At 48.0% G+C, this 72,089-nt stretch overlaps 1 protein-coding gene across 1 annotated transcript; it reads right to left on the reverse strand.

Moving 5' to 3' along the window:
* Window positions 1-14,333: 14,333 nt before the first annotated feature.
* TMEM91 (transmembrane protein 91) lies at window positions 14,334-51,174 on the reverse strand. The gene is made up of 4 exons (XM_075260811.1): window positions 50,901-51,174; window positions 26,749-27,400; window positions 18,333-18,476; window positions 14,334-14,749 (listed from the first exon to the last, which is right to left on the reverse strand). Exons 2-4 carry the CDS (start codon window positions 27,139-27,141, stop codon window positions 14,591-14,593), a joined length of 696 nt encoding a protein of 231 aa, XP_075116912.1. The 5' UTR covers window positions 27,142-27,400; window positions 50,901-51,174; the 3' UTR covers window positions 14,334-14,590.
* Window positions 51,175-72,089: the final 20,915 nt, after the last annotated feature.

The following is a 72,089-nucleotide window of genomic DNA, read 5'->3' on the forward strand; positions in this document are numbered from 1 at the left end:
GAAAGCTACGCTGTCATTGGTTACTAATTGCTGTGATTGGTCGCTATGGGCTGTGATTGGTTACTATGGGCTGTCATTGGTTACTAATTGCTGTAATTGGTCGCTATGGGCTGTGATTGGTTGCTATGGGCTGTGATTGGTTACTAATTGCTGTAATTGGTCGCTATGGGCTGTGATTGGTTGCTATGGGCTGTGATTGGTTGATATGGGCTGTGATTGGTTGCTATGGGCTGTGATTGGTTGCTATGGGCTGTGATTGGTTGCTATGGGCTGTGATTGGTTACTATGGGCTGTGATTGGTTACTATGGGCTGTGATTGGTTGCCGTGGGCTGTGATTGGTTACTATGGGCTGTGATTGGTTGCTATGGGCTGTGATTGGTTACTAATTGCTGTAATTGGTCGCTATGGGCTGTGATTGGTTGCTATGGGCTGTGATTGGTTGCTATGGGCTGTGATTGGTTACTATGGGCTGTGATTGGTTACTATGGGCTGTGATTGGTTACTATGGGCTGTGATTGGTTGCTATGGGCTGTGATTGGTTACTATGGGCTGTGATTGGTTGCTATGGGCTGTGATTGGTTACTATGGGCTGTCATTGGTTACTATGGGCTGTAATTGGTCGCTATGGGCTGTGATTGGTTACTATGGGCTGTGATTAGTTGCTATGGGCTGTGATTAGTTGCTATGGGCTGTGTGATTGGTTGCTATGGGCTGTGATTGGTTGCTATGGGCTGTGATTGGTTACTATGGGCTGTGATTGGTTGCTATGGGCTGTGATTGGTTACTATGGGCTGTGATTGGTTGCTATGGGCTGTGATTGGTTACTATGGGCTGTCATTGGTTACTATGGGCTGTAATTGGTCGCTATGGGCTGTGATTGGTTACTATGGGCTGTGATTAGTTGCTATGGGCTGTGATTAGTTGCTATGGGCTGTGATTGGTTGCTATGGGCTGTGATTGGTTACTATGGGCTGTGATTAGTTACTATGGGCTGTGATTGGTTGCTATGGGCTGTGTGATTGGTTGCTATGGGCTGTGATTGGTTGCTATGGGCTGTGATTGGTTACTATGGGCTGTGATTGGTTGCTATGGGCTGTGATTGGTTACTATGGGCTGTCATTGGTTACTATGGGCTGTAATTGGTCGCTATGGGCTGTGATTGGTTGCTATGGGCTGTGATTGGTTACTATGGGCTGTCATTGGTTACTATGGGCTGTAATTGGTTGCTATGGGCTGTGATTAGTTGCTATGGGCTGTGTGATTGGTTGCTATGGGCTGTGATTGGTTGCTATGGGCTGTGATTGGTTACTATGGGCTGTGATTGGTTGCTATGGGCTGTGATTGGTTGCTATGGGCTGTGATTGGTTACTATGGGCTGTGATTGGTTACTATGGGCTGTAATTGGTCGCTATGGGCTGTGATTGGTTACTATGGGCTGTGATTGGTTACTATGGGCTGTGATTGGTTGCCGTGGGCTGTCATTGGTTACTATGGGCTGTAATTGGTCGCTATGGGCTGTGATTGGTTGCTATGGGCTGTGATTGGTTGCTATGGGCTGTGATTGGTTACTATGGGCTGTGATTGGTCGCTATGGGCTGTGATTGGTTACTATGGGCTGTGATTGGTTACTATGGACTATGATTGGTTACTATGGGCTGTGATTGGTTGCTATGGGCTGTAATTGGTCGCTATGGGCTGTGATTGGTTACTATGGACTATGATTGGTTGCTATGGGCTGTGATTGGTTGCTATGTGCTGTGATTGGTTGCTGTGGGCTGTGATTGGTTGCTGTGGGCTGTGATTGGTTGCTATGGGCTGTGATTGGTTACTATGGGCTGTGATTGGTTGCTATGGGCTGTGATTGGTTACTATGGGCTGTGATTGGTTGCTATGGGCTGTGATTGGTTGCTATGGGCTGTTACTGGTTGCTATGGGCTGTGATTGGTTACTATGGGCTGTGATTGGTTACTATGGGCTGTGATTGGTCGCTATGGGCTGTGATTGGTTACTATGGGCTGTGATTGGTTGCTATGGGCTGTGATTGGTTACTATGGGCTGTGATTGGTCGCTATGGGCTGTGATTGGTTGCTATGAGCTGTGATTGGTTGCTATGGGCTGTGATTGGTTACTATGGGCTGTGATTGGTTGCTATGGGCTGTGATTGGTTGCTATGGGCTGTTACTGGTTGCTATGGGCTGTGATTGGTTACTATGGGCTGTAATTGGTTGCTATGGGCTGTAATTGGTCGCTATGGGCTGTGATTGGTTGCTATGGGCTGTGATTGGTTACTATGGGCTGTGATTGGTTGCTATGGGCTGTAATTGGTCGCTATGGGCTGTGATTGGTTGCTATGGGCTGTGATTGGTTGCTATGGGCTGTGATTGGTTACTATGGGCTGTGATTGGTTACTATGGGCTGTGATTGGTTACTATGGGCTGTGATTGGTTGCCGTGGGCTGTGATTGGTTACTATGGGCTGTGATTGGTTACTATGTGCTGTGATTGGTTACTATGGGCTGTGATTGGTTGCTATGGGCTGTGATTGGTTGCTATGTGCTGTGATTGGTTACTATGGGCTGTGATTGGTTGCTATGGGCTGTGATTGGTTGCTATGGGCTGTGATTGGTTGCTATGGGCTGTGATTGGTTACTATGGGCTGTGATTGGTTGCTATGGGCTGTGATTGGTTGCTATGGGCTGTGATTGGTTGCTATGGGCTGTGATTGGTTGCTATGGGCTGTGATTGGTTGCTATGGGCTGTGATTGGTTGCTATGGGCTGTGATTGGTTGCTATGGGCTGTGATTGGTTGCTATGGGCTGTGATTGGTTGCTATGTGCTGTGATTGGTTGCTATGGGCTGTGATTGGTTGCTATGGGCTGTGATTGGTTGCTATGGGCTGTGATTGGTTACTATGTGCTGTGATTGGTTGCTATGGGCTGTGATTGGTTGCTATGTGCTGTGATTGGTTGCTATGGGCTGTGATTGGTTGCTATGGGCTGTGATTGGTTGCTATGGGCTGTGATTGGTTGCTATGGGCTGTGATTGGTTGCTATGGGCTGTGATTGGTTACTAATTGCTGTAATTGGTCGCTATGGGCTGTGATTGGTTGCTATGGGCTGTGATTGGTTGATATGGGCTGTGATTGGTTACTATGGGCTGTGATTGGTTACTAATTGCTGTAATTGGTCGCTATGGGCTGTGATTGGTTGCTATGGGCTGTGATTGGTTGATATGGGCTGTGATTGGTTGCTATGGGCTGTGATTGGTTACTATGGGCTGTGATTGGTTACTATGGGCTGTGATTGGTTGCCGTGGGCTGTGATTGGTTACTATGGGCTGTGATTGGTTACTATGGGCTGTGATTGGTTACTATGGGCTGTGATTGGTTACTATGGGCTGTGATTGGTTGCTATGGGCTGTGATTGGTTACTAATTGCTGTAATTGGTCGCTATGGGCTGTGATTGGTTGCTATGGGCTGTGATTGGTTGCTATGGGCTGTGATTGGTTACTATGGGCTGTGATTGGTTACTAATTGCTGTAATTGGTCGCTATGGGCTGTGATTGGTTACTATGGGCTGTGATTGGTTACTATGGGCTGTGATTGGTTACTATGGGCTGTGATTGGTTACTATGGGCTGTGATTGGTTACTATGGGCTGTGATTGGTTACTATGGGCTGTGATTGGTTGCTATGGGCTGTGATTGGTTACTATGGGCTGTGATTGGTTACTATGGGCTGTCATTGGTTACTATGGGCTGTAATTGGTCGCTATGTGCTGTGATTGGTTACTATGGGCTGTGATTAGTTGCTATGGGCTGTGATTAGTTGCTATGGGCTGTGTGATTGGTTGCTATGGGCTGTGATTGGTTGCTATGGGCTGTGATTGGTTACTATGGGCTGTGATTGGTTGCTATGGGCTGTGATTGGTTACTATGGGCTGTCATTGGTTACTATGGGCTGTAATTGGTCGCTATGGGCTGTGATTGGTTGCTATGGGCTGTGATTGGTTACTATGGGCTGTCATTGGTTACTATGGGCTGTAATTGGTTGCTATGGGCTGTGATTGGTTGCTATGGGCTGTGATTAGTTGCTATGGGCTGTGTGATTGGTTGCTATGGGCTGTGATTGGTTGCTATGGGCTGTGATTGGTTACTATGGGCTGTGATTGGTTGCTATGGGCTGTGATTGGTTGCTATGGGCTGTGATTGGTTACTATGGGCTGTGATTGGTTACTATGGGCTGTAATTGGTCGCTATGGGCTGTGATTGGTTACTATGGGCTGTGATTGGTTACTATGGGCTGTGATTGGTTGCCGTGGGCTGTCATTGGTTACTATGGGCTGTAATTGGTCGCTATGGGCTGTGATTGGTCGCTATGGGCTGTGATTGGTTGCTATGGGCTGTGATTGGTTGCTATGGGCTGTGATTGGTTACTATGGGCTGTGATTGGTTACTATGGACTATGATTGGTTACTATGGGCTGTAATTGGTCGCTATGGGCTGTGATTGGTTACTATGGACTATGATTGGTTGCTATGGGCTGTGATTGGTTGCTGTGGGCTGTGATTGGTTACTATGGGCTGTGATTGGTTACTATGTGCTGTGATTGGTTACTATGGGCTGTGATTGGTTGCTATGGGCTGTGATTGGTTGCTATGGGCTGTGATTGGTTGCTATGGGCTGTGATTGGTTGCTATGGGCTGTGATTGGTTGCTATGGGCTGTGATTGGTTGCTATGTGCTGTGATTGGTTACTATGGGCTGTGATTGGTTACTATGGGCTGTTACTGGTTGCTATGGGCTGTGATTGGTTGCTATGGGCTGTGATTGGTTGCTATGGGCTGTGATTGGTTGCTATGTGCTGTGATTGGTTACTATGGGCTGTGATTGGTTGTTATGGGCTGTGATTGGTTGCTATGGGCTGTGATCGGTTGCTATGGGCTGTGATTGGTTGTTATGGGCTGTGATTGGTTGCTATGGGCTGTGATTGGTTGTTATGGGCTGTGATTGGTTGCTATGGGCTGTGATTGGTCGCTATGGGCTGTGATTGGTTACTATGGGCTGTGATTGGTTACTATGGGCTGTGATTGGTTGCTATGGGCTGTGATTGGTTACTATGGGCTGTGATTGGTTACTATGGGCTGTGATTGGTTGCTATGGGCTGTGATTGGTTACTATGGGCTGTGTGATTGGTTACTATGGGCTGTGATTGGTTACTATGGGCTGTGATTGGTTGCTATGGGCTGTGATTGGTTACTATGGGCTGTGATTGGTTGCTATGGGCTGTGTGATTGGTTACTATGGGCTGTGATTGGTTGCTATGGGCTGTGATTAGTTGCTATGGGCTGTGATTGGTTACTATGGGCTGTGATTGGTTACTATGGGCTGTGATTGGTTGCTATGGGCTGTGATTAGTTGCTATGGGCTGTGTGATTGGTTACTATGGGCTGTGATTGGTTACTATGGGCTGTGATTGGTTGCTATGGGCTGTGATTGGTTACTATGGGCTGTGATTGGTTACTATGTGCTGTGATTGGTTACTATGGGCTGTGATTGGTTGCTATGGGCTGTGATTGGTTGCTATGGGCTGTGATTGGTTGCTATGGGCTGTGATTGGTTGCTATGGGCTGTGATTGGTTACTATGGGCTGTAATTGGTTGCTATGGGCTGTGATTGGTTACTATGGGCTGTAATTGGTTGCTATGTGCTGTGATTGGTTACTATGGGCTGTGATTGGTTGCCGTGGGCTGTGATTGGTTACTATGGGCTGTGATTGGTTACTATGTGCTGTGATTGGTTACTATGTGCTGTGATTGGTTACTATGTGCTGTGATTGGTTACTATGTGCTGTGATTGGTTACTATGTGCTGTGATTGGTTGCTATGGGCTGTGATTGGTTACTATGGGCTGTGATTGGTTACTATGGGCTGTGATTGGTTACTATGGGCTGTGATTGGTTGCCGTGGGCTGTGATTGGTTACTATGGGCTGTGATTGGTTACTATGGGCTGTGATTGGTTACTATGGGCTGTGATTGGTTACTATGGGCTGTGATTGGTTACTATGGGCTGTGATTGGTTGCTATGTGCTGTGATTGGTTGCTATGGGCTGTGATTGGTTGCTATGGGCTGTGATTGGTTGCTATGGGCTGTGATTGGTTGCTATGGGCTGTGATTGGTTGCTATGGGCTGTGATTGGTTACTATGGGCTGTGATTGGTTACTATGGGCTGTGATTGGTTGCTATGGGCTGTGATTGGTTGCTATGGGCTGTGATTGGTTACTATGGGCTGTAATTGGTTGCTATGGGCTGTTACTGGTTACTATGGGCTGTGATTGGTTACTATGGGCTGTGATTGGTTGCTATGTGCTGTGATTGGTTACTATGGGCTGTGATTGGTTACTATGTGCTGTGATTGGTTACTATGTGCTGTGATTGGTTGCTATGGGCTGTGATTGGTTACTATGGGCTGTGATTGGTTACTATGGGCTGTGATTGGTTGCTATGGGCTGTGATTGGTTACTATGGACTATGATTGGTTACTATGGACTATGATTGGTTACTATGTGCTGTGATTGGTTGCTATGGGCAACTAAGACAGTTTCACTTTCAGACCATGTTAATGAACCTGTCCCCGTATGTTGCTCAGTGTGAATACGGTCCTGGCTTGTCGTGTCCTCCACCAGGGGGAGCTGAGGAGTTTCCTGCCCACGGCTCGATATTAAAGGGGCTCTATCACCAAAATCCTGCTGCTAGAGCCCCACATATGTGTGAATAGCCTTTAAAAAGCCTAATAGCCCGGGCGCATGCGGCTTCTACTACGGCTACTGCGCAGGCGCCCGGGCTATTTTCTTTTAGCGATGTCAGTTCACGAGCGCCGGAGGAGGACGGGACCCGAGGACATCGCAGGAAGAGGAGGCGGGGAAGAAGAAGACGGCGGCCCCTGAATGCCCGCCCACCACGCACGATCGGTAAGTAGATCACATTCATTTTTAGGGTTTTATTTAAAACAGGGGGGGGGGGGGGGGTAGTGTAATATAACTGTAGCGGTGCCTGAGTAGCCTTCACACACATGTGGGGCTCTAGCAGCAGGATTTTGCTGATAGAGCCCCTTTAAAGGCGTCTTCCAGGATTTCAAGAAACTTTCCTAAGCGCTTGGATTCTTGTACAGTGATGACATCAGAGAGTCTTTGGCGTAAGCGGTGAATCTTACATACACAGCACATGACCTCCGAGGCCAGTGATTGGCTGCAGCGGTCACCTGATGTATGTGACGTCATCGGTGAAGCAGCGGCAGCGCTGGTATCAATGACCTCCATGTTTGCCCAGAAGCAGAATCCTAACAAGTCGCCATTATGGCCGCGCTGTGCGTACAGATTCCTCGCCGCCGTATCCGCACCTTAATAAACCATCCCACATAATGCTCATATCCCAACACACAAACACAATCCTCTCGACTCCGCGAACGCCGCCTCGTAGTTATGGTAATAAGCGCCATCTATTAAAGACATTCCTCACCATGTCAGCCACTCTCATTATAATATCACGGGCGCTATCTGCGCCGCGACGGGAATAAATCCTATAAACTGCACAAAAGGCAAATACTCAGCCATAATGAAAAACTCACCGTCCCCGACCCGACCGCGGCGAGAAGGCGCAGAAAGACGGAGATGGTTTATGGCCTTCACCTGTTAATAAGACGCACCGCAGATTTATCCGTAAGGATTGTACCAGGCACTAACGCATTGCCAGAGGGAACGTGTACCGGGGGGAGATCTATAACCCAGAGACATCTGCAATCTGGAGGAAACCTGGAGAATCATAAAACAATCTTCTAATGGAGTCGGCAGAAGATACCAGAGATAAGATGGTGAGGAAAGAGATTACTGGGGCTGAGGAACCGTATGGAATATGTCTATGGAAGGATGGATAGATAGATAGATAGATAGATAGATAGATAGATAGATAGATAGATAGATAATAGATAGATAGATAGATAGATAGATAGATAGATAATAGATAGATAGATAGATAGATAGATAGATAGATAGATAGATAGGAGATAGATAGATAGATAGATAGATAGATAGATAGATAGGAGATAGATAGATAGATAGATAGATAGATAGATAGATAGATAGATAGGAGATAGATAGATAGATAGATAGATAGATAGATAGATAGGAGATAGATAGATAGATAGATAGATAGATAGATAGATAGATAGGAGATAGATAGATAGATAGATAGATAGATAGATAGATAGATAGGAGATAGATAGAGAGATAGATAGATAGGAGATAGATAGATAGATAGATAGATAGATAGATAGATAGATAGGAGATAGATAGATAGATAGATAGATAGATAGATAGATAGGAGATAGATGGATAGATAGGAGATAGATAGGAGATAGATAGATAGATAGGAGATAGATAGATAGGAGAGAGATAGATAGGAGATAGATAGATAGATAGATAGATAGATAGATAGATAGATAGATAGGAGATAGATAGATAGGAGATAGATAGATAGATAGATAGATAGGAGATAGATAGATAAATAGATAGATAGATAGGAGATAGATAGATAGATAGATAGATAGATAGATAGATAGATAGGAGATAGATAGATAGATAGATAGATAGGAGATAGATAGATAGATAGGAGATAGATAGATAGATAGATAGATAGATAGATAGATAGATAGATAGATAGATAGATAGGAGATAGATAGATAGGAGATAGATAGATAGATAGATAGATAGATAGATAGATAGGAGATAGATAGATAGGAGATAGATAGATAGATAGATAGATAGATAGGAGATAGATAGATAGATAGATAGATAGATAGATAGATAGATAGATAGATAGATAGGAGATAGATAGATAGATAGATAGATAGATAGGAGATAGATAGATAGATAGATAGATAGATAGATAGGAGATAGATAGATAGATAGATAGATAGATAGATAGATAGGAGATAGATAGATAGATAGATAGGAGATAGATAGATAGATAGATAGATAGATAGATAGATAGGAGATAGATAGATAGATAGATAGATAGATAGGAGATAGATAGATAGATAGATAGATAGATAGATAGATAGATAGGAGATAGATAGATAGGAGATAGATAGCTACATAGATAGATAGGAGATAGATAGATAGGAGATAGATAGATAGATAGATAGATAGATAGGAGATAGATAGGAGATAGATAGATAGATAGATAGATAGATAGATAGGAGATAGATAGATAGGAAATAGATAGATAGATAGATAGATAGATAGGAGATAGATAGATAGATAGATAGATAGATAGATAGATAGATAGATAGATAGGAGATAGATAGATAGGAGATAGATAGGAGATAGATAGATAGATAGATAGATAGATAGATAGATAGATAGATAGGAGATAGATAGATAGGAGATAGATAGGAGATAGATAGATAGATAGATAGATAGATAGATAGATAAATAGATAGATAGGAGATAGATAGATAGATAGATAGATAGATAGATAGATAGAAGATAGAGAGAGATAGATAGATAGATAGATAGATAGATAGATAGATAGGAGATAGATAGAGAGATAGATAGATAGGAGATAGATAGATAGGAGATAGATAGATAGATAAATAGATAGATAGATAGATAGGAGATAGATAGATAGATAGATAGATAGATAGATAGATAGATAGATATAGATAGATAGATAGATAGATAGATAGATAGATAGATAGATAGGAGATAGATAGATAGATAGATAGATAGGAGATAGATAGATAGATAGATAGATAGATAGATAGATAGGAGATAGATAGATAGATAGATAGATAGGAGATAGATAGATAGGAGATAGATAGATAGATAGATAGATAGATAGATAGATAGGAGATAGATAGATAGGAAATAGATAGATAGATAGATAGATAGATAGGAGATAGATAGATAGATAGATAGGAGATAGATAGATAGATAGATAGATAGATAGATAGATAGATAGATAGATAGATGTAACGTATCTGGCTATTACCGCGCAGGTTTCCCTAGTCCCAGGCCTCTGTATAATCTCTCGGATGTGACACGACAAGAACATTTTCCATTTTCCTGCCTGAACTGGTTAATTGACATCTATAAATGTGAGTGTTTGGGCAGCCGGTAAGTGTTCACCCATCATCACCCCGGCGCTCTGGTAAGGGTGGAAACTGGAGGCGTCTCGTAGACGGTGACCCATGACATTTCCTCTACACGGCCTGACAAGTCTACTGAAGCTTCTACATAAATACTGGAAGGAACTGCGGAGAAACATTCGGAGAACTGAAATTCCCCTCAATGGCTGCTCAGACCTGGAACATCATTTACCCCTCACACCTACAAGACGGGCTGAGCACTTGTGTCCAGATGGATGGGCCGACCATGTAATACACTGGGGCCTCTATTAGCACACAATATACCCTTTTTGTCATTTTTTGCTACCATGCACCCCTCCTCCAATGGGCAGACTCTGGACAGAATCGATTCCCTTTTGGAAGCTTTCGATGAGGTCTCTTCTCGATGAGGGGTTGGGGGTGGACGTAGAGTGGATGGATGGATGGTAGGGTGGGTGGTTTGGGGTACAATAGTCCTTGGGGTGGTGTCGTTCTCCTCATTTGGTGTTAGGTGGACATTGGATATGTGGTGGGTATGGGTAGCTGATTTGGGGTATAATAGTGCTTTGGGGTCTCATCTTCCCCTCAGTTGGTGGCAGGTGGACACATATTGGGCAGCGATCTCCACAGTGGACCCCTAGAACCGAGGAGGCGGGCAGTGGATAGTGAAGCAGGAGCCGACATCTCCATACCTAACCACTGTGCTCAACTCAATTCAACAAGATGAGTCGGAGTCTGGATATACCAAAGTGGTTGGAATAGCAGGACTCCCTAAATTGTGGGCTCTCTGTCCTGCTGTCCCAAGGGGGCCCCCGCTACCTATGATTAAATCAGCCCTGGCACTCCATGTGTGGTCCCAGTCCTCTACTGGAGAGTCTCACCTGACTACTGAGACCATTCTGTATCCCCAGTGGTTGCAGATAAGGGACTGATGGCGAGCCCTGGCAAGATATGGACATGGGAGCGAAACACTGGTGGCCAATAAGGGGTTAATTCAATGTTAGCGGATAATGATCGCAGCCTGCATATCAGTCATGTATTGTGGGACACACAGGAGGGTGGGGGCAGGGGTGCACTATTGCTCGGCGCTCTAATCCCGAGTACACATTTTGTCATCCAGATAATCAGGGATAAACCGCGGATTGTTAATTATATCTACTCAAGGGCACCGGGAGAATGGAAAGTGTTACTCGGATGTTTATGTACAAGTTCATTATCCGTGGAAGTGTCATGCTAGGACGCAGGCAGGAAGGACATGTCATGCTGGATGCGCGAGCGGCAATGTAATCACGCCGATCTCCAAAACGAATAAACAAGTCCATGGATGTCGTTAAATATTAATATCGGTTCAGCAATTAGCACAAATTATATAAAATGCAGCGAGGATTATCTGCCAGCGCCGGCTGTGCAGGCAGAGATACAGGGGATGAAATAGATAGTATAGTGCACTATAGAGTCAGGGGCCCACGTATATGGAGCCACAAAGTGATAGGGCTGCAGGTAATGATGGGCAAAACTGGTTCCCAACGTGGTGCTCTCAACGTCGCCTAAGGCCCATTGCACACGGCCAAATTTGGAATTGCAAAAAACGTTTGCACCTTGGCCACATCTATCGCCTCAAACTGTCTCGGCTGAAGCCTGAACTTATGACCTAGTTTACTGAAGATGGCGCACGGGCCTGCGGAGGGTCCAGCTGATTTACCAAGAGGTGCCCCCTACCATTGCAAGGGCTAGGGAAGTGAAAACTGACGCGTACACATTTCTGGTCCAGAACATTGGTTGCCAGTTTTCAGGCCATTGAAAGTTGAATATGGATAAGAAAATGCATGTGAACTTTTTCATGCCCTTATTTGGCTGATTATTCCGTTTAATGATGTTTTCTCTCCATGCCCTTGTATTAATTGACCCAAAGATAATAACTAGACAAAAAACATGACACCCTGACAGCCTGTTAGAGCAACATAGTCTATCCAGTCCAAACCATTATCTTGCACTAACCCTATGAGGAAGGTTCTACCTGTTTTCAGGGGATTCTAGCCCTTTTGTGCGGCCACCATGATCAGAAGTTTTCTGGGATCAGAAGAGAAGACTCTGGTTTTCTTACTCACCATGCCTGGTTTTGGCAGCCCCTCTCGACACTTCTCCTTTGCAGCCATGACTTCTGGTTTTTGCCATGTTCTATTGGCTCAGATCATGGCATGTCTGGTTCTTGCTCACACCAGAGTACAAGACTACAGGGGCAACAAAATGTTGTCAGGCCCAGGCAATTAAAGGAACAGTCTGACATTTCCCAGTAATAAAGACTTTCTGATCCTTGGCCCCATGTGCTTAGATTGCTATTATGTCTTTACTGTTTCCTGGCTATGCTCCTGCTCCGACCCTGTACTACTCCTGATACTTGTGGTACTACTCCTGATACTTGTGGTACTACTCCTGATACTTGTGGTACTATTCCTGATACTTGTGGTACTACTCCTGATACTTGTGGTACTATTCCTGATACTTGTGGTACTACTCCTGATACTTGTGGTACTACTCCTGATACTTGTGGTACTATTCCTGATACTTGTGGTACTACTCCTGATACTTGTGGTACTACTCCTGATACTTGTGGTACTATTCCTGATACTTGTGGTACTACTCCTGATACTTGTGGTACTACTCCTGATACTTGTGGTACTATTCCTGATACTTGTGGTACTACGCCTGATACTTGTGGTACTATTCCTGATACTTGTGGTACTATTCCTGATACTTGTGGTACTACGCCTGATACTTGTGGTACTACTCCTGATACTTGTGGTACTATTCCTGATACTTGTGGTACTACTCCTGATACTTGTGGTACTACTCCTGATACTTGTGGTACTATTCCTGATACTTGTGGTACTACTCCTGATACTTGTGGTACTACTCCTGATACTTGTGGTACTACTCCTGATACTTGTGGTACTACTCCTGATACTTGTGGTACTACTCCTGATACTTGTGGTACTACGCCTGATACTTGTGGTACTACTCCTGATACTTGTGGTACTACTCCTGATACTTGTGGTACTACTCCTGATACTTGTGGTACTACGCCTGATACTTGTGGTACTACTCCTGATTTTGACTCCTATTTCTGACCAGATTTCTTACCTTTGGTTATTATGCCTGATACTTATGGTATTACTCATGGCCCTGACTGCAGGCTACACTTGACTATGCTCTTGTCTAGCCCTGTAGACACTATGGCTGATACATGTAGTGCTACTCCTTGTCCTGATGTCTGATTAGTTCTAAAGTCCTGTCCTATCTCCTGGTGACAACCTCTGGCTTTGGTGCTGTCTTTGCCTCCTGCTGCCAATCCAGGACTATTCTGTTGTCTGAAACTTGGCTCATAGCTCCTTGTGAGGGGTTAGGGGGGTAAGAAAACAGGGTTAAACTTTGCACCCCAAACTATCAAATGGATTGCAGGTTAGAGTCCACATTCCAGTACATGACTGTAATAAAAATTACCGTAGGTCTGTGGAGTTGGAGTTCGAAAAAAGTCACCAAGTCCGGCTTCAAAATAAAATGATCATAAATGATATTCTAGGATTATTAATATAATTAGATGTATAGTTTGTTACATATTTATAGGAATCAATCACCGGATTATTAATGATATTCTAGGATTATTGTATTAGATGTATAGTTTGTTACATATTTACTATCATAGGAATCAATCACCGCCCTGACATAAATAGCGCCCCTGCCGTGTGTGGCTGTGCCTGGTATTGCAGCTCCGGCCTGTACATGTAATACCAGACACAAAGTACAAGTGTTTTTGAAAATATAAGACCTTTTATCACTTCATCCCTTTAATGTTGTCGAGTCTATCTGATAATTGTGGCATTTTATTCAGCTGCATCCGAGATAAAACATGAATACTGAAACGTCTGGAAGATATGGATTTAATAAGATTATTTCTGTACATCTCCGCTTTAGTGAGATAACAAATAAATTGTCAGGCAGCCATGTCATTAATAATAATCATCCAACTTATATTCATTGCAAAAGAACTAAATGTTATGTGTAGTCCCCCTCCCCCACTCCTTCGCTCCCCTTCCCCGCTCCTCCGATCCTCCGCTCCCCTTCCCCGCTCCTCCACTCTCCCCTCCCCCGCTCCTCCCGATCCTCCGCTCCTCCACTCCCGATCCTCCGCTCCTTCGCACCTTTGCACTTGATCCAGTAAAAGACAGAATGAGAAGTAAGTGCAAGAGATAAATAACACAAGGATGGTCTGGCCGGGTCATGAATGGTTAAAGTCCATCCACTGGAACACTGTGTGTACAAGTCCCAATGGGCATCCAGTTCCGCCAGTGCGCAGGGTCTCTGTTCCATTCCTATAGATGCTTGGTAGATCATAGTCCTATCTAGAGCTGTGAGGTTCTTCTTGGTGACCTAGGTTGGTGCTCGGTTTGACAGGTATGCGATGAGGGCCACCACGGCTCCCACATAGGTGCAAATGCCGAGGAAGATGGACAGAACAGCCAGCAGGAAAGTTTGTCTAGAAGCCACACTTGCCCCGTGGTAGTCTCCTTGAGCCGAGGCCTTGTTGGTCTGTAGAGAAAGACAAATCTCCATTACTGGAGTGTAAAGTAGTCACAGTGGCCATAACTTGTCTTCTGATCTTGTCTCCAATAATAGTACTCTTAAAGGGGTTGTCCAGGATCACATGTATGTTTATGGGAGTCACGTGAGACATCTGAGACATCTATCATATGGCTACAGGAGGACTATATCTCCTTGTAGAGACCACTTCTTGCCACAAGGAGTCTTATAGGCCTGGCAATATTCCCCGGGATAATAGGATGTATGTCCAGTGTCAGACTGGCCCGCTAGATTACCCGGTGATCCGCCAGCCATGGGCCCAGGTACTAATGCAATATTGGTCCAGAGGACACCAATAATTGAGGGGTAGTATAGTCTATATCCTAGGGGTGGTTGGAGAGTGGGGCCCCAGACTTATCTTATCTGGTGGCCCCAAGTAACTCTATAGATTTCCTATAAGTCAATGAGATATATGCCAGACCCGAGTATTCTCAGCATGGAAGATATATCCTCTACAGACTGATGGTTGGGTAGGTGAGAGGCCTTAGATATAGCTCAGAGGTTACTGTACTCCTTATGGAGGCCACTACTGGTGTAGGGAGGCTTATAGACCAGGCAATGCCAACCCAAATCATCTGTCATCCAAAAGCTAACTCTAGTGCCACCTATTGGAGTGGGTGAGAAACCCAAAACAGCAAACTGCAGATGGGTGTCTGTCTATTCCTTATGGAGAGGACTCTGGGCTAACAAGTTATGTTGCAAAACCTGTTAATGGGAGTCAAGAACCAGAACCCGGGACATCAGCCCGGCCCCGCGGACAGACAGGTTAGTCTGTGGACAAGATATCGCTGTTTCTGTCATGATGCAAATGAGCTTTTTGGAGCTACTGGGCATTACTGGTTACCTCTTAGGAGCAATAGCAGCGCCCTCGTTACTCCAAGGAGATCATTGGCATTTTTAACGCAGAAGCTTTTGTCCTCCTGGAAACGAGAGAATTTGTAAGATCATCTGAGGACACAATGTAAGGACCTGTTCACATCAATGTTATTGTCTATATGCTGTAAGTTATAATGGTTAGTTACATTAGTTATTAGTTCTATTAGTTATTGGATACATTAGCTATCAGTTACATTAGTTACATTAGTTATTAGTTCTATTAGTTATTGGTTACATTAGTTATTAGTTCTATTAGTTATTAGTTCTATTAGTTATTGGATACATTAGCTATCAGTTACATTAGTTACATTAGTTATTAGTTCTATTAGTTATTAGTTCTATTAGTTATTGGATACATTAGCTATCAGTTACATTAGTTACATTAGTTATTAGTTCTATTAGTTATTGGTTACATTAGTTATTAGTTACATTAGTTATTGGTTATATTAGTTATTAGTTATATTAGTTATTAGTTATATTAGTTATTGGATACATTAGCTATCAGTTACATTAGTTACATTAGTTATTAGTTCTATTAGTTATTGGTTACATTAGTTATTAGTTACATTAGTTATTGGTTATATTAGTTATTAGTTATATTAGTTATTAGTTCTATTAGTTATTGGATACATTAGCTACCAGTTACATTAGTTACATTAGCTATTAGTTATATTAGTTATTAGTTACATTTGTTATTGGTTACATTAGTTATTGGTTACATTAGTTATTGGTTACTTTAGTTATTAGTTCTATTAGTTATCAGTTCTTAGTTATCGATTACATTAGTTATTAGTTATATTAGTTATTAGTTATTGGTTACGTTAGTTATTAGTTATTAGTTACTTTAGTTATTAGTTCTATTCGTTATCAGTTCTTAGTTATTGGTCACATTTTCTATATGGGGGTCCATCAGGTTTCTGTTATTTCCTCCCTGACATCACTGGACTGTCAGGACTTTTTGGTCCACGATTTACACGGTCCCTGTTCTGGACAGATTCTGATATAGATGTGAACAAATCCCAACTCCAGATCAGCAGAAGCGAGATCAAGCAAATTACTGCTGAGTTACCAAAATGCAGATTATATCCCATCGTATTCTGTAAATTGGTGCTAAATGAGAACTTCTGCTCTCAAAAACATTTCCACTCATTATATTTTTATACATGGATGTAAATCGCCTCCCAGAATCCCCCCAGGCGATAGCGCGGGTAACATTCATAATGCATGTGCTGAACCGCCGCCTGGTACACGACATGCAGGAGGAAATTAGTTACTAAGCGGAAGGAAATATTGTAAATGCAGCCCATGGCCTTGAAGACGAAGCGTCGAAAAGCAGCCGGCCCTCATCATGTAAAGATATAACGAGCAGTAATGGTGATGAAGGCTGAGCCGGCGCCGGCTTGGTGGGTGTCATTTGGTTATACAGCCGGATATAGTGTCACTGCCACAATGCCATGTGGGACAATCCAGAAGGCTATCGACATATTGCACAGACATCTCAGCCCCTCATTGTGATACAAGGAAGCGTCTGGGGTTATTTGTAGATGTTTTGGCAAACACGGAGCATCTGACCAAAGAGTCAACAGAGATGATTGATGCGCTTAACCCCTTGGTGTTCGGCCGCTTACACACATTCCTATGGCAGCGAGGTATTCGATCGGGTACTATTTGCTCATCTCTAGTAGTTACTCTTTCTTTCTCTCCAAGGACTACAGTGTTAGACAATATTGGGAATCCAGCTAGGCATCCTCGGCAGAGGAGAACATTAGCTTGTGTGGGCTCCCTTACTAATGGTGGTGGAAACATGGTCTTGCTCACTCTCTCCACAGATTGCAATATTAGCAACCGTTGGGAGTTTGGCCTAAGTGTTATGAAGAGAGGAGAACATTAGCTCGGGTGGGGTCCATTACCAATGGTGGTGGGAATCTGGTCTGGCTCCCTCTCTCTCACCATAAGCTGCAATGTTAGCAAATATTGGGAATCCAGTCCAAGCATCATCAGCAGAGGGGAACACCAGCTCAGGTGAGGCCCCTTACCAATGGTGGAAGGAACACATTCTTGTTTCTTCTCTCTCCATAGACTGCAATATTACCAAACATTGGGATTTCAGCCTAAGGGTCATGAAGAGAGGGGAACACAAGCTCACATTGGGTTAATATCTTTTACATATGGTGGTGGGAAAACTTTTTGCTCCCTCTGTCTCTCCATAGACTACAGTGTTAGCAAACATTGGGAATCCAGCCTGTGTGATGGGGAGAGGAAAACACTATCTTTTGCCAAAGGCGGAGAAAACATATGGAGACTTCCTCAACCCATAGTTTTGGGATCCTTGTCATCATAAGAAGAGGTCATTGATGATTGTATGATGATCGTGTGAGTATATGGAGGATCCGACGCTCCACTGATGCTGCAAATATTGGTGATCCAGCCCAAGGGTCATGTCTGCCCCCCCTTACCTGGAACATGAAGTGGAGGTGAAGGAACCTGCCTGTCTTGGTAGAGGGTGCATGTGTGCTGGCACCATTTTGATCATTGCTTTGGCCGTACCAGTTCTGCACAAGGTCAGGAAAGGTCGTTTGCTCTTCTCGAACCCTTTTTCTATCTTCCTCTTATTCCACTTCTGCAGCAGACAGAAAGCAATGTCACCAGTTCTTACCTTTTGTGACAGGAAGAAAGCAGCAATGCCCAGGGGCCAGAAACAGCACAGCATGGAGAATACAGCGAGTCCCAAGTAGTCCTGGGGCAGGAGCAGCGAGAAGTGACTCTCACTATCTGTGTCACTGTCACTGGACGAGTCGTTCTAGAAGAGAGACAGAAGTCACGTCAGCAGAATTCCCCCAAATCACTCACACCAGGGGAAGGAACGGCTCGGGATATTGGTTGTAATTGCAGTTTGGCTGCCAAGGTCTAATAGGGAAAAGTGTGAAAGTGGCAAAAACGAAAAATTCTATAAAAAGAAAACCATTGTTGGCGACTGCTCATCCTCAGTAGTTAGTGAATGTTTCCAGAACTGTATAGTGCGGGGGAATATAAGAATGTTTGTAATGTAACTTATTAAAGAAATCTGATTCCTTCTCTACTGATCAGGCGGAGTAACTTTTTATGTCTATAGAGAGGGGAGGGGGAGGAGGAGGAGGCTGCTAGAAAACACATTGAACAACAGAGCATTTGTGACACTGCTGTCGTATAAGACGAGCCTCTACCAGGTCATGAAATGAGGCAATAAATCAATGTAAGCCTCCTCCACCCCTCCTCTCTCCATAGACTTCTATGTGTGAGCTGAATACAGAGATGGTTTTGATTCAGGATTCACATGTACACTATAATTCAATAATCGGTAACATCCTGGTGGTCTAGGGGTTAATGCACAATATATATATTGTATTGACAAGGTAACGGGGGTATTTCTAATGGCACAGAGCGGTGAAGGGGTTAATAGCCCCCTCTCTTGGTGGTTTTAGTACTGAGGAGGGTGAATGAGACATCTCTATGGTCTTGGGTCTGTCTCTTGTGATCTAATGTAATGGGGCTCCCACCTTGTGCCATTTATAACACTGGTATATATTATGGGGCAGAGGAACCCTTGAGGCCCCCAAGGCCCAGTAACAACCCCCTATAGCTGTGCCCTGGGCCTAGTCTGGTAAAGAGTTTAATGTGAACATGCATAGTGTCCTGGGGTAGTAAAGGGGTTAATGTTACCATTCCTGGTGGCCTATGGTGGTGAAGGGGTTACAGGTGAAAGGTTAAGTGTTGGTCTAGGGTGGTAAAGAGATTTTTAGAAATCTCCATGGTGGGCTTGTATAGCGAAAAATAATGAAGATATTCCTGATGGTAGTGACGGAGTTAATGTTGTCAGCCTTGGTAGTTACAGTGCTGAGAGGGTTAATTGAGGCCTCTCTCTGGCCGGGGCAGTGATGTTGGTAATGTCTATATCTCTGATGGTCTGTGGTTGTCTCATGTGGCTAGTAAAGGGTTTAATGGGAGCATCCCTGGTGGCCTTGAGTAGCGAAGGGGTTAATGATAGCATCCCTGGTGGTCTATGGGGGTGAAGGAGTTAATGAAGAAAGGTGAATTGATAAATCCTTGTTGGTCTACGGTAGTAACGGGGTTAACAGTTAAATCTCCAATTGAGATGGCGCCACCACCTGGGGCATCAGGACCGGGGCAGGTCTTCTCCCCATTACATGGCGTCCTCTGTTACACCAGACCTCCCTCTATTATCAGCTTGTCCTTGGCTAGCACCCTATAGGCCCCGCCATACAAAACCTCCCCGACTCCCCCCTCCTGTGCCGGCATCGACAGCCTACAATACATGGCAGCTGCGCGCTGACGGCCGGCCTCGCTCTAATTGAATGATTGATTTGTTTCATTAGTTTCAGTCCTCAGTAAGTGGTAAAATTAAAATACCATGTAACGGGTTTCATCGCGGCTTCTGATGGCGAGGCGGCCATGACAGCCATATTTACATTGACGGCCGTTGGGTCTATGCCCTGTAAGTAAGTAATACGGCCCACCTTAATGGGGGAAGGGAAGCGACAACTATACCGCGCACATTACCAGTTTGCAAAACTAGTTGTCCAAAATGTCAGGTATCGGTCTGGCAAATTGTGTAAGAACTGCAATACTGCCCCCTGTGGACAAAACTCGGCACAGCCTGGCAGAGGCATTTTAGGGAATTTATTTAGATTTCTCCCATTTGTTTCTGTTTTGTAATTTTTTTCTCCTTGTGTTGAGATTTTTGGTTGTCTGTCATCCTGGTCTACAGCGGAGGAGGATCGATCCCGCAGCCTCAGGCGAGCGGCATACACAACTCCTCTGCACATCTTTCTTAAGATATGGGATTTGCTCCAAAAACTAGAAAGCGGCTGTTTATTAGAAACGTACCCAACAATTCTCTTTGAAACGGGCGAGAGTCTGCCATGTCTGACGTGTCTATATCACGGGGGGCATTAACCCCTCGTTACTCCAGAGCACCTGACGGTAAATCGTCCTTGGCTTCCCTGGGATTTCCTACTGATTTGTGACCTGAGATCTTGTGAATATCGGCCCCAGATCCCTGAAAGAGCTTATGGCAACCATTATACTGCGTGCCTGGTAAGAGACACCGTGTCCTCTCTTAGGATGCATGCACACAATCAGGATTACGTGCAGATTTTCTGTGCAGGTTTAAATGCAAAAAATCTGTGTATAATCTTATATACGTGATGTCCTATATGTTTTTCTGCTGCCAATATCCCCATTATGGCTGCAGCACATTTTACTTTTCTCCTTGAGGTTCGGGGAGCGTACAATACGGAGCAGGCTGCCCTCTCTCATCCTAGATGACCAATATTATTTTATTCATAAGTAATTCTGCCAGGAGGAACTGTACAATAGCAAACAAATAGCTGAGGAAACTCTAAGAAAACAAAGTATAGGAAATCTAGTGACACTGCAAACACAGGTTATGATGCAGCTAAAAATATCCCTGAAAAAGAGAAATCTGAGCACAATGAGGAAAGTTGCTTCCTGTCTGTGACTAACATCCCATCAGCAATAACACAAGCAGTTAGTCAGTAGTACATACAAGTACATAGTAGACGTCTTACAGTGTAAGCTGTGAGATATTGCAGAATACTCTTTGTCTAGTACACCCAGAAAGCTGTTTGCAGATGTGTGTGGAGGCTGTGACAAAACCAGACCCTCCCCTCTTCATTCACTAACTAACTACATACAGGATTTCCCAAGTAACAGGGAGTGAACAGCAAAGTAGCTAGAAGGGAGACACCTAGTGGCAGGAACTTAAAAGAGGAAAAAATGAACAGTTGTCTGAGACGTTACTGACTCTTTACAGTACAGGCAATGAAAAATTCTAATGGGAGGAAATCCACGAAAACCCAGGGAGAACATAAAAACTCTTTGCAGATGTTGCTCCTGGTGAGATTCGAACCCAGGACTCCAGCGCTGCAGTACTAACCACTGAGCCACCACGTTACCCCGATATTCTATCCCTTATACCCATGATGTGGATTTTTCCTATGCGGAAATTGAACTTCAGTGAAGATTTTAAAATCCGTAGCTTGTCAATTTTTTTCCAGTGTAGATTTTAAACAATCTAAGCAAAATTTGCAATTTTTTCATACCACACCACTTGGTATGAAGCTTGTGTGTGTTTACATGCAGATTGCAGTATGGATTTTCTGGACCCTCACAGCTGATCTGATTGAATTGGGAGTCTGTGGGTATACCCTCCATACCTGGATTTGGAGAGGGTGGTATATCCCGGGCCTCAGCTGTATCTGCATCCTCATGACACAGATACAGTAAGTCTGTTTCCACTGTTGATGTGGCAGCCCTTTTTCTTATTCTGTATGGGGCACTCTGTTTCCATCATTTATAGGTGGACTCTCTTTCCATTCTTTATGGGGGCACACTGTTTCCATCATTTATAGGGGGACTCTCTTTCCATTCTTTATGGGGGCACGCTATTTCCATGCAGATGGCTGTTAATGGGGTAACTTTTGCAGTTATTGGGGTCTTATTGAGCCTATTTTGTAGATCAGGTTTTCACATCTCAAGTTATCTTACCTGAAATACGGCAACAGCAGATACAGACAGTAACGGGCAAATATACATGGGCCCTTACAGGGATAGGGGCCCTTTGTGGTTCAGCAGCTCATTATAGATCCCCTGAATGTCTCTGTAACAATCTAAGTCATTTCCATGCAATCTAATAGTCAGTGGGCTGCTCATGTTTGTGGGCAGCGGGCCCCGGGCCCCTATGTAGCTGCACATGTTACATATATGATATGTTCTGCCCCTACCTTAGTTATAGGATCTTGTTATACGTCTTCTATTATACCTCTATTATGGGGCAGGGGTCTCACTGTCAGTATTATGGGTCAGGGGTCTCACTGTCAGTATTATGGGTCAGGGGTCTCACTGTCAGTATTATGGGGCAGGGGTCTCACTGTCAGTATTATGGGGCAGGGGTCTCACTGTCAGTATTATGGGTCAGGGGTCTCACTGTCAGTATTATGGGTCAGGGGTCTCACTCTCAGTACGCTCGGCGCTGTCTCCTCTATTATGGGGCAAGGGTCTCACTGTCAGTACGCTTGGCGCTGGCTCCTCTATTATGGGTCAGGGGTCTCACTGTCAGTACGCTCGGTGCTGGCTCCTCTATTATGGGGCAGGGGTCTCACTGTCAGTACGCTCGGCGCTGTCTCCTCTATTATGGGGCAGGGGTCTCACTGTCAGTATGCTCGGTGCTGGCTCTTCTATTATGGGGCAGGGGTCTCACTGTCAGTATGCTCGGCGCCGGCTCCTCTATTATGGGGCAGGGGTCTCACTCTCAGTACGCTCGGCGCTGGCTCCTCTATTATGGGGCCGGGGTCTCACTGTCAGTAAGCTCGGTGCTTGCTCTTCTATTATGGGGCAGGGTCTCACTGTCAGTACGCTCGGCGCTGTCTCCTCTATTATGGGGCAGGGGTCTCACTCTCAGTACGCTCGGCGCTGGCTCCTCTATTATGAGGCAGGGGTCTCACTGTCAGTACGCTCGGCGCTGTCTCCTCTATTATGGGGCAGGGGTCTCACTCTCAGTACGCTCGGCGCTGTCTCTTCTATTATGGGGCAGGGGTCTCACTGTCAGTACGCTCGGCGCCGGCTCTTCTATTATGGGTCAGGGGTCTCACTCTCAGTACGCTCGGCGCTGTCTCTTCTATTATGGGGCAGGGGTCTCACTGTCAGTACGCTCGGCGCTGGCTCTTCTATTATGGGGCAGGGGTCTCACTCTCAGTACGCTCGGCGCCGGCTCTTCTATTATGGGGCAGGGGTCTCACTCTCAGTACGCTCGGCGCTGTCTCTTCTATTATGGGTCAGGGGTCTCACTCTCAGTACGCTCGGCGCTGGCTCCTCTATTATGGGTCAGGGGTCTCACTGTCAGTACGCTCGGCGCTGGCTCCTCTATTATGGGGCAGGGGTCTCACTCTCAGTACACTCGGCGCTGGCTCCTCTATTATGGGGCAGGGGTCTCACTGTCAGTACGCTCGGAGCTGTCTCCTCTATTATGGGGCAGGGGTCTCACTGTCAGTACGCTCGGCACCGGCTCTTCTATTATGGGGCAAGGGTCTCACTCTCAGTACGCTCGGCGCTGGCTCCTCTATTATGGGGCAGGGGTCTCACTGTCAGTACGCTCGGCGCTGGCTCCTCTATTATGGGGCAGGGGTCTCACTGTCAGTATGCTCGGTGCTGGCTCTTCTATTATGGGGCAGGGTCTCACTCTCAGTACGCTCGGCGCTGGCTCCTCTATTATGGGGCAGGGGTCTCACTGTCAGTACGCTCGGAGCTGTCTCCTCTATTATGGGGCAGGGGTCTCACTGTCAGTACGCTCGGCACCGGCTCTTCTATTATGGGGCAAGGGTCTCACTCTCAGTACGCTCGGCGCTGGCTCCTCTATTATGGGGCAGGGGTCTCACTGTCAGTACGCTCGGCGCTGGCTCCTCTATTATGGGGCAGGGGTCTCACTGTCAGTACGCTCGGCGCTGGCTCCTCTATTATGGGGCAGGGGTCTCACTGTCAGTACGCTCGGCGCCGGCTCTTCTATTATGGGTCAGGGGTCTCACTCTCAGTACGCTCGGCGCTGTCTCCTCTATTATGGGGCAGGGGTCTCACTCTCAGTACGCTTGGCGCTGGCTCCTCTATTATGGGTCAGGGATCTCACTGTCAGTAAGCTCGGCGCCGGCTCTTCTATTATGGGGCAAGGGTCTCACTCTCAGTACGCTCGGCGCTGGCTCCTCTATTATGGGGCAGGGGTCTCACTGTCAGTAAGCTCGGCGCTGGCTCCTCTATTATGGGGCAGGGGTCTCACTGTCAGTAAGCTCGGCGCCGGCTCCTCTATTATGGGGCAGGGGTCTCACTCTCAGTACGCTCGGCGCTGGCTCCTCTATTATGGGGCAGGGGTCTCACTGTCAGTAAGCTCGGCGCTGGCTCCTCTATTATGGGGCAGGGGTCTCACTCTCAGTACGCTCGGCGCTGGCTCTTCTATTATGGGGCAGGAGTCTCACTATCAGTACGCTCGGCGCTGGCTCCTCTATTATGGGTCAGGGGTCTCACTATCAGTACGCTCGGCGCCGGCTCTTCTATTATGGGGCAGGGGTCTCACTCTCAGTACGCTCGGCGCTGGCTCCTCTATTATGGGGCAGGGGTCTCACTGTCAGTATGCTCGGCGCTGGCTCTTCTATTATGGGGCAGGGTCTCACTGTCAGTATGCTCGGTGCTGGCTCTTCTATTATGGGGCAGGGGTCTCATTGTCAGTACGCTCGGCGCCGGCTCTTCTATTATGGGGCAGGGGTCTCACTGTCAGTACGCTCGGCGCTGGCTCCTCTATTATGGGGCAGGGGTCTCACTATCAGTACGCTCGGCGCTGGCTCTTCTATTATGGGGCAGGGGTCTCACTGTCAGTACGCTCGGCGCTGGCTCTTCTATTATGGGGCAGGGGTCTCACTGTCAGTACGCTCGGCGCCGGCTCTTCTATTATGGGGCAGGGGTCTCACTGTCAGTACGCTCGGCGCTGTCTCCTCTATTATGGGGCAGGGGTCTCACTGTCAGTAAGCTCGGCGCCGGCTCCTCTATTATGGGGCAGGGGTCTCACTGTCAGTATGCTCGGTGCTGGCTCTTCTATTATGGGGCAGGGGTCTCACTGTCAGTACGCTCGGCGCCGGCTCTTCTATTATGGGGCAGGGGTCTCACTGTCAGTATGCTCGGCGCTGGCTCTTCTATTATGGGGCAGGGGTCTCACTGTCAGTACGCTCGGCGCTGTCTCCTCTATTATGGGGCAGGGGTCTCACTGTCAGTACGCTCGGCGCCGGCTCCTCTATTATGGGGCAGGGGTCTCACTGTCAGTACGCTCGGCGCCGGCTCCTCTATTATGGGGCAGGGGTCTCACTGTCAGTACGCTCGGCGCTGGCTCTTCTATTATGGGGCAGGGGTCTCACTGTCAGTACGCTCGGCGCTGGCTCCTCTATTATGGGGCAGGGGTCTCACTGTCAGTACGCTCGGCGCCGGCTCTTCTATTATGGGGCAGGGGTCTCACTGTCAGTACGCTCGGCGCCGGCTCCTCTATTATGGGGCAGGGGTCTCACTGTCAGTACGCTCGGCGCTGGCTCCTCTATTATGGGGCAGGGGTCTCACTGTCAGTACGCTCGGCGCTGGCTCCTCTATTATGGGGCAGGGGTCTCACTGTCAGTACGCTCGGTGCTGGCTCTTCTATTATGGGGCAGGGGTCTCACTGTCAGTACGCTCGGCGCTGGCTCCTCTATTATGGGGCAGGGGTCTCACTGTCAGTACGCTCGGCGCTGGCTCCTCTATTATGGGGCAGGGGTCTCACTGTCAGTATGCTCGGTGCTGGCTCTTCTATTATGGGGCAGGGGTCTCACTGTCAGTACGCTCGGCGCCGGCTCCTCTATTATGGGGCAGGGGTCTCACTGTCAGTACGCTCGGCGCCGGCTCCTCTATTATGGGGCAGGGGTCTCACTGTCAGTACGCTCGGCGCTGGCTCCTCCCCCTGGCTGTCTCTTTGTTGCAGGAATTTTCCACATTCTACTAATTTGCATATCATTACATTTCTGCGACTCTAAGTCATAATTCACATGGATTTATCCGTCAGGTTGCGCTGCGCCCCTGCAACGTCTCCGGAAAATTCCTAAACAAGGAAATCTTCAGGTATGTTTTGTAATAATGTCACAGGGATGGCAGAGATGAAGGAAGCGAATCCCTGCCGCCTCCCCCGCCTGCGCCTCCCCCTCCTGCGCCTCCTCCGTCCCTGGCTCCCTGGGAATCAGCCTGTAAATGACCTGACAATTGTAGGGCAGCCAAGCATGCAAGTCCTGTCTGTCAGACACAATGGCGTATCCCAAGCAAATAAAACCGCTATATGTGAGCCCTGCCATACATACTAATACAGCCAGAAACGTGGAGCTCCGGGGGCCCAGTATACAATCTGTATCCAGGGGCCCCACCTATCATGGGGCATCTATAACACCGCTGTCTTATTATCAGGCAATGGGGTCTTTGGTCCTGCACAACCCTGCACCCACCTCCATATCCAGCACGTCCTCGTCCCGCACCTCACACGACACCGTATGAATGTCTTTCTCTGGGGTGTACAGTAACTTCTTGCAGATGTCTGGACTCCCCTGAGTGTCTACAAATGTCGTCTCTGAGTAGTCTTTTCCCCTCCAGACCCGGGGATCTGTTGACCTCCAAAAAGAGACGTCTGCAACCCTCCCGCCCCCAGAATCCACAGTCCTGCGGAGGCTCCCCGGATCCAGAAACTGCTGGGGGAGTTCTCCGCCTTGTTGTGTGCGGTGCGGTAGACATTTCCAGATGAAGCCTTCACCCCCACTATCTTTAGAGAGGAGAGGGGTCAGCATACCCGTCCCCATGGACCTGTCCAGCAGGGGGTGCTGTAACTCATGCAGATACTCCATTACTCTTCACTATTACTGGTGTCTCCAGAGGATTTTGGGAGAAGCCATTGTCCAAGAAGCAAAGATTGACCTTGTCTTGTCTTAGCTCTTGTTTTATAACTTTTCCTTGGCTACAAGTCTTAAGACATTCCTCATGATTTCTGTAAAGGGAGGATTGTCAGCTCTTAGGCCCAGGTTCTCTACATGCAGGTGATGGGCCTGGGGGCGAAGATGAGGCAGAAAACGTTCATCATGTCTGAAAGATTAAGGCCAATATTTCCTGTAGGCAAAAAGGAGAAGAGAATTATTAATAAGGAGCAAGAAAGGACAAGAGATCTCCGAGAGCTGCAGAGGTCACTGCCCGAACCCTGCCGGTCTGCACTGACCATGATCCTGCACCTGTCCCTGCCCATACCTCTCTGTATCTCTGCTGCCTGCCCTCACCTATCTCTGCTACCTGCCCTCACTGCCCTGCCCATTGCTGCCTGCCCTCATTGCCCTGCCCATTGCTGCCTGCCCTCATTGCCCTGCTCATTGCTGCCTGCCCTCACTGCCCTGCCCATTGCTGCCTGCCCTCATTGCCCTGCTCATTGCTGCCTGCCCTCATTGCCCTGCCCATTGCTGCCTGCCCTCACTGCCCTGCCCATTGCTGCCTGCCCTCATTGCCCTGCTCATTGCTGCCTGCCCTCACTGCCCTGCCCATTGCTGCCTGCCCTCACCTATCTCTGCTGCCTGCCCTCACTGCCCTGCCCATTGCTGCCTGCCCTCACCTATCTCTGCTGCCTGCCCTCACTGCCCATTGCTGCCTGCCCTCATTGCCCTGCCCATTGCTGCCTGCCCTCATTGCCCTGCCCATTGCTGCCTGCCCTCATTGCCCTGCTCATTGCTGCCTGCCCTCACTGCCCTGCCCATTGCTGCCTGCCCTCATTGCCCTGCTCATTGCTGCCTGCCCTCATTGCCCTGCCCATTGCTGCCTGCCCTCACTGCCCTTCCCATTGCTGCCTGCCCTCATTGCCCTGCTCATTGCTGCCTGCCCTCACTGCCTTGCCCATTGCTGCCTGCCCTCACCTATCTCTGCTGCCTGCCCTCAGTGCCCTGCCCATTGCTGCCTGCCCTCACCTATCTCTGCTGCCTGCCCTCACTGCCCATTGCTGCCTGCCCTCATTGCCCTGCCCATTGCTGCCTGCCCTCATTGCCCTGCCCATTGCTGCCTGCCCTCATTGCCCTGCCCATTGCTGCCTGCCCTCATTGCCCTGCCCATTGCTGCCTGCCCTCACCTATCTCTGCTGCCTGCCCTCACTGCCCTGCCCATTGCCTCACCTATCTCTGCTGCCTGCCCTCACTGCCCTGCCCATTGCTGCCTGCCCTCACCCTCTTGCCTCCCTGCTGCCTGCCCTCACCCTCTTGCCTCCCTGCTTCCTGCCCTCATGTCTCTACCACACAACTGTCTGTACTTACTCCCTGTCCACATGAGCTTTTCCTCATCTTTCTGCCTCCCTCTTACCTGTCATTGCTGACTTGTCTCCCTATTGCTTCTCCATGTTTGCTTGCTGTCTCTGTACTGCTTGCCTTTTCCTTCCTACCCTCACTTACCTGCCTTCACCTTACTTCCTCAGTATTGCCTGCTCTCACCTCCTCGCTCACTGCCTTAGTGCCGATGTCTGTAATCTCACTCTCTCTTATTGTCTGTTTGTCTTGCCAATGCTCATCCATGTCCACATTTATTTTCTTCCCCTGAGACCTCCCTCTTTGTTATTGTTCCCATCACTTGCCTCTGTCTGTGATCCCTCTGTCTGCCATCTTGTATCTACCTGCCCACTGTCTACCATCGTGTGTCTGCCTTCCCACTGCCTGCCATCTTGTATCTACCTGCCCACTGCCTGCCCTCTTATATCTGCCTGCCCATTGCCTGCCATCTTGTATCTACCTGCCCACTGCCTGCCATTATGTCTGCCTGCCCACTGTCTACCATCGTGTGTGTGCCTTCCCACTTCCTGCCATCTTGTTTCTACCTGCCCACTGCCTGCCCTCTTATATCTGCCTGCCCATTGCCTGCCATCTTGTATCTACCTGCCCACTGCCTGCCATTATGTCTGCCTGCCCACTGTCTACCATCGTGTGTGTGCCTTCCCACTACCTGCCATCTTGTATCTGCCTGCCCACTGCCTGCCCTCTTATATCTGCCTGATCACTGCCTGCCATCTTATGTCTGTCTACCCATTGCCTGCCCATCCCTTCTTGTATTACACCTATCTGCATTGCCCGCTCGCTGCCAGGTCCATTAGAAGAGTTTTCCACTTTCTTATAAATTTGGCTCTTTTGTCAATTACTTAATGGGTTTGTCTTATAAATCATTACAAAGAAGCTGATGGCAAGTTCTGGCGTAAGAAATCCCTGGCAGGAGACGCTGCGGCCGTCTATGTCCCTGCGCCGTCTATGTCCCTGCGCCGTCTATGTCCCTGCGCCGTCTATGTCCCTGCGCCGTCTATGTCCCTGCGGCCGTCTATGTCCCTGCGCCGTCTATGTCCCTGCGCCGTCTATGTCCCTGCGGCCGTCTATGTCCCTGCGCCGTCTATGTCCCTGCGCCGTCTATGTCCCTGCGCCGTCTATGTCCCTGCGGCCGTCTATGTCCCTGCGCCGTCTATGTCCCTGCGGCCGTCTATGTCCCTGCGCCGTCTATGTCCCTGCGCCGTCTATGTCCCTGCGGCCGTCTATGTCCCTGCGCCGTCTATGTCCCTGCGCCGTCTATGTCCCTGCGGCCGTCTATGTCCCTGCGCCATCTATGTCCCTGCGCCGTCTATGTCCCTGCGCCGTCTATGTCCCTGCGCCGTCTATGTCCCTGCGCCGTCTATGTCCCTGCGGCCGTCTATGTCCCTGCGGCCGTCTATGTCCCTGCGGCCGTCTATGTCCCTGCGCCATCTATGTCCCTGCGCCGTCTATGTCCCTGCGGCCGTCTATGTCCCTGCGGCCGTCTATGTCCCTGCGGCCGTCTATGTCCCTGCGGCCGTCTATGTCCCTGCGGCCGTCTATGTCCCTGCGCCATCTATGTCCCTGCGCCGTCTATGTCCCTGCACTGTTACATGCTGAGCATTCAGACACTCAATCTCCATGTTATATATGGACCGGTCTGTATGGTGATAGGCGACCTCTCCCGGGTCATGAGGGGATCTCCTCCGACACATCCATGTCTACTATTAGTGCAAACACTAGAGGACGGGTCCGAATCTGCAGATACTATGGGATGTTCCAAGGATGCCGTGTTTTATATAAGAGCGGTGCGGCCATTGATGCTCCCCTGGGAATTATGGGAAACGGTATGCAAATGAGCGCACCTAATGGGAAAAAGGAGACGGCCTCGCGCATCATCTTTAGGAGGCGGCAGACCTACAAGTCCATGTCCGATTTCCTTAGTGCGATGTCTTAGGGTCAGGACATGGGGACGATCATATATGTTACATATTACAGGTGAGGAGTGGGGTCAGGGGTCAGATCCGAAGCAATGACCTTATTGCTAGTAATCCTATATACTGCGCGGCAGTGACTTCTCCGCTCACATATGTATCCGCCATCATTACAGGAACACAAGGGTTATATTTAGCAGGCGGCGAGATGGAAATGGCTTTGGTACATATGTTATGTGACGTCTGTCCCCTCTGCCTGCAGCGGGATCGCAGGACGGAGACGTGCGAGCTTATTACTGAGCGGCAGCACATTTATATCCTGGTTATTCGGAGATTCCTTTGTACGCAGGCGACATATTTCACCATCACTATATATAGATCTATCTTATGGGGTATTGTGCAGGTGACACCGGGGAATGGAGCAGAAGATAATATGGGGATTTCATAGGATTTATCGGAGATTGGGGATCTGTATACACAATGTATCAGCCATCAGAATGACAAGCTAGTCAAGGGGAGGCTGTAATCTGCAATGTCGGCAGCTGTAGCCCGCTCATGGCACCAACACAGGAGGAGCGCAGCAAACTATGCATGATGGAGGGAGGAGAGAGAAGAGAAAGAAAATAGAAAGTGAGAGCGAGAAATCCATTGTTAGTTGAAAATTCTCCGGAGCGGCTTCTGGATGTGAATAAGAATTAGAATAAGAGATTGTGACCACTGCACAAATCCCATTAGAAGTCTGCAGGACCCCTTAATTCTAGGACACGATAACAAGGGTCATGCTGGGACTTGTAGTCTAAACTGGTTGCATTGCATATTGCTGAATAGCCCTGTTCACTTCCATGGACTCAAACTGCAGTACTGGACCCAACCCATGGACAGGTGTGGCGCTGTTTAGGGAAGAAATCTGCCATGGCTTTGCAATCCTACGACGCTCAATATGAAAAGCCGTTTCTCCAGGAACCGCAGATATTCCAGGTTCTAGAGCAGGCAGCAAATCTATCCCAGAATGTGCGAGGTTCCCCTGGGGCAGCCCCTGTTAAGGGAGCGAGCGTACATGATAATGTGTCAGTCACCGGCAGAGCAGGGGAGCATAAAGAGCAAGCAAACCATGTAATAAAATATTAATAGGCTTTTAAGGCAGCTGTCGGAGTGATGGAAGCCCCGGCCGCCGCGCTCCCTCAGTGCGTGGAACTGCAAGTGGGCATATAACATCTATCTCACTGCTGGAACATGACAGAGCCGGGCGGGCGGGGGGCGCCGGGGGGCTGCGCTGCCCCATCTCCAATACTGTGACATGCAATAATTCCGCATTCACGGCCTCACTTCGTATTCTCTTTGTTGTGTCAGTTGCGTTTATGGCGTCTCCTCGTCGGGTGCAGAAGATCTGTAAAACCACCCAAGTCTTCTGTGCGTGGGCCGGAGATTGCACCGGGTCCTCTCTGCGTGACTCACATAGGACCACAGATTTCTGAACTTGGCAACGTGCCCGTCTAGAAAATATCATGGTAATGGCGCGATTACGAGAGGAGGTTTTTAATATGAAGAGAATTGTGGCGGTCGCTCATCCGTCCTCACCGTGTGGGATGAACCGTCCGTAGGGCGCAATTCATGCGAAGCAGCAGCACCATATAGTGTGATTAATGACATGGGGGAGGGGATGAATTACTGGACAAGAGGCGGCTACATCCCCTTGACCCTATACGACCTCTATAGCTGTTTAACCCCTTCTCTTTAGATGGCGGTACCAATGGGAACCAGTGTGGTAGTGCAGTGTGGTGAGGGCGCGGGCTCAGGTGCGGGGTCTGCGCCATCACTTGTGGGTGCTGGATATGGGATAACTCCAGCCCTGGCCATTTAACCCCTTAGATTTTGCATTACTCAAGTAACGTAACAGTAAGATGGGGCTCGGAGCTTATTGAAAGGAAACTATTGGGTCTAATTGGGACACTAAAACATCTAAAGGTCCTTATGGTCCAGGGTTTGGGGTCCCGAGTAGCCCTGTAGTTAACCTGTCCATCTGTTGCACCTACAGATGAGTCTAATGGGTCACGTTGGCCTTGTCTCTGGGGCTCTGAGGTCCAGCACATGGCCAGTGAAGCCAAAGTGATCTGTCCTGGCTCGGTAGAAGAGCTGCGCGGGTGCTGGGTACTTTAATGTGGGCACAACAGGGATATTTGGGACAGTCTATAAGGACTTCTGGGTATTATAGTGTCCCAAGTTGACCTTATAGCTTCCCTTTATGTCTTATATTTTGCAACGATGTTTTAAAATAGGCCTAAATGGAATCTCCTCCTCCGTAACAAACTGTAGATGAGATATACAAGCGCAACGCAAAGCGAACCCGGCAAAACATGATGGAAAACTAAGACTTGTCCCACAAAAAATAAACCCTGATAAAGCTCCATAGATGGAAAATAAAACCAGCTCTCCGTCCTGGAATCAATGGCCCTGAGTACGCCGCTCCTTATAAATCAGCCCCATTGGGTTTGGGGGACATTATGGAACAATGCAGCGCTATATGGCAGTGGCTCTGTGTGTCTCCGTATAGCGATGTAGTGCACAAAATGGCTCTTATGTGACAGCAGGAGCGGGCTGTTAGATTCGGACATGCCCAGTCACATATTATATGGCCAGGGGTGTTGGGCGGTATAGTATGCTCCTCATCCCATTGATAAGACGTATACGCATATATATGGGGGAGGGGAGGCTGGAACGGCTGTCAGCCGCATTAGCATTCCGCCGACAGCTATAGCAGATGTATGGCCGGCCTGTTACAGATCCATAATTCGTCAACCATAGAAATGCGCGGCCGGCGCCGCTTCTCTGCAGGCTTCTAATTTCCTATATTTTTCTCATGGATGGGTTTGGACATATTCTATTGTGTTGTGAGACCATATACAAGAATATATACGGAACCGCAGCGACAACATGAACTATGATACAAGCTCCGTGAAGGCGGCGGCGTGGTGGGAGGCCCCAAAGATAAAGGGGTGATAATGGGGGCACCGGCCACAGAGCTGACACTTTACAGGCCCATTCCTCATGTCATCTTCTTTCCTGAACTATCTTGTTCCCGATGAACCGCGCACGTGCAGAATGAAATATGAGATCCGCTGAAGCGGAAAAATCTATGGAGACAGCCCAGAAGAAGCCCCGGAGGAAGGCCATTAATATAGATAACCTGTCGATACAGCGCTGCGCGGCCCTGGTGCTGCAGATATTTGGGTCACTCCGTCTGCGCCCCATCATTAACCTTGCAAGAATCTATCAAAGATTTATAGACAGGGATTCATTCTTTCCTTCCATCAGATGGAGCCGCGATGGAATTTCTCCTAAACCACCTGCTCGGGGCGAAGGGACCCAAACACTGCGACCCAAAATAAAGGGGCACTTTAGGATCCGCCATATGTAATGAGGTCACTCTGTATAGGATCGATGTACAAGATTAGGGCTAAGGACTCCGTACTGTAGATACATAACAATGGGAGGGGCTATAGGGGGACACGACCTCCTACCGCTATATGTCTCTGCACAATGCTATAGGACTGTAATATACACATAACCGCTGTATAGTCCCAGAGATATAACCATAGTATAGGCACACTGCACCCGAAATAGGAGGTGACCTCCTACCGCTATATGTCTCTGCACAATGCTATAGGACTGTAATATACACATAACCGCTGTATAGTCCCAGAGATATAACCATAGTATAGGCACACTGCACCCGAAATAGGAGGTGACCTCCTACCGCTATATGTCTCTGCACAATGCTATAGGACTGTAATATACACATAACCGCTGTATAGTCCCAGAGATATAACCATAGTATAGGCATACTGGCACCCGAAATAGGGGGTGACCTCCTACCGCTATATGTCTCTGCACAATGCTATAGGACTGTAATATACACATAACCGCCATGTAACCCCAGAGATATAACCATAGTATAGGCACACTGGCACCCGAAATAGGAGGTGACCTCCTACCGCTATATGTCTCTGCACAATGCTATAGGACTGTAATATACACATAACCGCTGTATAGTCCCAGAGATATAACCATAGTATAGGCACACTGCACCCGAAATAGGAGGTGACCTCCTACCGCTATATGTCTCTGCACAATGCTATAGGACTGTAATATACACATAACCGCCATGTAACCCCAGAGATATAACCATAGTATAGGCATACTGGCACCCGAAATAGGAGGTGACCTCCTACCGCTATATGTCTCTGCACAATGCTATAGGACTGTAATATACACATAACCGCTGTATAGTCCCAGAGATATAACCATAGTATAGGCATACTGGCACCCGAAATAGGGGGTGACCTCCTACCGCTATATGTCTCTGCACAATGCTATAGGACTGTAATATACACATAACCGCTGTATAGTCCCAGAGATATAACCATAGTATAGGCATACTGGCACCCGAAATAGGGGGTGACCTCCTACCGCTATATGTCTCTGCACAATGCTATAGGACTGTAATATACACATAACCGCTGTATAGTCCCAGAGATATAACCATAGTATAGGCATACTGGCACCCGAAATAGGGGGTGACCTCCTACCGCTATATGTCTCTGCACAATGCTATAGGACTGTAATATACACATAACCGCTGTATAGTCCCAGAGATATAACCATAGTATAGGCACACTGCACCCGAAATAGGAGGTGACCTCCTACCGCTATATGTCTCTGCACAATGCTATAGGACTGTAATATACACATAACCGCCATGTAACCCCAGAGATATAACCATAGTATAGGCATACTGGCACCCGAAATAGGAGGTGACCTCCTACCGCTATATGTCTCTGCACAATGCTATAGGACTGTAATATACACATAACCGCTGTATAGTCCCAGAGATATAACCATAGTATAGGCATACTGGCACCCGAAATAGGGGGTGACCTCCTACCGCTATATGTCTCTGCACAATGCTATAGGACTGTAATATACACATAACCGCTGTATAGTCCCAGAGATATAACCATAGTATAGGCATACTGGCACCCGAAATAGGGGGTGACCTCCTACCGCTATATGTCTCTGCACAATGCTATAGGACTGTAATATACACATAACCGCTGTATAGTCCCAGAGATATAACCATAGTATAGGCACACTGCACCCGAAATAGGAGGTGACCTCCTACCGCTATATGTCTCTGCACAATGCTATAGGACTGTAATATACACATAACCGCCATGTAACCCCAGAGATATAACCATAGTATAGGCATACTGGCACCCGAAATAGGAGGTGACCTCCGGGACCCCCAGAAGAGCGCCCACCTCTGCGTATAGGCCATAAATGTCTGCTAGATGTGACCCCAATCCTGGTACCCATTGTTAAAATGTGGTCAATGCCATGAGACTTCCATAGAAAGTCACGTCCATGAGACTGCCAGGAAAAACAGGGCTTGGACATGACATGTATTGCCTATCCTATGGGCAGCCATAACTAATACATGGATGTAGCAGAGCTGAACGTTGTGTTACACTAAAACAAGTCCTCAAATACACGGCCATATGGACCACGGAGTAGTAAGTGGCCATAACACAGCCCCCCTGTGAGCTATAATGTACCCCGGAGTTCATTCACCGGTATTTTGTCTCAGATTTCGTCTGGCCGAGTCTCGGACATGACACTATACCAAGAGACGGACTCCTAGCATTATAGTTACGTATGGTGCTATGAGTCCCTGCAGAGTGTGCAGGGACTCCTAGTGCCATGTATGAGTCCGGCTCCCAGTGTAGTGTACGGATCGGTAACTCATATCCTAGTAGTGTATAACTCAGCTCTGCTACACATGACAGGCTCCGCCATAGCATCCATATCACAGTCCCTATATACAGTAGATCTCATCCTAGCCGTCATCCTTCCATCATAATTCTTGGTTATTGGGATTTGTTATCACCTAATGGTCCTTAATAGGATAAGCCCCGTATACTCTGTAACCTACGGGAATCAATAGCCATAGATCGCGGCAAGCAAGACAAAGCCCTGACTAGGACGTCTGCGCAGGCGGCGGCGTAGATATATAGAAGTCTCTCTTAACGCCTCATTTTGCGGTAATCTGTGCAAATGGCTCTTTTGTCGGAGTTTTCGGATAACGTGAACTTAGTCCTATGGCGGTGCCCTCGCCTGTCCTCGGAGTATAAGCCTCATTTTATCCTACAGTATATTCCTGCAGCGGCTGCAGCTGCTTCATGTAGGAAAAAAAAAAAAATCCAATTTATTGTTACTATTCTTAACGGCGCATCTGCGGGGGATTTGTGAACGATGAAGGCAGGAGGCGCGGAGGATGTATAGAGAGCTGACCTCTCGGCTTTCTGCTTCATTACAGATAATCCATTAGTGGAGTTTCTCTGCTCAGGAATACAGATGTGAGCGCGATCGCCGCTCACCCGGACGCAGATACATCTCTGCAATGTCTCATTATTACATTCCCAGCTCTGGACAATCAATAACAATCCCATTACATGGCGCAACCTATGAGAGCACCAGGTAACCCAACTCCCGAGTGCTGCATTGTATAGGAGGGAAGATTCGGCTCCTGGGCACCGCACTGCACTGGCACCCATCAGCGGAGGAGGGGGCTTACGGTATAGTTATAGTAGGACACTGGATAATGGCCGACAACAAGACGGGATCAGGGGCAGCTTCTCATCGCACAAGAGTCAGCCCCGGGTTCAAAGGTCTCCTTGTGGGGCAAGACATCCAGTATAAGTCCTATCACTCAAGGCTTAGGCCAAGCTGCAGGGTCAAGCCAAGGATAACCAAATCTAGAAGTGAGGGCTAACAGTGAGCATGAAGTACCCCGGCCCGCTGCCTGTCCGCCCATCACTCCTGCTGTCTGTCCTGCTGTCTGTCCTGCTGTCTGTCCTGCTGTCTGTCCTGCTGTCTGTTGTCTGTTTGTTCCGCTGTCTGCAGCAATAAACTCTGCAGAGAATACAGGGCTGATCTGCGCCATCTGTATCTGATGGATGACATGAGAGGCCTGGAAGAGAGGAAGCTCCTGCTACAGCCAGTTGTCTTATACGCCCCCCCCCCATGGGTAGAGTCACACCAATGACATCGCCACATTGCCTATGGATGTGCTAATGCCCCCTGACTTGTGACATTGCTACAAAATGTGCTATCTATCTACATACAGTCTATCTATCTATCTATCTATCTATCTATCTATCTATCTCCTATCTATCTATCTATCTATCTATCTACATACAGTCTATCTATCTATCTATCTATCTATCTATCTATCTATCTATCTACATACAGTCTATCTATCTATCTATCTATCTATCTATCTATCTATCTATCTACATACAGTCTATCTATCTATCTCCTATCTATCTATCTCCTATCTATCTATCTATCTATCTATCTATCTATCTATCTATCTATCTACATACAGTCTATCTATCTATCTATCTATCTATCTATCTATCTCCTATCTATCTATCTCCTATCTATCTATCTCCTATCTATCTATCTATCTATCTATCTATCTATCTATCTATCTCCTATCTATCTATCTATCTATCTATCTATCTATCTCCTATCTATCTATCTATCTATCTATCTATCTATCTATCTCCTATCTATCTATCTATCTATCTATCTCCTATCTATCTATCTATCTATCTATCTTCTATCTATCTATCTATCTATCTATCTATCTATCTATCTATCTCCTATCTATCTATCTATCTATCTATCTATCTATCTATCTATCTCCTATCTATCTATCTATCTATCTATCTATCTATCTATCTATCTATCTTTCTATCTATCTCCTATCTATCTATCTATCTATCTATCTATCTATCTATCTCCTATCTATCTATCTATCTATCTATCTATCTATCTATCTATCTATCTATCTCCTATCTATCTATCTATCTATCTATCTATCTATCTATCTATCTCCTATCTATCTATCTATCTCCTATCTATCTATCTATCTATCTATCTATCTCCTATCTATCTATCTATCTATCTATCTATCTATCTATCTCCTATCTATCTATCTATCTATCTATCTCCTATCTATCTATCTCCTATCTATCTATCTCCTATCTATCTATCTATCTATCTATCTATCTATCTATCTATCTATCTATCTCCTATCTATCTATCTATCTATCTATCTATCTATCTCCTATCTATCTATCTATCTATCTATCTATCTCCTATCTATCTATCTCCTATCTATCTATCTATCTATCTATCTATCTATCTCCTATCTATCTATCTCCTATCTATCTATCTTCTATCTATCTCCTATCTATCTATCTATCTATCTATCTATCTCCTATCTATCTATCTATCTATCTATCTATCTATCTCCTATCTATCTATCTATCTATCTATCTATCTATCTATCTCCTATCTATCTATCTCCTATCTATCTATCTATCTATCTATCAATCATCTATCTATCTATCTATCTATCTATCTATCTATCTCTCTTTTTGTGTTGTGTATGTCTATATTTCGTCCATACACTGATACATATTCTATTTAGTATCACCTATAGAGAATAGTGGCTCCTGTGTTATCTGTATGTAGATGATAGCTGTCACTGTGATGATAATGAAGTGACTGCTGAGGAGTGATCTCTACAGAACATTTGTGAGACTCAATGGTCAGACATATTCCCTACAATTCACGGAATATTAGAGGAAAACAATTCTTACTAATATGTAAAGAAACACAAGTTCACTGATAAATCATTTTGCAACTTTTTGAATCCTCATTTCTTAGACTATTGTGCATTGTTAAAGGGATTACTTGTCATTGTGATGCGGCTTCTCTGTATCTCCTGTGATGGGTTGTTGTTGTCAGGGATGGTCACACATTCCCTCTGCAGCGGCCGCCATAGGTGAAATACATCATAGTCTATCAGCAAATGAGAGGCCAACCCTGACGACATAGAGGACGTCCACACAATGGTCAATAGAAGGCGATCCAAAGATGGGGAACTCCCCAGATAGGGGACAAGCACAGGATGATGGGAGTCTTTCCCTTGGCGAATGATGAGATCTACATTAATTGTGGTACAGGAAGGTAAATGGTGGAGAATCTGAGCTTTCCCTGACCCCAGAGTCTCTAACACTGTGGGGGGAACTGTACAGTCATAAGAGCAGACAGGGGTACAGCTTGTCACTCACTCTCTGCATCTGATCCATTCACCATCCCTTAGGAACGCTGTGATCTACTGCCCGAGGCGAGATTCTCATCTCGCCTCATGGCAGATTCAGCCCTGGTGACTACTACACTGTGCACAAGGCTCTCTGGTTTTGGCTCTGTGCACTGTGCAGAACTACAGGACGCAGCAGCTGATCAGTGAGGATGTCGGTGTCGGTCCCCCAACAATCTGATATTGACAACTTATCCTAAGACTAGGACAAGCATTCAAGTTTTGGACCTCCCCTTGTACCTGACTGTATTACAGCTCTGCACAGGCTCCACGTTGCACCTATACTATTGCATTATAGATTTATGCATCCCTCTGATTCCAACAGCAAGAACCCAGGTCTGCTAATCTGCAGCGAATTACAGTATAAGACTGGTGACTAAGTGAATGAAGTCCTGACAACCTCATCTACAGGTAGCCGAAAAATCAGGGCAGAAAATCAAGCCAGCTGCGGATTCTCAAGTATGTAGGATGTCAATTATGGCCCAGTCCTTCATGCTGGATTTCACCCATTCAGTATATAGGATAGTATATAGGAATCTACATTGTGTTCAGGCCAAGGCAGCAGGTAACACAGGAAATTGTGCTGAAGATTTTGGGCAAGAGCTAATAAAAGCTCTGCTTATAGGGGAGAATAATTCCACAATATGGCACAGTATGGGGCGCCATATGTCATGTGTACAAGGCTTTATACCTGCCAGTGTGGGAGAGGAAATCTAAAAATATCCCAAACCTCGTCTACTCGCACTACCGACATACACAGAAATCCTAGGACCCCGCAGCACAATTCAGACCGGGCCACTAATGTTAGATCCTGAATCCTATACTGGATAATTCCCTATAATATAATATCATATCTGTATTGGGAGCTGAAATCTTCATAAAGAAACATAGATCATAAAAATCAAATGATATAAAGTATAATCTTAGCGATCCCCACACCGATCCTGGTCCTTACCAGGAAGTGACTGCTCAGCCAATCACTGGCCACAGCTGTCACCTGACTGGCAGGCACTTCCTGTGCGCTGAGACAGGAACAGGAAGTCAGAACCAGTAAGATATCACGTGGGAGATAAATGAGAATGATCCCACTCCATTGTGACCCTGACATTGGTATCTGCAGACATCGGTATAACATACTTACTGGGGTGGAGACGATCTTGAGATTTCAGGATCGATTTTAAAATCTGATTTCCCATCATTTTCCAGTCGTTCCCGATTGTGAAATTTGCTCGATCACAGATCAGAATCCGATCTTTTCTGATCCTGATCGCTCAACCCTAATAGTTACCAATATTTGGGTTGGTAAAGTCTGGGCATTCCAGCCCCAGCTATGGGAAGACCCCAACCCATTTGGGATTGCTCACTTTTGGACAGAAGTTTTATAAGCGTGACCTCTTTCCTAAATGGGATAAGCCACTTTGCCAAATTTACTGTGAAAATTTGGGACAGTTTGGCAACTTTGGGGCTATGGAAAGGTATGGCCTAGAGTAAGTTCCCCTCAATGGTAGGGGGTAGGGTTAAGCAAGTCGTCATCCAGGTGACAGAGCCGGCACACAGAGCTGTCGGGCCCCATCGCAGTCACTTGTACAACCATTGACATTGAGTTTTCCTGCCATTTAAGTGTTAAAGGTAACCTGTAATGTTACAAATTTGCAGGCGGCATTTTATAGAGCAGGAGGAGCTGAGCAGATTGATATATAGTCATGTGGGAGGAGATTCAGCAGAACTTGACATTTATTGATCTAAAACTCTTCCTTTTAGGTGTCCAGTGGGCGGTGCCAATCAGTGATTGACAACATTCCCTGTATCAGTGTGCATACAGACATAGCTGTAGGTGAGTAGCACCGCCCACCTGACTATAAATCATATATCAGTCTGCTCAGCTCCCCCGCCCTATGACTTGCTGCCCACATTTTGGGTTATATTTTCAATATGACAGGTCCCCTTTAAGCTTCAGCTGTTACCTGAGCAAATCTGCAGCGTTCAGGACGAGAAGAACAAAGCGCGAGGATGGGATTTTAGGCTCCTCACATCTGTTACATGGGGAGCTTCAATAACCGTCACTGGATGTTCTCTGACTCCCTTGAGATGAACTGGTTAAGGAAGAAGAAAAGCTCCGAGGACTCTAAATGCTGCATTTTATCACCAGCTGCGGAAATTCTATACTGAGGCTTCTGCTGAGTAGAAAAAAAATAGGGTTTTTTGAAAGATCATTAAAATGTGTATTTTACCCAAAGCTTCAAAGAAAAGGCGCTGAAAGGGAAGGTCCAAAGTGGTCCCGTCTGTGTGATTTACTGGGGCTTATGGGTGTCATATTGTAGGTCCAAAATCCAAGAACCTCCTCTATTACCCCGAGCAAAGAGCCAACCAGTAACTGTGTATGTATGGGCAGAACCAGCATATCACCCCAACCCTGCAGATAGATAGGTTACTCTCACCAGAACCAGCATATCACCCCAACCCTGCAGATAGATAGGTTACTCTCACCAGAACCAGCATATCACCCCAACCCTGCAGATAGATAGGTTACTGTCACCAGAACCAGCATATCACCCCAGCCCTGCAGATAGATAGGTTACTGTCACCAGACCCAGCATATCACCCCAGTCCTGCAGATAGATAGGTTACTGTCACCAGAACCAGCATATCACCCCAACCCTGCAGATAGATAGGTTACTGTCACCAGAACCAGTATATCACCCCAGCCCTGCAGATAGATAGGTTACTGTCACCAGAACCAGCATATCACCCCAGCCCTGCAGATAGATAGGTTACTGTCATTAGAACCAGCATATCACCCAGCCCTGCAGATAGATAGGTTACTGTCACCAGAACCAGCATATCACCCCAGCCCTGCAGATAGATAGGTTACTGTCATTAGAACCAGCATATCACCCCAGTCCTGCAGATAGATAGGTTACTGTCACCAGAACCAGCATATCACCCCAGCCCTGCAGATAGATAGGTTACTGTCACCAGAACCAGCATATCACCCCAGCCCTGCAGATAGATAGGTTACTGTCACCAGAACCAGCATATCACCCCAACCCTGCAGATAGATAGGTTACTGTCACCAGAACCATCATATCACCCCAGCCCTGCAGATAGATAGGTTACTGACACCAGAACCAGCATATCACCCCAGCCCTGCAGATAGATAGGTTACTGTCACCAGACCCCAATATATCACCCCAGCCCTGCAGATAGATAGGTTACTGTCACCAGAACCAGCATATCACCCCAGTCCTGCAGATAGATAGGTTACTGACACCAGAACCAGCATATCACCCCAGTCCTGCAGATAGATAGGTTACTGTAACCAGAACCAGCATATCACCCCAGCCCTGCAGATAGATAGCTTACTGTCACCAGAACCAGCATATCACCCCAGTCCTGCAGATAGATAGGTTACTGACACCGGAACCAGCATATCACCCCAGTCCTGCAGATAGATAGGTTACTGACACCAGAACCAGCATATCACCCCAGCCCTGCAGATAGATAGGTTACTGTCACCAGAACCAGCATATCACCCCAGCCCTGCAGATAGATAGGTTACTGTCACCAGAACCAGCATATCACCCCAGCCCTGCAGATAGATAGGTTACTGTCACCAGAACCAGCATATCACCCCAACCCTGCAGATAGATAGGTTACTGTCACCAGAACCAGCATATCACCCCAGTCCTGCAGATAGATAGGTTACTGACACCAGAACCAGCATATCACCCCAGCCCTGCAGATAGATAGGTTACTGTCACCAGAACCAGCATATCACCCCAACCCTGCAGATAGATAGGTTACTGTCACCAGAACCAGCATATCATCCCAGCCCTGCAGATAGATAGGTTACTGACATCAGAACCAGCATATCACCCCAGTCCTGCAGATAGATAGGTTACTGACACCAGAACCAGCATATCACCCCAGCCCTGCAGATAGATAGGTTACTGTCACCAGAACCAGCATATCACCCCAGTTCTGCAGATAGATAGTTTACTGTCACCAGAACCAGCATATCACCCCAGTCCTGCAGATAGATAGGTTACTGTCACCAGACCCAGAATATCACCCCTGCCCTGCAGATAGATAGGTTACTGTCACCAGACCCAGCATATCACCCCAGCCCTGCAGATAGATAGGTTACTGTCACCAGAACCAGCATATCACCCCAGCCCTGCAGATAGATAGGTTACTGTCACCAGAACCAGCATATCACCCCAGCCCTGCAGATAGATAGGTTACTGTCACCAGAACCAGCATATCACCCCAGCCCTGCAGATAGATAGGTTACTGTCACCAGAACCATCATATCACCCCAGCCCTGCAGATAGATAGGTTACTGTCACCAGAACCAGCATATCACCCCAGTCCTGCAGATAGATAGGTTACTGTCACCAGAGCCATCATATCACCCCAGCCCTGCAGATAGATAGGTTACTGTCACCAGAACCAGCATATCACCCAGCCCTGCAGATAGATAGGTTACTGTCACCAGAACCAGCATATCACCCCAGCCCTACAGATAGATAGGTTACTCTCACCAGAGCCATCATATCACCCCAGCCCTGCAGATAGATAGGTTACTGTCACCAGAACCAGCATATCCCCCCAGCCCTGCAGATAGATAGGTTACTGTCACCAGACCCAGCATATCACCCCAGCCCTGCAGATAGATAGGTTACTGTCACCAGAGCCATCATATCACCCCAGCCCTGCAGATAGATAGGTTACTGTCACCAGAACCAGCATATCACCCCAGCCCTGCAGATAGATAGGTTACTGTCACCAGAACCAGCATATCACCCAGCCCTGCAGATAGATAGGTTACTGTCACCAGAACCAGCATATCACCCCAGCCCTGCAGATAGATAGGTTACTGTCACCAGAACCAGCATATCACCCCAGCCCTGCAGATAGATAGGTTACTGTCACCAGAACCAGCATATCACCCCAGTCCTGCAGATAGATAGGTTACTGTCACCAGAACCAGCATATCACCCCAGTCCTGCAGATAGATAGGTTACTGTCACCAGAGCCATCATATCACCCAGCCCTGCAGATAGATAGGTTACTGTCACCAGAACCATCATATCACCCCAGCCCTACAGATAGATAGGTTACTGTCACCAGAACCAGCATATCACCCCATCCCTGCAGATAGATAGGTTACTGTCACCAGAACCAGCATATCACCCCAGCCCTGCAGATAGATAGGTTAGTATGAGTAGAACCCAGTATACCACCCTAGCCCTGGCACCAAAGAAATCCAACTTACATGTCATAGTTGTCGGTTCCTGTTACTTTCCACATAACCCTTGTACTTTACTCTACTGTAGAGCTGGCATTTGCTTCAGACAGGAAATGATAAACCATAATTAACACATTGAAAACAAGCCAGTGGTATCAGAATCAGTGTGAATGCAGCCATTAGAGCCCCGTGTGCGCTGCGCCTGTGACGTCATTGCTTGAGCCATAACTTTCTTGACTAAGTATCGATACAGGTTTGGAGATCGACGTCTTTGACTCATTTGAGCCTTAAAGTTATAGATGTCAACATTTGAATTAGGATTACAGGGAAGATTATAAACAAAGTTGTGAATATTTGGGGGTTGGGCACAACCCCTTATACCACTGCATGTAATCTGATGTCTCTGTGAGCTGACAATCCATCTCTGTCTCCCAAGACTGATTTAGCCGAGGAGTCAAAGTGAACGGTTTAGAAGGGAGAAGGTGGAGGAAAGAACCTGAAAAGTGAAGAAAGAGGCATTTTTGTTTGATAAGATATAATGCAAAGTTTCTCATGTATCTGCATTAGTAATTTATGCAAAATATTTTAAAATCAAAGGGCCATTTAAAATTATTTTGGCGCGGGTATTTGGGAGCGGGGTCTGTGGGTGCCCTGACAGTTGCACCAGTTACTTAGGTGCCCCTTAAGAAGTTCACATATATAGTATATCTACCAAGACATAACGTGAAGCTCCTGGGCCCAGTGCAAAATGTTCCAGGTTCCCCCGCCCTATCCTGAGCCATTTATAACAATGGTCCCTCTTAGTCACCAGGCCCGGCTGCAGACGCTCCCCTCCCCCATCTATCTCTCTGTATATATACAATACATCAATGGTATATAGCTCAGTCACTGTATAGCGATTGGCGGGCTGCGGTGTTGGGTATTATGGGCATCCCCGGCCCTTCATTCACATTCACTAATGATAAAGCATCAAGCCTTCCCGCTGTTCTACAGATGTATTATTTTCCATAGAGAGGTGCGTTAGAGCCCAAGTATCCTGTAATCTGTGGATTTACATCGGCGTCTGGATCATCCTTCAGGCAAGGTAAGACACTAAAATCGCATCCAAATGAGAGGCCGGGGAGACGGCTACGGATTAGCCCAGCAAAGATGGAGTCTAGTAAAATCACTCGAAACCGAATTTATAGTCATCCGTAGATAATCTAAGCGGGCATCGATAAGACAGAAAGTCCGATCATCTGGCCCTTGGACTGCAATGTAATGTGAGAGACGGGAAATAATCAAATTAATGGGACTGACCTGCAATACCAGACACAGCCTATGGACAAGGGAGGCGCTGTGTCTGCAAAATACTGTAAATGAACTCTCTCTCTAATACCAGACAATCAGTAACATTTTATTTTGGGCTTTACCCTTAGAAATAAGTTTTCTATGAGCCCAACCATGTAACAGTCAAGAAAATATCTGACCCCATTACTTAAAGGAATTTTTACATTATCGATATTGTTTCCTGATCTTCAGGTTTTACCAAAGTCCCTAAAGAGAGGACAAGGACTGACGGGGCGATAACGTGTCATTCGGCACTCGTCTATAGAGGCTGACCGAACTACAAGGAAGTGTCCGTCCGACCCCCCCCTTTCCTCATGGTTCCATTGTTTGTTGGGGGCCCATCGTGGATTGACTTTTTGTGAAGCATTTGCAGTTTTTGGTTGACTGGCAGCAAAAATTTTTATGTACCTCATATTTGACCCTCCCTTATCAATTTAGGGACATTTTACCCCCAGGACTGTTCCAATCTGGGCCAGATTACTGCCCCTTGGAAGGTGAGGGTTCAGTATCCCTGCCTCTTTTTTGGACTGGGATATGCCCAAGTTAGTCTATACCAGGGGTAGGGAACCTTCAACACTCCAGCTGCTGTGAAACTACAACTCCCAGCATGCTCCATTCACTTCCATGAGAGTTCCAAGAACAGCAGAGCAAGTATGCATGCTGGGAGTTGTAGTTTTACAATTATGCATGCTGGGAGTTGTAGTTTTACAAGTTTGCATGCTGGGAGTTGGAGTTTTACAATTATGCATGCTGGGAGTTGTAGTCTTGCAACAGCTGGAGAGCCGTACGTTCCCTACCCCTGTTCTAGACCGTTTACAAAACTTGGAGACAGTCCTTGGAAATTCTCACAGGTGTGTTGTCCCGGGATCAGAATGTGTCATATGGGCTTTAGTCCTTTAAGGAGTTCCTTGCATTGACCCTACAAACCTCTCAGCAGGTTGTCGCTTCTCTGCCGCCTCGAGTCGGATCTATAAACTCTCCCATCCAGGCCTCATTATAAAAGCAAAAAGTAATTATACCCCGAGATGAAAACTGTGTGAGTTGTGTATGTAGAAACATACGGGGCTGTCACGTTCTTAAAAAACAGCTTTCAATCATCTTTCTTGAGTCTCCTCCTGGATTACTTCTTGTAACGCTCGCGCTCGGGTTTCTAGACATCTGTCTCACTATTTAGTATCATACTGGGTAATTTTTTCCAAATTTCCCCGGACACAACCCTTGGAATCAATACAGGGATCAAGTGGGTGCGTCTTACAGTATGTCTATACCCCGTACCCCTAGGCTACCAGACACCTAGGCATATGGACATTCAGGTGACATGAAAAGCTGGGTGACATCCCTAATGGGACCTGTAATAGTGACCTTAGAGAAACACATTTTTTTTACTTGTTTTCAACTGTTGGTAGCAAAAATAGATGTTAAAAATTCATATTTTTTGCTAATTTCTTATGTTTGGACACATATTCTTTAAAGAGGAACTGCCACAAGGTCTGAAATCTCCATCATGTGATCGTCGCCTTCACCCTGAGCGTTTTGGTGTTTTGTTTAACCAAATCTGTTCAGCCACTCCACAGATATAAGCCCTGTTATAGTTCATGCAGATTAGAGTCACTAGCCAAGTGGGCGGTAACACTATATAACTTACAGCACACAGAAACCCCGCCCCCAGAGAAACCACAGTGTTAACGCCCACTTGACTAGTAGACCCTAATCTGCACCAACAATAACAGGGCTTATATCTGTGGAATGGCTGAACAGATTTGGTTAAACAAACCACAGCAATGCTTAGGGTGACGGCGCCGATCACATGTTGGGTACCATTGGGGGTTGTCAGATTTGGTGTCAGGTTTTCTTTAAATAATATGTCTCATTTAGATCCCAACCTGAATCGATGGTTTACAATTCCCTTCGACTGTCCAGAGTAGAGAACGGCTATGAAGAGTGTCCACCTCTCTGGAGGACCTGTCTGGTCTCACCACTACTTGGACAACCTGCTGTTTTCAATGATCATCATGTAATGCTTTATTTCCCCTCTGGGGGCGCTGCAGGGAATTGAGCGATTGGGATCCTTCTTAGATTACATCTGACACTGGAGATCCCAGGAGCCGGACAACCTCTCATCTGTAAGTTTTTGTTGGATTTTTGTATCAAAAGGAGATTGTAAAAAAATGGACAACCCCTTTAAATGGGTAAATAGAATCTGATTTATATGGAGATGACGATTCCAGGAAGATTTTATGATATCTGACCCAAGACCGTCACAAGACCTGGAGGACCTGGACCAGCAATGGTGGATGATATCCAAGTAGAACGTAAATAAGACTGAAGAGGGGGGTAAGAAAGAGCGGAAACAGCCAGATATTTGTAGGAGACAGAACAAGAAACAAGAAGGCAAAGTGACAAGTGACACCCGGTAATAAGACAACCCAAGCATTTGTTCCGTGCTGCGATGTCACACCTGAGTGAAGGGTGACAGGTGTTATAGATAGGGGACAGATGTATTAGCAGATGGTAGCTCCATGTCACCAGGAGAACGCAGGAACATGACGCACCTCTCACGCTCCACTGGAGAACAGATTGCTAGCTCTGCAGTCCTCAAGAACAGAGCGGCAGCTGAGAAGCCTATATATATATATATATATATATGGTGCCTGTATACAGTCAGATCCTCTCCATATTACCAGATCAGGACTCTATGGGGACAGTCAGACAAACAAGGTGACACTCAAGGATAGTAGATGGAGGAGATTCTGTATAAGAAAAATTACCAAAAGACACAATAAGACGCGTATGAAAGGTGAAGGGAGGGATCCTTGGTTAGAAGAAGACATGAGGTCACCTTCTGTAAATAGAAGAACATAGGAGGACACCAAGGAGGTGATGAAGAAGGACATAGTGAGGTGGAAGATAGAAGATCATAGGTGTGAGGAGATTACAAAGTACAAGGCATGGAGGATTGAAAGGACACCATTACTTATGGGGAAGCGTCAAGGCATACAGAAAGATCTTGAGAAGACGACCTTGGTTGAGAAGGTGGCACTTAGTGGGGAAGGGGGAGAAGACACTGGATGATCCACTGATGCGATGATGGGAAGATGAATACAAGTGCCAACTGTGGGAAAGGAGGTTAAGTGACACTCTGAGACGGTGGATTAAGATAATGCACTCAACCAAAGAAGTCGTGAGAAGATGTATTAGGAGATGTCCGCGCGCATACACTTAGGTAGGAGAAGGTGAGTGAGGAGACTCGTCCACAGGCAAACATTAAAGGCAAAGGAGTTGAGTAATCCCACTCAACGATGAAGAAGGAGACTCAGGAGACGCGTGTTAATGAGAAAATGGGTTGATGAGATTTACTTGGTGAGTGGGGAATGGGATGAAAGCCATAATATAGAACATAGACAGGGGTCAATCATGGAGCAGTCTGAAGCCAGCCATGGCACTAGGTCAATGTCGGTCAAACACGCTGATTTCAGCAGGTCCAGTGGACCATCTAACGCATATGGTGATATCCTGACTTTCCCCTGATGGCAGATGGAATAGAAGGACAGGCTGTTGAATCCCAGACAGACATATGACTGTACAATATGAGACCGTTGGATAGGAGACAAAATCTCAACGTGTGGCATAAAATAGATCTCCGATCCTTCACAGGATATTAGAAAGGAACCAAAGAAGGAAAAAGAACAAAATGTTTTCTGCTATATGTCAATGTTACTTTATCCGAGTCAACAAGCAGCGTCACCAACCATTTCACAGGTCGCCAGCCGATATCTTACACCCCGTCATCGAAAGGAACGCGAAGAGCTTAGACAAAGTATCAAGAACTCTTAAGAAACCTACAAATGATTCTATAGAATGACATAGACAGTACACAAAGGACAAGCAGTGCTATGAAGAGAAGACGATGGTCTTGGTGTGGACCACAACTCATGGTCTACCACTAGTTCTGTGTGACCTTGGACATGACAAGAGCAGTATAAAGTATAATATTGGGATGAGGGATGTTCTTCGGTCAGAACTGGTGTGATACGCAGGGACATGGTAGATAGGGGAGTTGTGTAGTAGTCACTTGCATGGAAAGTAGAATCATCACGTTGAACATACAGGGGGTGAGATTATGGGGAATTGTTAAAAATATGAGAATATGTGAGACAGGAGTCGGGAACAGATAAAGGTTTTGTTCCATCGATTGGGATCCCAGAATTGGACTTACTTGGAACCACCTGTTCTGCGGTACCCCAAAGCCATATACGTAAAGGATATGGCTCGGATCCAAAGTACACAATATACATGGTCAGGTTTACAAGTGTAGGATCTAGGGATCAAGTTTATGTATAAGGCAGTGTGGGATCTAATCACGACGTCCAGTCTATACACTGTAAGTTAGTGGATAGGAACAGGTGAGTTGGATACAAAGCGTTCACGGGAAGAGTCAGGGTCAAGAAGTGTAGGGGCAAGGAATTATTAGGTAAGAACCTGGGTGCCGGCTCCTTGTAATAAGGTCAGTCTTATGTATGCCCGTAGACCCCGAGTGCCCTCACCTCTGTGGATAGCGATGACTTACCTGGCTGCAGAGTGGCGGTGTGCTCGGTCCTCCGCTCCGGCTGCTTCTGATTCTCTGCTAGGAATGAAGGGAGGGAGCATAGGACGCTGGGCTTGTGCTTCTGTAACCCATTCAGTGCCACCCAGCTGTACCACTGCTGACAAACAAGCCATATGCAAGAAGAGACGCGGGTTATTATACTGTAAACTCCATATTAATGCCTGAGGAGGCGACAACTAAGCGCAACGCTTTAACCCCTGCAGAGCAGCAGACACAATTACATTTTATCAATCATCTGCATGCCAAGACCCGAGCAGAAGGCAGGACGTGGGGGAGAAACACGAACAACATGGTCTCCAGGAGCCGTAACCAAATCGAAGGAGCCTTAGAAAAATGACACCAAGGAAAAGTCTTGCAGGATGGATTGGAACGTCTCGCCCCTGCACTAAAGGGTTAATCTCGCCCCTGTAAATCCCTTCTGTTTAATCCCTTGTAATCCACATGTCAGGCACTGTATTCCCCTCCGGACAGATGTGCGACATTTACTAAGTGTCCTTGCATAACATCATTTAGTGGTAATGTCCCCCCCGGCCCCTCCTATACAGGACGCTCCAGTCATCGCAACCGCTCCATTGTCATTGAGACTCCTTGCAGGCAATCATATATTTTACACCCAAATGTAGCGTATATTGAAAGGGTTAAGTTTGGATCTTGGCGTGAGGGTTGTAAAGATAATCCAGTATGGAGAGCACTGGGGAGGCAGAGGCGCTGGCCTGGGGGACATCCTAAAATGGCTGTGTGTCTAAGTCATCGCGTTCTTGTGGATCCTCCTCTGGGTAAGATGCGCACAAGTTTATAAAGACGCGTATCTGAAGACTTCTCCGGGACCCCCACCTACCTACCATTTATAGCCTGGATGTTACATGGTGGAGGGGCTCTTGGCCCCTTATGTGTCATGGCCCATGGCTGATACCCCCGCACACGTCCATGGCTAGGCCGGGCTCAGAACTTGACTCTGCGCCCTTAGAGCTACAATCCTGGGTTGATCTGTCTGTCAATACGTCATGTGGTGCGGTTATTTCAGTAAGATCTATCCACCATCTTGGAGATATTTCCATGGCCAGCCCTCCATCTTCCTGATCACCCCATACACATGCAGGACTGGCTTGGCCGAGCCGACATAGAGACTTGTCTGGAGCCAACTATTCAGCAGGAAAGGACCGGGCATTGTTAAAATTCAACGGGTCAATTCCTTTTTCTCTTGATCTCTGCCATTCGGTGGAGTCTGGACACCCCATACACATTGGCCATTCCCACTAAATGGGGATCCGAAGACCATCACAGACCAATGTACTGACAGTAGTGCCGGGTTATAACCATGGACTACGTGTCAGAAAGCTTCAGAAATAGACGGGTTGGCCTTTGCCCTTTGGGGGACTTGCCTGGAAGTGATTGTCCGGCCCCCGCAGAGCCCTGATCTCATCATCGTCCAGTCTGTCTGGGATGACATGAAGAGAGAGACGGATTGGAGCGAGTGACATCCACAGGAGATCTGGGCTTAGTCCTCCAAGATGGCGGCGGGAACAACCTCCCTGCCCAGTGCTGCCAAATACTGTCTGCAAGTACCGAGAAGAACCGATGGAAGGCAAAGGCCAAAGGTCACACCGAATATTGACAGAAAACTATTAACCCTTCTATTTCTGAAAGCTTTCATACTGGGCAGCAATTTTGACATGCCTAGAACTTTTGCACAGCACTGAACATATAAGATCTAGCAGACAAGACACAATAGTAAGGACGGGAGACACCAAAAGTGGGAAAACCTGAGAAGATCTAGAAGGAGACGAGGAAACGAGAAGAAAATCATCACAGGCCTGAGGTTACCGTGACTAGGAAGAAGGGGCGAGGTGTCCTGGGACATAGGAGCGGGGGCAGCACTATAACCCAGATATAACCTGCGGCAGATATAGCAAGATGGCTACAAGGAAAGCTGGAGGAGTGGCCCATAGCAACCAAAGCATAGCCCATAGCAACCAAAGCATAGCCCATAGCAACCAATCATAGCCCATAGCAACCAAAGCATAGCCCATAGCAACCAATCACAGCCCATAGCAACCAATCACAGCCCATAGCAACCAAAGCATAGCCCATAGCAACCAATAACAGCCCATAGCAACCAATCACAGCCCATAGCAACCAATCACAGCCCATAGCAACCAATCACAGCCCATAGCAACCAATCACAGCCCATAGCAACCAATCACAGCCCATAGCAACCAATCACAGCCCATAGCAACCAAAGCATAGCCCATAGCAACCAATCACAGCCCATAGCAACCAATCACAGCCCATAGCAACCAAAGCATAGCCCATAGCAACCAATCACAGCCCATAGCAACCAAAGCATAGCCCATAGCAACCAACCACAGCCCATAGCAACTAATCACAGCCCATAGCAACCAATCACAGCCCATAGCAACCAATCACAGCCCATAGCAACCAATCACAGCCCATAGCAACTAATCACAGCCCATAGCAACCAATCACAGCCCATAGCAACCAATCACAGCCCATAGCAACCAATCACAGCCCATAGCAACTAATCACAGCCCATAGCAACCAAAGCATAGCCCATAGCAACCAATCACAGCCCATAGCAACCAATCACAGCCCATAGCAACTAATCACAGCCCATAGCAACTAATCACAGCCCATAGCAACCAATCACAGCCCATAGCAACCAATCACAGCCCATAGTAACCAATCACAGCCCATAGCAACCAATCACAGCCCATAGCAACCAATCACAGCCCATAGCAACCAATCACAGCCCATAGTAACCAATCACAGCCCATAGCAACCAATCACAGCCCATAGCAACCAATCACAGCCCATAGTAACCAATCACAGCCCATAGCAACCAATCACAGCCCATAGTAACCAATCACAGCACATAGCAACCAATCACAGCCCATAGCAACCAATCACAGCCCATAGCAACTAATCACAGCCCATAGTAACCAATCACAGCCCATAGCAACCAATCACAGCCCATAGCAACCAATCACAGCCCATAGTAACCAATCACAGCCCATAGCAACCAATCACAGCCCATAGCAACCAATCACAGCCCATAGCAACCAATCACAGCCCATAGCAACCAATCACAGCCCATAGTAACCAATCACAGCCCATAGCAACCAATCACAGCCCATAGCAACCAATCACAGCCCATAGCAACCAATCACAGCCCATAGCAACCAATCACAGCCCATAGCAACCAATCACAGCCCATAGCAACCAATCACAGCCCATAGCAACCAAAGCATAGCCCATAGCAACCAATCACAGCCCATAGCAACCAATCACAGCCCATAGTAACCAATCACAGCCCATAGTAACCAATTACAGCCCATAGCAACCAATCACAGCCCATAGCAACCAATCACAGCCCATAGCAACTAATCACAGCCCATAGCAACCAATCACAGCCCATAGTAACCAATCACAGCCCATAGCAACCAATCACAGCGCAGCTTTCATTTCAAATTCTGCTCTTCAAAAATTAGAGCTGCGCTGCTACTGGTTACTATGGGCTGTGATCAGTTGCTATGGGCTGTTACTGGTTGTTATGGGCTGTGATTAGTTGCTATGGGCTGTTACTGGTTGCTATGGGCTGTGATTGGTTACTATGGGCTGTGATTAGTTGCTATGGGCTGTGATCGGTTGCTATGGGCTGTGATCGGTTGCTATGGGCTGTGATCAGTTGCTATGGGCTGTGATTGGTTGCTATGGGCTGTGATTGGTTGCTATGGGCTGTGATTAGTTGCTATGGGCTGTGATTAGTTGCTATGGGCTGTGATTGGTTGCTATGGGCTGTGATTGGTTGCTATGGGCTGTGATTGGTTGCTATGGGCTGTGATTGGTTGCTATGGGCTGTGATTGGTTGCTATGGGCTGTGATTAGTTGCTATGGGCTGTGATTGGTTGCTATGGGCTGTGATTAGTTGCTATGGGCTGTGATTGGTTGCTATGGGCTGTGATTGGTTGCTATGGGCTGTGATTAGTTGCTATGGGCTGTGATTAGTTGCTATGGGCTGTGATTGGTTGCTATGGGCTGTGATTGGTTGCTGTGGGCTGTGATTGGTTACTATGGGCTGTGATTAGTTGCTATGGGCTGTGATTGGTTGCTATGGGCTGTGATTAGTTGCTATGGGCTGTGATTGGTTGCTATGGGCTGTGATTAGTTGCTATGGGCTGTGATTGGTTGCTATGGGCTGTGATTAGTTGCTATGGGCTGTGATTGGTTGCTATGGGCTGTGATTAGTTGCTATGGGCTGTGATTGGTTGCTATGGGCTGTGATTAGTTGCTATGGGCTATGCTTTGGTTGCTATGGGCTGTGATCAGTTGCTATGGGCTGTGATCAGTTGCTATGGGCTGTGATTAGTTGCTATGGGCTGTTACTGGTTGCTATGGGCTGTGATCGGTTGCTATGGGCTGTTACTGGTTGCTATGGGCTGTGATCGGTTGCTATGGGCTGTGATCAGTTGCTATGGGCTGTGATCGGTTGCTATGGGTAACTAAGATAGTGTTTCTTTTAGACAGTTGACTGTATCTGTCTCGCTGAGTCCAGGGCTGTTAGACTGAAGTCCTCCATCTTGTATTCTGTCAGCCATCTTGATACCTTTTTCATATAAAGTCTATGAGAATGCCTTTCTGGGTAAGGAATGCTGTGTGGATGAATCCTTCTCTTTGTCTATCTCAAGGTCTCATCTTTTGAAGATGCAGCTGACTATTTGTATATCTCTTATCTCTTTTACTCGATGTATACATACCTCCCAACCGTCCCGATTTCCGCGGGACAGTCCCGATTTGGGTGACAAGTCCCGCGGTCCCGGTTGGAGGGAGGTATGTCCAGAGGACGCAGATCTGAGTTGAACACACATGCGGCTGAAGCAAGGAGCTGACACAGGTCAGCTCCTCGCTTCAGCCGCATGTGTCAGCGAGAGAGAGAGACGCAGCGGCGAAGCGAGCACGCGAGCAGCTTCAGCCGCATGTGTCAGGGAGAGAGGCGGGCAGAGAGCGGCGAGGGAGCGGAGGAGAAGGTAAGTTTAATGTGGAGGTGGAACGTGAATCTGGGGGCAGATGAAGGAGAGGACGGCATGACATTGGGGCAGAGATGGGGGACATGAATCTGGGGGCAGAGATGGGGGGACATGAATCTGGGGGCAGAGATGGGGGACATGAATCTGGGGGCAGAGATGGAGGGACATGAATCTGGGGGCAGAGATGGAGGGACATGAATCTGGGGGCAGAGATGGAGAGACACGAATCTGAGGGCAGAGATGGAGGGACATGAATCTGGGGGCAGAGATGGAGGGACACGAATCTGAGGGCAGAGATGGAGGGACATGAATCTGGGGGCAGAGATGGAGGGACATGAATCTGGGGGCAGAGATGGAGGGACATGAATCTGGGGGCAGAGATGGAGGGACATGAATCTGGGGGCAGAGATGGAGGGACATGAATCTGGGGGCAGAGATGGAGGGACACGAATCTGAGGGCAGAGATGGAGGGACATGAATCTGGGGGCAGAGATGGAGGGGACATGAATCTGGGGGCAGAGATGTGGGACATGAATCTGGGGGCAGAGATGGAGGGACATGAATCTGGGGGCAGAGATGGAGGGGACATGAATCTGGGGGCAGAGATGGAGGGACATGAATCTGGGGGCAGAGATGGGGGACATGAATCTGGGGGCAGAGATGGAGGGACATGAATCTGGGGGCAGAGATGGAGGGACATGAATCTGGGGGCAGAGATGGAGGGACACGAATCTGAGGGCAGAGATGGAGGGACATGAATCTGGGGGCAGAGATGGAGGGGACATGAATCTGGGGGCAGAGATGTGGGACATGAATCTGGGGGCAGAGATGGAGGGACATGAATCTGGGGGCAGAGATGGAGGGGACATGAATCTGGGGGCAGAGATGGAGGGGACATGAATCTGGGGGCAGAGATGTGGGGACATGAATCTGGGGCAGAGATGGAGGGACATGAATCTGGGGCAGAGATGTGGGGACATGAATCTGGGGGCAGAGATGGAGAGGACATGAATCTGGGGGCAGAGATGGAGGGGACATGAATCTGGGGGCAGATGAAGGGTGTATATGAAACTGGGGGAGAGATAGAGGGGGGACATATAATTTACGGGTGACTGTAGGAGGATTTACACTTAGAGTGTGTAGAGCAGGGGTCTCAAACTCGCAGCCCGCACAAGCCTAGGGACGCCGGATCCAAGTTGAATCCGGACGTTTCACCATTTTGCACACAGGCAGTTCTATATACTGAGTTCAGCGCACTGTCGGCTTTCCCGATGTGGGCCCAGTGTGAAGAGCTTACGGTCCAGTACCGTAGCTCTTCTATGGTCAGAAGGGCGTTTCTGCCACTCAGTCAGTCAGAGACGTTCTTCTTCACAGCACAGCCAATCGCACTGTACTGTGAGAGGCGGGAGGAACGCCCCCTCCATCTGCTCGCAGTACTCGTCCATAGACGAGCATTATCAGGGATGGAGGGGGCGTTCCTCCCGGCTCTCACAGTACAGTGCGATTGGCTGTGCTGTGAAGAAGAACGTCTCTGACTGACTGAGTGGCAGAAACGCCCTTCTGACCATAGAAGAGCTACGGTACTGGACCGTAAGCTCTTCACACTGGGCCCACATCGGGAAAGCCGACAGTGCGCTGAACTCAGTATATAGAACTGCCTGTGGGCAAAATGGTGGAAGGTCCTCTTTAAACATTGAGGTGGAATGAAGGGGCTCATGACACTGGAGGCAGACGAAGGGAGGGGGGAGAACGGCATGACACTGGGGCAGAAATGGAGGGACATGAATCTGGGGGCAGAGATGGGGGGGACATGAAACTGGGGGCAGAAATGGAGGGACATGAATCTGGGGGCAGAGATGGAGAGGACATGAAACTGGGGGCAGAGATGGGGGACATGAAACTGGGGGCAGAGATGGAGGGACATGAAACTGGGGGCAGAAATGGAGGGACATGAATCTGGGGGCAGAGATGGAGAGGACATGAATCTGGGGGCAGAGATGGGGGGACATGAATATGGGGGCAGAGATGGGGGGACATGAAACTGGGGGCAGAAATGGAGGGACATGAATCTGAGGGCAGAGATGGAGGGACATGAATCTGAGGGCAGAGATGGGGGACATGAATCTGAGGGCAGAGATGGAGGGACATGAAACTGGGGGCAGAAATGGAGGGACATGAATCTGGGGGCAGAGATGGGGGGACACGAATCTGAGGGCAGAGATGGAGGGACATGAATCTGAGGGCAGAGATGGAGGGACATGAAACTGGGGGCAGAGATGGGGGACATGAATCTGGGGGCAGAGATGGAGGGACATGAATCTGGGGGCAGAGATGGAGGGGACATGAATCTGGGGGCAGAGATGGAGGGGACATGAATCTGAGGGCAGAGATGGAGGGACATGAATCTGGGGGCAGAGATGGAGGGACATGAATCTGGGGGCAGAGATGGAGAGGACATGAATCTGGGGGCAGATGAAGGGTGTATATGTAACTGGGGGAAAGATGGAGGGGGGACATATAGTTTACAGGTGACTGTAGGAGGATTATACAGTGTGGGGGCACATGAAAAATGAATGGGCAGAGTCAACATAAAAGTGGGTGGAGCTAAATTTGCCGCGGTGCGACCCGCCGACTGGCTGGGATCTTGCTCTGCAGCCCACATGCTGAGTTGAGTTTGAGACCCCTGGTGTAGAGTGTATATACTTAGAGTTTATGTAGCCTATTCGTTATCTTCAAGGTTGGAATTGATTGGCACCAACGTGTAATCTTCTCTATCTTGCCATGATATGAGATGTTAGTTCACACATAAGTATTTTGAAACTTTGTGTTTAAGGACAAAGTCCATCCTAGTCTGGAAAGCTATAATGAGATGCAAAATACATTGGGCCTTTAGCCAATAGTCATGTGCCAGGTTTATGTTAAAACTCTACAATGTTATGTCATTAGAATAGTCCAACCTGCTTTTGTCTGTATTGTATTTAAACTACCTTTTTGCACTATTAAAATCAGAACTCACTTGATACACCATCAGTTGTGTGTGTGGCTTCTCCAGGCTAAAGGATGGGTGAGATCATCCAGGCCTGTTATTTAATTTGGAACTCTGCAACATACTCTTATTATGGGGACTGCTTGATGTCTCTAACAGGGCAGAGTGTAGTGAGCATGCTCTGTGACGCTCTGTGACGCTCTGTGATGCTCTGTGACGCTGTGTGACACTCTGTGACGCTCTGTGACGCCGCTCTGTGACGCCGCTCTGTGACGCCGCTCTGTGACGCTCTGTGACGCTCTGTGATGCTCTGTGACGCTCTGTGACGCCGCTCTGTGACGCTCTGTGACGCCGCTCTGTGACGCCGCTCTGTGACGCCGCTCTGTGACGCTCTGTGACGCTCTGTGATGCTCTGTGACGCTCTGTGACGCCGCTCTGTGACGCCGCTCTGTGACGCCGCTCTGTGACGCCGCTCTGTGACGCTGTGTGACACTCTGTGACGCTCTGTGACGCTGTGTGACACTCTGTGACGCTCTGTGACGCCGCTCTGTGACGCCGCTCTGTGACGCCGCTCTGTGACGCTCTGTGACGCTCTGTGATGCTCTGTGACGCTGTGTGACACTCTGTGACGCTCTGTGACGCCGCTCTGTGACGCTCTGTGACGCTCTGTGACGCTCTGTGATGCTCTGTGACGCTGTGTGACACTCTGTGACGCTCTGTGACGCCGCTCTGTGACGCTCTGTGACGCTCTGTGACACTCTGTGACGCTCTGTGACGCCGCTCTGTGACGCTCTGTGATGCTCTGTGACGCTGTGTGACACTCTGTGACGCCGCTCTGTGACGCTCTGTGACGCCGCTCTGTGACGCTCTGTGATGCTCTGTGACGCTGTGTGACACTCTGTGACGCCGCTCTGTGACGCTCTGTGACGCCGCTCTGTGACGCTCTGTGATGCTCTGTGACGCCGCTCTGTGACGCTCTGTGACGCTCTGTGACACTCTGTGACGCTCTGTGATGCTGCTCTGTGACGCTCTGTGACGCTCTGTGATGCTCTGTGACGCTGTGTGACACTCTGTGACGCCGCTCTGTGACGCCGCTCTGTGACGCTCTGTGATGCTCTGTGATGCTGTGTGACACTCTGTGACGCTCTGTGACGCCGCTCTGTGACGCCGCTCTGTGACGCTCTGTGACGCCGCTCTGTGACGCTCTGTGACGCTCTGTGATGCTCTGTGACGCTGTGTGACACTCTGTGACGCTCTGTGACGCCGCTCTGTGACGCTCTGTGACGCCGCTCTGTGACGCTCTGTGACGCTCTGTGACGCTGTGTGACACTCTGTGACGCTCTGTGACGCCGCTCTGTGACGCTCTGTGACGCCGCTCTGTGACGCTCTGTGATGCTCTGTGACGCTGTGTGACACTCTGTGACGCTCTGTGACGCCACTCTGTGACGCTCTGTGACGCTCTGTGACACTCTGTGACGCTCTATGACGCTCTGTGACGCTGTGTGACACTCTGTGACGCTCTGTGACGCTCTGTGACGCTCTGTGACGCTGTGTGACGCTCTGTGACGCCGCTCTGTGACGCTCTGTGATGCTCTGTGACGCTGTGTGACACTCTGTGACGCTCTGTGACGCCGCTCTGTGACGCTCTGTGACGCTCTGTGACGCCGCTCTGTGACGCCGCTCTGTGACGCTCTGTGATGCTCTGTGACGCCGCTCTGTGAAGCCGCTCTGTGACGCTGTGTGACACTCTGTGACGCTCTGTGACGCTGTGTGACACTCTGTGACGCTCTGTGACGCCGCTCTGTGACGCCGCTCTGTGACGCCGCTCTGTGACGCTCTGTGACGCTCTGTGACGCCGCTCTGTGACGCTCTGTGACGCTCTGTGACGCTCTGTGATGCTCTGTGACGCTGTGTGACACTCTGTGACGCTCTGTGACGCCGCTCTGTGACGCTCTGTGACGCTCTGTGACACTCTGTGACGCTCTGTGACGCCGCTCTGTGACGCTCTGTGATGCTCTGTGACGCTGTGTGACACTCTGTGACGCCGCTCTGTGACGCTCTGTGACGCCGCTCTGTGACGCTCTGTGATGCTCTGTGACGCTGTGTGACACTCTGTGACGCTCTGTGACGCTCTGTGATGCTCTGTGACGCTGTGTGACACTCTGTGACGCCGCTCTGTGACGCTCTGTGACGCCGCTCTGTGACGCCGCTCTGTGACGCTCTGTGATGCTCTGTGACGCTGTGTGACACTCTGTGACGCTCTGTGACGCCGCTCTGTGACGCCGCTCTGTGACGCTCTGTGACGCCGCTCTGTGACGCTCTGTGACGCTCTGTGATGCTCTGTGACGCTGTGTGACACTCTGTGACGCTCTGTGACGCCGCTCTGTGACGCTCTGTGACGCCGCTCTGTGACGCTCTGTGATGCTCTGTGACGCCGCTCTGTGACACTCTGTGACGCTCTGTGACGCCGCTCTGTGACGCTCTGTGACGCCGCTCTGTGACGCTCTGTGACGCTGTGTGACACTCTGTGATGCTCTGTGACGCCGCTCTGTGACGCTCTGTGACGCTCTGTGACGCCGCTCTGTGACGCTCTGTGATGCTCTGTGACGCTGTGTGACACTCTGTGACGCTCTGTGACGCCGCTCTGTGACGCTCTGTGACGCTCTGTGACACTCTGTGACGCTCTATGACGCTCTGTGACGCTGTGTGACGCCGCTCTGTGACGCCGCTCTGTGACGCTCTGTGACGCTCTGTGACGCCGCTCTGTGACGCTCTGTGATGCTCTGTGACGCTGTGTGACACTCTGTGACGCTCTGTGACGCCGCTCTGTGACGCTCTGTGACGCTCTGTGACACTCTGTGACGCTCTATGACGCTCTGTGATGCCGCTCTGTGACACTCTGTGACGCTCTGTGATGCTCTGTGACGCTCTGTGACGCTCTGTGACGCTCTGTGATGCTCTGTGACGCTCTGTGACGCTGTGTGACGCTCTGTGACGCTCTGTGACGCTCTGTGACGCCGCTCTGTGACGCTCTGTGATGCTCTGTGACGCTGTGTGACACTCTGTGACGCTCTGTGACGCCGCTCTGTGACGCTCTGTGACGCTCTGTGACGCTCTGTGATGCTCTGTGACGCTGTGTGACACTCTGTGACGCTCTGTGACGCCGCTCTGTGACGCTCTGTGACGCTCTGTGACGCTCTGTGATGCTCTGTGACGCTGTGTGACACTCTGTGACGCCGCTCTGTGACGCTCTGTGATGCTCTGTGACGCTCTGTGATGCTCTGTGACGCTGTGTGACACTCTGTGACGCCGCTCTGTGACGCTCTGTGACGCCGCTCTGTGACGCTCTGTGACGCCGCTCTGTGACGCTCTGTGATGCTCTGTGATGCTGTGTGACACTCTGTGACGCTCTGTGACGCCGCTCTGTGACGCTCTGTGACGCCGCTCTGTGACGCTCTGTGATGCTCTGTGACGCTGTGTGACACTCTGTGACGCTCTGTGATGCTCTGTGACGCTGTGTGACACTCTGTGACGCTCTGTGACGCCGCTCTGTGACGCTCTGTGACGCCGCTCTGTGACGCTCTGTGACGCTCTGTGACGCCGCTCTGTGACGCTCTGTGACGCTCTGTGACGCTGTGTGACACTCTGTGACGCCGCTCTGTGACGCTCTGTGACGCCGCTCTGTGACGCTCTATGACGCTCTGTGACGCCGCTCTGTGACGCTCTGTGACACTCTGTGACGCTCTGTGACGCCGCTCTGTGACGCTCTATGACGCTCTGTGACACTCTGTGATGCTCTGTGACACTCTGTGACGCTCTGTGACGCCGCTCTGTGACGCTCTGTGACGCCGCTCTGTGACGCTCTGTGATGCTCTGTGACGCTGTGTGACACTCTGTGACGCCGCTCTGTGACGCTCTGTGACACCGCTCTGTGACGCCGCTCTGTGACGCTCTGTGACGCTCTGTGACGCTGTGTGACACTCTGTGACGCTCTGTGACGCCGCTCTGTGACGCTCTGTGACGCCGCTCTGTGACGCTCTGTGACACTCTGCACTCTAGTTCAGGCATTACGCGAGCCAGCAGGCCAAAGAGCGATTTCCATTTTAGTAATTTCCCACCGTCCTGGAGAATTGCCCCCTGACTCTATTCCTGGTGGGCCGTCGCCCCGCACCCACCCCCGATCAGGACACGTTATCTGTGAGCACGTGCAGACCGCCATGGCTTGTGAACATTCCTGATATGGCGCATTCTCCTCCTCCTCCGCCACTCGCCTGGTGACTGTGCTGTGCTCCGTGCTCAGCTGTAGGGTTCGTGTTTGGAGGAGGCCGCATCTACAGGGGTGTAAGATCAGCACTACAGCGCCCAGGACGTAAACCAAGATGTGCGCAAACTGCAACTACTCCTAAGCAGGCCGCTCTTCTTATACACCCCTCCTCCGGTCCTGCCGTCGCTTGCTCGCAGTACACACATGTAGCAGAGCTGAATGAGCTGCAGAAGAGGACGAGTGATTGCAGATGACAGATCAGGCTCTGCTACATCGCCGCTCATCTATGTGATCCCTGACTGCATGGCCAGCGCCTCTGCTGTGGTCACACTCCGATGTTCTATATATAAATGTGAGCCTGACAAGGTGGGGGGCGGCGGGGGGGCAGCAGGGGGGGGGGGGGGCGGGGGGCGGCGGGGGGAGAAGGGACCGGCGTTGGGGATTTCTGATGGAACTGTACCGTTGTCATGGCAGCCAAAGTTCAAGGACATTTTTAAAGGGCATCACTAAACCTTCAATTTATGTTTATTGGTAAGAAAGGCGAAGCGGCCGAGAGATAATAATGAGCTGGAAGACGGAAACAAGACAGAATACGTCTACAGCGGAGGATGGGAGGAGGGAGATAAGAAGGACACGTGCGTATTACATGGAGGACACGCTGGAGATATCAGCGAGAACATTGCAAAGAATCAGATAAGGGAGATGGATACAAATTGTTGCTTTGTTTTCATTTCAGTCCAGGGGAAGGACAAGGTGAAGGTTTCAGGACACCCTTAAACTTAAACCCTAAAGATCAGCATGGTGACTCTTGGATGCAGAGACATTCCCCAGCAATGCTTAGTGTTCTACCGACCATTGCCTTTCGCCTTGAGCTAGTTTTTCGGGGTCACAGTGACATGATCCCCCAGGCATTAAGGGTTAAGTCACGTGTCCCCCACCAACCACTAGAGCCGTGGGCCGTGTGACACTTGGTTTGGTTTAAGAAATTGTGTTTGAAGGACGTTTATCACTTAACTTGGGGTCTCTGGATCCCCTCTCACCATCGGTACAGTGGCAACCCTCCTGAGCAGTGGGGGCAGCGGGGGCAGTGGGGGCAGCGGGGGCATTGGGGGCTAGTGTTCTGATCCTGGACCTCCATACAAGACAAAGCCTTAAAATATTCTTTCTCGTGGGCAATATATATAACAATGGGAACTTGGAACAATGTTGTCCACAACATCTTGGATAGTGGAGGAGATGTAACTCCAGTAGTGTCCTGAATAAATGGGCCTATTAAAATTCATTGGAGTTAAAGGAGCACTCTAAGCGAAGGTGATAAACTGTGCTATACTTAGTGCAGGCCATAAGGGGTGGGACATGACAGACGGAAGTTCCCTTTGGTATTTTTGGGTGGTCTTGGAATCTCTGTGAGATATACAAGGTGATCTCCTCAGACCACTGGTTTGTCCAGAGCATTCCTTTAAAGAACTTGATACATTTTGGTAACAGTCGGCAGGTCGTGGACTCATTGTGTCACAAAACTGGTTTGGCTTAGGGCCACTCCGAGGGGTGTTATTGAAATGACGCCCCAGTATAGAGATCTGGACTTTGCTACAAGTAGACTGCCAGGCTACCTACTGGGCAGGTTCTGGTGTTGGTGGCAGCGGATCAGGCAGGTCACGGACTATGGGGCAGAACTCCATAAGATCAGGGAGATGCAGATTGTAAATACACACAGATACATGTCCGTAAAATAAGGAACCGATGGTCAGGACTGGTAACAGAGGTACTGAATCAGGAACAGGTCAGGAAATACAGATAGCAGATTCTGGAACTTGCATAGAAATCCAAGGCAGGGCATCAGGACAGGTAGCAGAGTTATGCACTAAACATAGAAGCCCATAGCAGAAGGCCCGGAAGCCAGGACAGGTAGCAGCAGGGTGAACAAAAACGGATGTTTATAGTAGAAGGCCCAGGGCCACGGCAGGTAGCAGTGGTACGTACTAAATCAGGAAAGTATAGTAGAAAGCCTGGAGGCCAAGAAATGGAGCAAAGATACGTGATCTGACTTAATAACAGGAACAACTGAGCCAAGATTGTAGCAGGAACAGCAAAACTCCAGGCCTCGAGACAAGATGTATGACTCAGATTCTGGGAAAGGAGTTCAAGTCCAAATCCAAGTCCAAAGGACATTCTAATATTCAGTGCTCAGATCTACAGGCAGAAGGAAAGCACAGACCAGACATACAGAACAGAGAATGTGTCCAAAATACATGGCAGAAGGACAGACATCCAAATGCAAAGCAGAAGGACATGTGCCAACACGGAAATACAGACAGAAGCTAAAACATTACTCCAACGTACAGGCCAGAAAGACATGATTCCAAACAGGAGCACAACACACACAGACAAAGAGAAACTAGAACACTGGTGCAACGCAAAGACAGAAGGACATATGTTCAAAAGGAGGTCACAACACACAAGTCCACAGACAGAAATGTGACCATTGCTCAGGCATAGAGAACAAAGGACAACATAGCTACAGCCACACAGACAGGTGGACAAGGGGCCAAACATGAGGTCATGAGACACAAGAATACAGACAAACTAGAGCATTGCTCAGACATAGAGACCAAAGGACAACATAGCTACAGCCACACAGACAGGTGGACAAGGGGCCAAACATGAGGTCATGAGATACAAGAATACAGACAAACTAGAGCATTGCTCAGACATAGAGACCAAAGGACAACATAGCTACAGCCACACAGACAGGTGGACAAGGGGTCAAACATGAGGTCATGAGATACAAGAATACAGACAAACTAGAGCATTGCTCAGACATAGAGACCAAAGGACAACATAACTGCAGCCATACAGTCATAAGTCCAGGCATGAGGTCATGAGACACAAGAATAAAGACAAACTAGAGCATTGCTCAGACAGACACAAGGACAGTATAAATCTGGCCATACACAGACAGAAAGACAGACACTAGAACATTGCTGTGACGTAGAGACAGAAGGCTGGCATGACCATAGACACAAAAGGACATGGGTCCAAACATGAGGTGATGACAAGAATAAAGACAATAACTGAAGTGTTGCATAGACTTACAGACAGAAGGACAGCAAGCATCCAAACAGCAGGTCATGGTACACAAGAATACTAAAGCATTGCTCAGGTGGGACGTGGTAAGAGAAGGAGACTTATACAAACAGAGAACGGTAAAAGAAAGCCTGCAGGTGAGCACACTAAGGTTAGGTTCACATCTGTCTCTGAGCCTCCATAGATACTGCCGAAAAGAGGTGGAGAAAAATGAGGTTTCAGCAACTCCAGTCACATGGTATGAAAATTTTTTGTTCAAATAAGTAACATGTCACTGATACTTGCAGGTTCTGAACAGAATAAAACGGGCAATTTGCTGGATGAGGATTAGTCCTATTGAATGGGGCTAATCCCGGGCAAATCAAACTGATATCGGTGGCAGAAATCCAAGTGTCAGCCTGAAATTTCTGCAATAGATCCTGTAGTTACTACTTATCTGATTGCAATATGCAGATCCGACGCAACGAAGAAACCTGAGCGGTAACAATATGTTAGTAATGTCTGTAACTGTGGATGAAAAAGACGGACAGATGGGGCAGCAGAACCTGGAACAATAGAGGGAGGGAGGGAGAGATTACATCTGGATATTGTACATTGTGTTCTGGGCTCTGCAAGGCGGATAAATAACAGGCACGACAAATATTAAGATAAAACAATAAAAAATACAACAAACACCGAAAATCATCAAATAGCAAAACAAGATCCCCAAATCTATTGTCATCGCGTGCCCAGAAGAAACAATGCAGAGGAAAGAGAGCTAGTGCAAGTAAGACAGAGGTGATCAACGGGAGCCATCAAATAAGGACTGCGAGGATGAAACAACCATTTATACCACTCTCCCTCCATTGGAAGGAACTCAGGAGACGAAGGAAATAAAGACACAAGACAACAGTTTAACCTTTGTTGGGCTGGAGGTCGGCCACAGCATTTATTTCCAATTAACCTTTAACCTTGAATTTGCATAACCATAACCAGTAATAACAAACTATAGGACGGAAGGATGGACACCCGGCCCACTTTACTTCCGGGAGGCCACTCCCACTTCCCGTCCGCCCCCTATCTCCTCTGAAAAACCGCACGCCAGCTGTGACTTTGCAGGAGAATCCTGGGATTAACGAGAAGAAAAAATCTGAAGAAAAAATTACAATCGAACAGAAAATGGAAAAACAACCATGCCAATTTTTTTTTTTTTTTTTTGTAATTGAATCAGCACAACACTCAACGCTGCAACCATGACAGTTGCCGAGAATATCGAAATTCCCACTAGGATATATGTATCCTCTCTTTTTTTTTTGGCAAAAAAATGTTACCAAAAAACTACAAGAACCAACAAAACGAGTAACAAAGGGGAGGGAGGGTGGGAAGCTCGCTCGTCTGGACAGGCAGCCGGAAAGGAAGATGGCCGCGCTGCCCGGGAATAAAAGGAGGACGGGCCGTACCAAGCTTGGCCACGCCTCCAAAAAGAAAGGGGAGGGGGGGGAGACAACGGATGGAACCAAAACACTGACACACAGGTGAATGTGAAGGGGGGACGTACAAGACAGCATACACATGTAAAAGGTTACTGACAGACAAACCAGACAGGACAACAAGTAAGACAAGACAAGGGAAGGGAGATGACAAGAAATAAGAGGAGAATGAACTCACCGTCGCAGTCCCTGGAATCCTCCCGCAGTGGGTCTGGTGCCAACATAGCTCATGTATCTGACCAGGATCGGATGGGTTACTTTTAGTGTCACCAGAACCATCTCACCCCAGCCCTGCAGATAGATAGGTTACTGTCACCAGAACCAGCATATCACCCCAGCCCTGCAGATAGATAGGTTACTGTCACCAGAACCAGCATATCCCCCCAGCCCTGCAGATAGATATGTTACTGTCACCAGAGCCAGCATATCACCCCAGCCCTGCAGATAGATAGGTTACTGTCACCAGAACCAGCATATCCCCCCAGCCCTGCAGATAGATAGGTTACTGTCACCAGAGCCAGCATATCACCCCAGCCCTGCAGATAGATAGGTTACTGTCACCAGTACCAGCATATCACCCCAGTCCTGCAGATAGATAGGTTACTGTCACCAGTACCAGCATATCACCCCAGCCCTGCAGATAGATAGGTTACTGTCACCAGACCCAGCATATCACCCCAGCCCTGCAGATAGATAGGTTACTGTCACCAGAACCAGCATATCACCCCAGCCCTGCAGATAGATAGGTTACTGTCACCAGACCCAGCATATCACCCCAGCCCTGCAGATAGATAGGTTACTGTCACCAGAACCAGCATATCACCCCAGCCCTGCAGATAGATAGGTTACTGTCACCAGAACCAGCATATCACCCCAGCCCTGCAGATAGATAGGTTACTGTCACCAGAACCAGCATATCACCCCAGCCCTGCAGATAGATAGGTTACTGTCACCAGTACCAGCATATCACCCCAGCCCTGCAGATAGATAGGTTACTGTCACCAGAACCAGCATATCACCCCAGTCCTGCAGATAGATAGGTTACTGTCACCAGACCCAGCATATCACCCCAGCCCTGCAGATAGATAGGTTACTGTCACCAGACCCAGCATATCACCCCAGCCCTGCAGATAGATAGGTTACTGTCACCAGAACCAGCATATCACCCCAGCCCTGCAGATAGATAGGTTACTGTCACCAGAACCAGCATATAATCCCAGCCCTGCAGATAGATAGGTTACTGTCACCAGACCCAGCATATCACCCCAGCCCTGCAGATAGATAGGTTACTGTCACCAGAACCAGCATATCACCCCAGCCCTGCAGATAGATAGGTTACTGTCACCAGAACCAGCATATCACCCCAGCCCTGCAGATAGATAGGTTACTGTCACCAGAACCAGCATATCCCCCCAGCCCTGCAGATAGATAGGTTACTGTCACCAGAGCCAGCATATCACCCCAGCCCTGCAGATAGATAGGTTACTGTCACCAGACCCAGCATATCACCCCAGCCCTGCAGGTAGATAGGATACTGTCACCAGAACCAGCATATCACCCCAGTCCTGCAGATAGATAGGTTACTGTCACCAGTACCAGCATATCACCCCAGCCCTGCAGATAGATAGGTTACTGTCACCAGACCCAGCATATCACCCCAGCCCTGCAGATAGATAGGTTACTGTCACCAGTACCAGCATATCCCCCCAGCCCTGCAGATAGATAGGTTACTGTCACCAGAACCAGCATATCACCCCAGCCCTGCAGATAGATAGGTTACTGTCACCAGACCCAGCATATCACCCCAGCCCTGCAGATAGATAGGTTACTGTCACCAGAACCAGCATATCACCCCAGCCCTGCAGATAGATAGGTTACTGTCACCAGTACCAGCATATCACCCCAGCCCTGCAGATAGATAGGTTACTGTCACCAGAACCAGCATATCACCCCAGTCCTGCAGATAGATAGGTTACAGTCACCAGAACCAGCATATCACCCCAGCCCTGCAGATAGATAGGTTACTGTCACCAGAACCAGCATATCACCCCAGCCCTGCAGATAGATAGGTTACTGTCACCAGAACCAGCATATAATCCCAGCCCTGCAGATAGATAGGTTACTGTCACCAGACCCAGCATATCACCCCAGCCCTGCAGATAGATAGGTTACTGTCACCAGTACCAGCATATCACCCCAGTCCTGCAGATAGATAGGTTACTGTCACCAGAACCAGCATATCACCCCAGCCCTGCAGATAGATAGGTTACTGTCACCAGACCCAGCATATCACCCCAGCCCTGCAGATAGATAGGTTACTGTCACCAGAACCAGCATATCACCCCAGCCCTGCAGATAGATAGGTTACTGTCACCAGTACCAGCATATCACCCCAGCCCTGCAGATAGATAGGTTACTGTCACCAGAACCAGCATATCACCCCAGTCCTGCAGATAGATAGGTTACAGTCACCAGAACCAGCATATCACCCCAGCCCTGCAGATAGATAGGTTACTGTCACCAGAACCAGCATATCACCCCAGCCCTGCAGATAGATAGGTTACTGTCACCAGAACCAGCATATAATCCCAGCCCTGCAGATAGATAGGTTACTGTCACCAGACCCAGCATATCACCCCAGCCCTGCAGATAGATAGGTTACTGTCACCAGACCCAGCATATCACCCCAGCCCTGCAGATAGATAGGTTACTGTCACCAGAGCAGGGGTGATATCTTGGTCTCTCTAGACAAACTCCCTTTAAGTAGCTTTTCCTGACTAACTATAATAATGAACCTTCATGTCCTTGGCAGACTAACACATAAAACTAGACCTAGAAAAACAAGGTTAGGGTTGACCCTTAGCCATTGCCATACATTAACATGACTAATACCTCACTTCTATGCTATATGATGTATATGTATGTATATGGTGGAGGGGATTGCGGCTCCGCCGCCTGAGGCGGCACTACTGAGAGCTTTTGATGACAATGCGCCCCCTTCCGCTGTCTGATGCTGTGTTGTCATGGAAACCCAGTATGGAGCTAAATCATTAACTACCATATCTATATCCGAGGACTTTCACCCGGAGACTTTACCAAATATGCAGCGAATATATCAATAATAATGAGTCGGGTTCTGCAGGCGGCTCTCGGCATTATAATGTTTGTTACTAGACCAAACTACTTCCGATAGGACCCAATGCGGCCGCTACTGGTAATAAACTGGTGACCATTAAAGTAGTTCTCCTATTTACATGATTCCCTTTTATTTGAATGGTCTCTTGACCATAAACCAATCATAATATATCGTACCAGTGAGTATTACATTTCCCTCCACTGCCCCTACAGGGGAAATTAGGGATTACAATTACTGGATGGTCTGTGCAATAAGACAGGTCCTCCAAGGGCGGCATTTCTTGAAGAAGGTCCTTTATCAACTACGCGGTCCCTGATAGTGTGTATGACAATGGGGCACATGTATTAGACCCTACGCCATTTTTGTGGTGTGAAAATCTCATCTACCCAGTAGTTTGCACTTTTTGAAATGCACTTTGGAAATTTTTTGCAAGCCGCCCTCGACACTGCCCTGAAAGGGGACATGGCAAGGGGTAGTGGTGCGTGGACGGCCAGTGGTCCCATTAGATTATTTATGGCTAAGGCCCCACGTTGCGGAAATGCTTTTTTTGTTGCAGATTTTGTTTCATGGCTACCAAAGGAATGGGAACTCTATAAACTACCTTGGAACATTGCAATGGGAACTCGACTTCTACCTTGTACTCAATCCACTAATGGCTTTGGCTCAAAAAATCGGAAAACAAAGTCTGCAACAACAAAAAAAAAAGCTGTGTTTCCACAAAATGGAGCCTCAGTCTATCGTTTACCCCAGGTTTTTTTTTGGCATAAATGCTTCCTAAAATCTACACCAGTAAGTTCCAACCTGGATTTCAGTGTGGGTGAAGGATGTGGCCTCCACCAGAGCAAAGATGGTCAAGGCCATGGTGGGAATTTTTTGCAAACTAGACAAAGACTTCACTTTTTTTTTTTTTGTTGGAATAAAAATTTTCAGCAGAATGGACTAAAACACGAAAATTTGCAGGCCTAAACCCAATGCATCCCTGTCACTGCCATTGGATGTCCCCGCTGGTCTCATCGAAACAAACAGGAAATTAATAGAAAGACCATTTCAGCCAATCGGTGTCCAGATGGGACCTGAAAGTAGAGAGAGGTGAGATCCCGATAATTTTTAAGCCCTTTTCTTAAAATTAAAATTTAGCTCTTACATGCAGGTTGTTATGGTGC

The sequence above is a fragment of the Leptodactylus fuscus genome, chromosome 11, assembly GCF_031893055.1.
Source record: "Leptodactylus fuscus isolate aLepFus1 chromosome 11, aLepFus1.hap2, whole genome shotgun sequence".
Lineage (NCBI taxonomy): Eukaryota > Metazoa > Chordata > Amphibia > Anura > Leptodactylidae > Leptodactylus > Leptodactylus fuscus.

What these genes read in the sequence shown, in the direction of transcription:
- TMEM91 (XM_075260811.1), bottom strand. Translation starts at nt 27,141, where the DNA reads ATGGAGTATCTGCATGAGTTACAGCACCCCCTGCTGGACAGGTCCATG. An exon ending in AGGACGTGCTGGATATGGAG is followed by an intron (nt 18,477 to 26,748) that starts GTGGGTGCAGGG and finishes TCTCTCTTCTAG; the next exon opens with AACGACTCGTCCAGTGACAG. An exon ending in CTTTCTTCCTGTCACAAAAG is followed by an intron (nt 14,750 to 18,332) that starts GTAAGAACTGGT and finishes CTTTCTCTACAG; the next exon opens with ACCAACAAGGCCTCGGCTCA.